The sequence below is a fragment of the Natator depressus genome, chromosome 15 (genome assembly GCF_965152275.1).
Source record: "Natator depressus isolate rNatDep1 chromosome 15, rNatDep2.hap1, whole genome shotgun sequence".
Classification (NCBI taxonomy): domain Eukaryota; kingdom Metazoa; phylum Chordata; order Testudines; family Cheloniidae; genus Natator; species Natator depressus.
In genome coordinates, this window is record NC_134248.1 from 16,174,049 (window position 1) to 16,237,511 (window position 63,463).

General features: G+C 41.9%; 1 protein-coding gene across 2 annotated transcripts; it reads right to left on the reverse strand.

Annotated features, from left to right (window-relative positions):
* Positions 1–3,655: 3,655 nt before the first annotated feature.
* On the reverse strand, positions 3,656–60,707 carry GNB1L (G protein subunit beta 1 like). 2 transcript variants are annotated; one of them, XM_074972933.1, is made up of 7 exons: positions 60,470–60,707; positions 30,999–31,126; positions 30,591–30,716; positions 27,571–27,733; positions 15,367–15,465; positions 10,980–11,195; positions 3,656–5,862 (listed from the first exon to the last, which is right to left on the reverse strand). In XM_074972933.1, the coding sequence occupies exons 1-7, from the start codon at positions 60,554–60,556 to the stop codon at positions 5,554–5,556; spliced, it is 1,128 nt and encodes a 375-aa protein (XP_074829034.1). In that variant the 5' UTR covers positions 60,557–60,707; the 3' UTR covers positions 3,656–5,553. The 2 variants fall into 2 exon arrangements, with proteins under 2 accessions (XP_074829034.1, XP_074829035.1); XM_074972934.1 differs by having other exon boundaries at positions 30,999–31,136; positions 60,470–60,625.
* Positions 60,708–63,463: the final 2,756 nt, after the last annotated feature.

The following is a 63,463-nucleotide window of genomic DNA, read 5'->3' on the forward strand; positions in this document are numbered from 1 at the left end:
CTGGTACAAACTGCTCAGTCTAAGATTTTCCTTTCACTAGGCTGAGTAAATGCAACTGAATCTAAGAAGCGCACACACCAACAAAAGGAGGAAACAGCTGCTTCAACCCAAATAATCCTCGTATCCGATAACATTATGCAAACATTTTTAGGGACCAAATGAAAACAAGCACCATAGCGGTGCTGCAGTTGACAACCCTCAAACACAGGCTGCCAGGGCTATTCTGGGATGGGTTGCTCACAATCTCTCCTGTTGAATCTCGTCACTTTGCATGAAATGCATAAACAGGCATCATCAGCCCAGAAAGTGATATCAAGAATGACTTTATAGCCTTGTGGTGAGGGCACCCTGGGGGAGTCATATCCTTGCTCCAATGAATATTTAATCCCTCCCCCACCATCTTTTGTGTGGGTGCGGTGTGCTCTTAAATCGGGCTCCGCAGGTCAGACAGGTAAGGAGGCACCTGGTCTGTGAATCCCACTGAGCCTTAGGTATGAGCTTGGTGCCAAGTTGCTCAGCAGTGTCAGGACTTAGGCAGCTGTGCATATGCCCTCTGGCAGAAACGGGTGCCCAGAGATTTGGTGCAGCTGAGCAGTGATTTTGTGCATGTCAGTGGTGCCTAAATGTTGACTTAGGCACTTAACCGCTCCTTCAGGGGCCTTAGTTACACTTCATGTCTGTGCTGCAGTTTCTGTAATGCTTTCAGTACCTATAATGCTGCAAAAAAGTGCTGGAGTTATAGGCCAACTACGTCACTGGTGCAATTGCACTGGTTTCAGTGAAGGTTCACCATCAATGAAATTGGCCTAACAGGTGTGACTAATGGAAGGAGTGAGCTGTTTGGGGAGTGTGTCCGCCTCTGTGGCTGTACACAACTATTTAATTGCTCTCAAAGGCCAAATTGATGCTGCCATGTGGCAAAGGAAAGACACATGCTCAGCTGGAAAAATGCCTCCAGCACTGGGCCACAGACGAGAATTTCCAAACTGTGTGTGAATAACAGAAAGTCCCTGCATTTCGTAACAGCTCATTTCCATAATTCACGTGGTAGCACACTGCTTAAAGGCTTTGTATATATCACCTCGTCTGAAATACATATTGTCGTGTTAACATATCTTGTCCTATTAATCCAGGCAGGACACAGTGATCCACATTTTCACACCACATCGACAGTGCTCGATAAGGAAATGCATTGATCTTTGGCTCAGTAATTCTTGCATTTTGCTCAGATAATTAGCCTGGCTGCTGTGCTAGTGAGTCACTTCACCTCTTTATCTCTACTGGGGACACCGAAGAGAAGAAAAAGTTGATGAAGTTGTAGTTTTGTCTGCTAGCATTGGACAAAATCAAGTTTTGTAAGATGCATTTAAAACATACTAGAAACCATCACACAGTATTGACTTTAAAGCTGTGCATCTTTTAAAAGAAGTTACAATAGTCCCAATAGGGCTCCACGGTGTGTAATTTATGCCACTATTACTAATCACTAATTTCAATTTCAGAGTGCAGGAGAGAAGGTTTTACAATTTGCTCTTTTCACAGGCCGTCTCACTAACTTCTTTCTAGCTCTTTGCTATAACTATGGCCAGCTATCTTCCTCTTCCCTAGCTCATCGCCACTTCAACACCCTGCTCACCACATTCAGAGCAGAGGAAGAGCTTGGAACTAACGGATTCATTTACAGGAAACATCTGAGGGTCAGAGGTCAGCATTCATTCCACTGGTGATAAATATTCCATGTAATTGCTGTACAAATGCTAGTGTTTGGGATTTATTTCAATTAGCTTATAAATGTTGGTTGCTTCCCACCCCCTCCCCCAGAGTGACAGATACACCACTTCTTGGGAGGAAGCCTTTTTGCAACAATTTAGCTGTCATCACCTTCACTCTTGACTCCTTTAGGCCAAGTACAGGCTAGTCCTGTTCCTCTCTGACAGGTGAGATTCAGGGGCTAACTCCATCAGTTTGTGGTGGTTCTTTACTCAAAACCTTCCTGATAGCAAATGAGTCAGCTGAAATCTTCAGTGGGATAAACATCATCATATTACATGTTAATAAGCTATTTTAATTATTCTGGGAATATTTTACACTGGTTGCTTAGATGTGATCAGGTAGCTACATTTTATAGTCCTGTATTAACAGAGATGGGCCCAAACCAACCCTTTGATTTGAACACTTCTTTACTTTGGGAAAGTTCAGGTCTGAGACTGAAATTCATGTCTTGATCCTGAAGTAAATAACTTCATACATTTCAGGAAAGTCGTGATCCAGATCGAAATTGTGCAGTCAGTGTGTGTATCTAAGTCAGATAATGTATCCAAGCAACTCTCTAGAACCAGTGACTTAGATGGAAACTAAAAAATGCATTTAACCCCCCCCCCACAATTTATTAGGGTGATGAAAGTAAAATATCATTGCTAATGTAAAGTGCTGATTAACCCTTTCACCTATGAAGTACTTATTACTGTGTGCAGCTTGAAGAGGCAAAATTTGAGTCCTGCACATACATGTCCTCCCTCCTCTTAAAGTCAATAACACTCCAGGCCCTGATGTGTGTATCTGTTTGTGGGATTAAAGATGTGTGTTTATCTCCTTATTTTTAATTTGTTCTTGTGCAGGATTTTTTTTTTAAACTACTAGTCAAACAAATATAAACATTTACTGCAGCAAAGGGTAATAATTTGATCCTGAAGGAACATATAAGAATATTTGCAAAGAACTAGTAAATAGTAAATATCAGGCTACTTTAAGAATCCCTTGAGCATCTCTGCAACTATAATAGACAGTGAACTCTGACTACAAAGGCTGCCTTCAAGGCCAGAGAAAAACAGACAGCCGGTACTACCATTTGTCAGTGAACAGAGATTCAACTACAAGCCCAGATCAAACAATACTCTCTATTAGCAAAAAGGAGGACTTGTGGCACCTTAAAGACTAACCAATTTATTTGAGCATCAGCTTTCGCGAGCTACAGCTCACTTCATCGGCTGCATTCAGTGGAAAATACAGTGAGGAGATTTATATACACACAGAACATGAAAAAATGGGTGTTACCATACAGACTGTAAGGAGAGTGATCACTTAAGATGAGCTATTACCAGCAGGAGAGTGGGGGGGGGGGGTGAGGGGCAGGGGGAAAGTGATCACTCTCCTTACAGTCTGTATGGTAACACCCATTTTTTCATGTTCTGTGTGTACATAAATCTCCTCACTGTATTTTCCACTGAATGCATCCGATGAAGTGAGCTGTAACTCGCGAAAGCTTATGCTCAAATAAATTGGTTAGTCTCTAAGGTGCTACAAGTCCTCCTTTTCTTTTTGTGAATACAGACTAACACGGCTGCTACTCTGAAACCTCTCAATTAGCAAGTGATTTGCATATTAATCCTTGCTTGGAGAAGGCTTGAAAGAGCTGTTAATGAATAATGAATGTTCAATAAGCTTAAGGTGTCATGTCATCCTACAATTTCCACTGGAGGTACTGGATCAGCTTGTGAGTAGTTAATATGTGGTTCCTTGCACAGGCACCGACCCCAGACCTGGAGCTACAGGCGCCAACTTTCCAATGTGGCGGCAGGTTGGGCATTACTGTTCAACCCCTGCCTCTGCCACAGTCCCTGCCCCTACTTCACCCCTTCCCCCAAGGCCTCCGCTCCTTCCTGCCCCCTTCCCTGAGCCTGCCATGCCCTCGCTCCTCCCCCTCCCCCACAGCCTCCCTGCATGCTGCAGGAGGCATGGGGGAGGAGGGGGAGGCACTGATCATCAGGGCTGCTGGCAGGTGGGGGGAGCTGATGGGGGGCTGCTGACGTAGTACTGTGGCTCTTTGGCAATACACATAGGTAAACTGTGGCTCCTTCTCAGGCGCAGGTTGGCCACCCCTGGTCTAGATGTAATGAGTATCTGCAACTCCCAATGATTGGCTCAAAGACGCTCAGGATCAGGCCTCATCTGACTCACACGTGCAGATTAAACCTCCACAAAGTATCGAGGGAAAAATAACCAAAGAAGTGCAGGAACACATTTCAGTGTGTGACACCGCTTTGAACATTGCAGAGTTTTATTAGTAAAAGCCTTGTTGCAGTATGTTTTATGTTCTGTAATGGAAAGAACACTGGGGCTTGGCACTTGAGGAACATTTCCTGTACAGAAATGTTACAAAGCACTTTTTCAACAAGATCATCCCTGCATGTACGGTACAGGTGCACAGCTGGCCCTGGTTTGATGTTTAGCTTTGGCGCCAGCATTACACAAGTTTGGTTTTTGAAATGTAGTTCTGAGGTCTTTTGATGCTGCTGTCCAATTCATTTCTGACCAGTTCCCCAGTTCCCCTTTGATGTCCAGCCCCATAAATTGGTAGGGACAAACATTTTCAAAAAAACATCCACAGAACAGCACTAGTATCCCCCAAAATCCCCCTTTGCAGAACAGACTTTTTTTCTGATGCTAAATATTTCTGATGCCAAGAACCCCCTAGCATTTCTAAATTACTCTGTATTTACAGTCACACTGTTAATTGCTTTTATGGTGTAGATATAAGTGCACCTTACTGGCAAACCTTAATTAAGTGGTGAGATCTCCTGGCCTGCGAACAGACTGTTACTGCTCAAATATATTTGAAAAGGAGAATGCTAGCACTGTGCCTTGCCTCAAGCAAAAACAATCAACTTTTGGAATGGATTTCAGCTTCCACGACCATGGAGATGACAAACTAAAGGGTATATTTTCAGGATAGTGCAGAAGGTTTTATCCATGCTATTCCCATTAATGTTAATGGGAGATGTGTAGCCAAATCCCTGCCTCACCATACTGGAAATTTACCCCCCAAATCTCCAAGGAGAAGGGCGCTAATTGGATTGCTCAGTTTAAATCCTTCTGCTAGTCAGTCTATGGAAAGGATTTAGCACTGGCTCTGAAAAAGGCTTTACATAGCTTTACAATGCAGTGCATGGAAAGATTCCTTTTTCTTTCTATGATTAATTGCAAGGCTTGAGGTGACAGGGGACATAATGAAATTCATAAATGCCAAAGGCCATCCCTAGTCACATTCTTGGCTGTTGGCTTACGCTAGAAACTGACAGAAGTGTGAACAAATCAAGGTTGGTCTGATACTTTTTCTTCCCCATAACTGAAAAGCTAACTGACATGAGAAACTTCTATGGATGGTTTAATGGGTTCAAGTTCACATAAAACTGATTCTTTGCACTTACATACATTAAGAATCTCAATATGATTTGGAAACCAGTGTACTCTAGATCACACCATGCCTGAGTGACAGCACCTATCTCCATTTTACAGATGAGGAAACTGGCACAAAGAATCAAAACAAATTTGCCAAAAGAAGCATGTCAGAGAGGATGCAACAGAATCCTACTCTGCTAGGCCTTTGCCTTAAATGCATGATTATCCGTTCTTCCCTTCCTAGCATTGGCTTTCCCTTCTACAACAAAACATTTTCTGTAGTGAACAGGTCCTTCTGGGGACTTGCACTCAAACTGCAGATGGTTTAATACTTCCCCATCCCCAGATTTTAATCACACAACAATTACTGGTTTATCAGTCCAGCTTTCTAGTTTCCAAAGGACAGTGCAGAGCACCTGAGGTTTGATTATAGATTGACCAGATACTAATGCGGTGGTCTTTGGAGCCAGCTGCCAGCAGTCTTTCACTTGGCCTACTGTGATCTGAGAAGGATACACAGTGGACAGTTGCTGTGTGGTAGTCCAGTATTGCCAAGGGCTTCAGTTTCTTCCAGCCAAAGATCCTGATACGATGATCCCACCCTGCTGTTGCCAGGATCTTCTTGTCCTGGCGGATGGCAACATCAGCAATCCCAGCATTGATGAGTTTGTGTGTTTTCTGAACCTGAGCGATAAAGTTAAAGTTATTTAAAGTGAGCGCAAGGTAACAAAATCTTTGTGAATTTAGAGGAAGCAACAAACACACAGGTACCAATTTGCCTGTTAGTGGGTATCCCAACTTCTAAACCACACGTGGGGTGATGCAATAGTTAGGATAACAGTAGATAGAGACAGAAGACCACAAGAGTCTACCTTCAGCCTGGTCTCTTTAAAAAAAAAAAAAAAAAAAAAGGTGTCCGTTGTACACTTATTGCAATTTAAATGGTTTATACTTTGCCATCATTGAAAAATTGGTTTAAATGAGAATAGTCAGACTATACAGCTTTGCGCTCTCACTCTTGTTATTCTTAGAGATGGGCCTGAGCTGCAAAGTTTAGAGCCACAGCCTTGTTTCCAGATTTCAGGGGTATTCCTATGAAGGGTTTTTGGGCTAGTATTAAACTACCTGCTACTGGTTCCTACTGATGTGGTCCCCTGAATCACCAATAGGCTGTGATGGCACTCTACATAGTGCCCTGAGAAAGGAATGCTTCCAAGAATTAGGTCACAAGGTCAGAAAATCTATATTTCCAGAACTCATTCTCAGGAGATTTTTGATGCACCCAATAGTGAGAAGGGGATTATGAACTAGGCACTGATTTCAAACTTGGAAGCATTTTATTGCTGTTGTTAGAGGATTCTTTGGGTTCACACCTGTGAGGTGCACAACTTGGCTTTTGCAACAGTTGAGGGCAGTTAGCATCCCTAATGAGCTACTGAGCACTTTGCAGGATTGAGCCCTTAGGGGAAAAAAAGAAGTGTTTCAGTTATGGAGGGGGTGTGCGAGTGCATAGAAAACAGACAAACTGAGTATCAAACTAATAACTATTGTATTATCACTTAGTGCAGATACTATCATTATTTAGGCAGTGTCAATATATAAGAAAGCTAGTACATTTCAGCACGTACACTGAAAAGAGGAAAAGACTTTGGGGGTATACTCTGACCACACAGTGTGCTCTAATTTTTATGTATATATATACACATATATATACACACACATACACACAAAGAACTCCCATTTATACTAGGGGATAACATATAAATTCCTCCATAAACTGAAGGGAGAACACACTCTTCGGGAAGTAACTCTCTTGTAAAAAACAAAATAAAACACACAGAGAACTCAACATAATTCAATTTATAGTTTACACAAACTTGTGGGTGGTAGCTGTTTTCCTAAGGGGAAAGTTGTACTGAAGTGCTCTTCAATGTGTATACTTTTCCTCTGCAAAAAGCATTCCATGATACATAATTGGTGCATTATATACAGAATGAGGTCAATTAAAAATCATATTAGTTCCCTAACAAGTCTGCTAATGTAGTTAAAATCTAGATCAATCCCTTATTTAAATTATGAAAGAATATACACAATCAAGCTGATGACACCCCAGCACCTTGCAGGATCAGATCCAAAACAAGTTCCAGTATTTTTAAACTCTCATAACTATCCAAGCACTAGTTTGTTGTTTATTTTTTTAAGCAGCACTTCAATACCTAAATTATATATATTAATGCAAATTCCTTAAGAGAATGGTTAATTCAAAACCTGGCATGTACTTTCTGCATCCACCACACAAAATAAGACAGGAGATGGAGATGTCCTGAAACAGAAAAGAATAAGGGTAGTAGACCCAAATGGAAGGAATACCGGAGGCAAGAAAGCAAAATTGGAAATGTTACTGAGGCCTGGTCTATGCTTAAGTTTTGGCAGCATATCTATGTTGAGTAGCAGTTTGAAAAAACCTCACCACTTATTAACATGGTTTTGCCGGTAAAAGCCCTAGTGTAGATGCAGTTGTGCTGGCAAAAAGCCCTTTTGCTAGCATAATGACAGGCTTCAGAGTAGCAGCCGTGTTAGTCTGTATTCGCAAAAAGAAAAGGAGGACTTGTGGCACCTTAGAGACTAACGCACTTCTAGCATGGCTGCACTTTATACTTGCAAAACTGCATTTCTGCTGGTATCGCTTATTTCAGCTCCCTGAGAGAAATAAACACTGCCAGGAAAAGTACCATTTTGCTGGTATAACCGTGTCTACACAAGAGGCTTTTGCTGGCACTTCTATGTCAGTCAGGGATCACACCTTCTCACACGCCTGACCAACACAGCTATACCAGCAGCAGTCTGTGTTGGAGACCTGGCTTAAGTAACAGAGGTTGTGAAGCTGGGCCTAACCAAAGCTTACTTTTGAGAACTGCAGTAGTACTGTCAATAGAGATGGATGAGATCTGTCCAGAGAAGATAATTGGAATTACATGTCAACAGCAAGTTACAAGCTGACAATGAAGACTGTAATGGTAATGTTCTTTGGTTAAGGAATGGTAAGGAAGTAACAGTATCTGCTAGAGACCCACCAGAACAAGAGGAGAGCCAGGATAAAACTCCTGGACAAACATTCAGGGAATTAGTAACCCGACGCTGTGGTCAGGGGATTTGAGTGAGCCGCCTTAAAAGCTCATGGGTAATGAATATAACCAAAAAACACATCAGAAAAATTTCCAAAGTAGAAAACCATTTCATGATCCAGAAAGGAAAGAATCAAACCGAAGGAGATCTGGATTCTATGCTTTCAGCCAATCATGGCCAAGGCTAGTCACATATCCTAACAACTATGGCCTGAGTCTTTGACCTGCCACTCCCTTTTCACTCAGGAGAGACTTTTTTTTTTTTTTTTTTTTAAATAATCCACCTGTAAACATGTATTCCCTCAAGCCGTGCCCTTGTTCTAGCTATCTAGCCAAGAAGGCAGTAGGAACATTGAGCTTTTAAAGCCTAAAGAGACAAGAAAAACAAATTTTCTGATGATTTACATTGTGGTTTGTTGAATCTTCCTTTTCATTATATAACTAGAACAAGATGGAGTTTATGAGCAGTAAAGAGCTTTTGCAATTATTGAATGCCACAGCTCTGCTTTGCTGATTAATCACCCGCAAGAGCTGTTTATTGCCTTCTGTATTCCTCTGCCACAAACATTATCCCTTAATTATACTATCTCATCCAAATCAGAAGCCTCATAACCAGCCCAGCCATTCACTAATACTGATGACTTCAGCAACTTACTGGTACCAGACAATATGCCAGCTTCCCTCCTGGGGATAAGTCTCGTAGTTAGTTAGCTTCATCGTCTTTTCACTGACACACTGGAACACTGCCACATAAAACAGCAGAGCAGTGCCATCATTGCATCATTATTTCTCCAAAGGCAGATAGCTATGCACCAAGTTTAGTTATTAAAACTTTTTAGAGTAAAAATAGTGTGCCACTGAGTGGCTTTCCAAATACTACCATTACCTCAGGTACCTGGAATGTCAGGAAAAATCCCCATCTGGTTTGTGTTATTAATGCAACAGTGGAAAAAAACTTAATCTGTGTCCTTGACTATTTCTAGCAGTCGTGTGGGAGACACATTTTATTTATTTTATTAGTGGATTCACACTATGCATGAAGTGAAAAATGTTATTTATGGCTTAATACTTTGCACTTAAATAGCACTTCATCCAAGGAAAACTACTGTCAGTTAAAGCTGCAATAACCAACTGTGTATCTATTGGGAATATAAGTTTGGAGCTACAACCCATTAAAAAAACCCCAGACCTAAAATACCATCAGGTGAACAACTTCAGAGTTTATTCACCCCTCAAATCACACCTGTAGTCTCCCATTAAGGTTAATTCACAACACATAACTGAGAGGATATTGTGATGGAAACATCCCTTTCTTTCCTACTTGATTTATCACAGACTAATGTCAATAGGAAAATGCAGTGTAAGATAGCTATATTGAATAAAAACAAATTACTCCTCCGAGGATGAAATTCACTTCTCCCTCTACAGTGTGAGCACACAAAGCTGCAGGCAGGGCCGGCTCTACAGTTTTTGCAGCTCCAAGCAGTCAAAAAAACCTGCTGCCGCGGACAGCAAAAGGGAGAAGCTGCGGGCAGTGTTTCTGCAGCCGGCGGAACAGAGGGGCTGCCGCCGAACTCCTGCCACGGCCGGCGGGACTGAGGGGCTGCTGCCGAATTGCCGCCGCCGCAAGCCCCCACTTGGAACGCTGGTGCTTGGAGCCGGCCCTGGCTGCAGGAAACCCAGGAGCTTGAACAGCAGCTGCTCCTCCTCCTGGAGGCAGTATAAATGTAGATCCAGTGGCCCCTACACCAAAGGATCCCTGCAGACAGGTCTATTTGGAATTAGTGCAGAGCACCCCTCTGCTTCACACAGGAGTTGCAAAGGCCCCTCTCTATGACCCTTCCACTCATATGTTGTGAAGAGATACTCAGGCAATGTAGAACGCCTTGTGGGCCCATTTACACTTTCATAAATTTTATCCACAATCATCATCTGGCTACTTCTGTACTAGAATACCAGATCCTAGAATTTCCACCACTCAATCCCTTGGCACTGAAACAACTTTTACTCCTGATGTCCAGATTAAGCCATGGTCAATGCCATTCACGATCATTAGGCTCAACTGGTTTCTTAGGCCATATCTTAAGAAAGGAGCCATCCTACGCAAGCGGAGTGTTCTAGTATCTAAACTGACATTAGTAACTTTTTTTCACATTTTAGGATGGAATTTTCAAAAGTGCTTAAATCCCATTGATTTTCAATATTAGCTGGGCAAGTAAATCACTTATTCTAGCCTTAATCTTTTATTTATAACTGTCTTAAAATGTTTCTCTTTCCTAAGGTAAAGGGAAAACTCTAGGCACTCAAGCAAAATCCTTATGAAAACAATTTTCGATTTACAATAATTTCATTTATTAAGTGCTCTGAGTATTGGACAATAATGTAATGATAAAGAAATGTATAAAAATAGTGACTTGCAGAATGGGAGGCCTATGTGTCGGTTGCTTAAACACAGCTTTGGTAAAACCAGAAACATGAAAGGTTTAAAAAAAAATCCCTACCTTTCTTCAACGATAGCCTAACAGCATGGACAGCCTTCTCCTGCATTCTAACCAGTCTGTGATTAATTAGTTAGAGATCTGCAACAACTCCTCTTCATGACTAAATATTTTTTTAGTCTATCAAACTGTTAGTGCAAAGCGGGACAAATGACACAGAGGGGCTGATGATTCTGACCTTTAAGTTCTGCTGTTCATCGAGGCTCCAGACGGTAAGCACCTCCTCAGATGAGCCCGAGACCCCCTTCGTCTTTTCAGAGTCAAAGTCAAGGCTCATCACTGGCTCCTGGTGGCAAGCAAGTCGGCTTAATATTTTCCCCCCTGATAAATTCCACAGAATCACTGATCCATCCTCGTAGCCAGCCAGAAGAAAAGGACATGAACCAAAGTCAGGCTGTTCAGAAACAACAAAAAGTTTTATATCCCCCAGACAGGCTTTAGCCCAAGCACCCAAAAAAGTAATGAAAAAAACCTCATGTTGAAGTGAACAGTGTTAGAGCAGAGAGCTCCAGAAGGCTGCTACTAAAGGCAACCTCTGGTGCTCCGTACATGTTAATTCAGAACAATTACTGTTAAATCATGTCTGAAGTGTCCATCATTGTAGCACATAATTACTTCCCTCCCTGAAAATCTAAATAATTTTCCTCTTTACCACTTGATTCAAACATCATGACCCTCAAAATGTCAGAATCTCATAGTGAGATAGTTCATGGCATAAGTTTGAGTGGGTCTCTTCAGTAAATATTTACACATAGTAACCAAGTTATTACCAGGCTATAAGAACCAAATTCATTTTGTTCGCAGAAAGTTATTTACGAATTTAAGATACAATACCAAACTTACATTTTCAACATTTTACCAAGATGCATGCTCCATTTTCTCACAGAAGTGGGTTTTTATACCACTTTCCAATCTCACATAATCTCTTGGATTACTTTTGTCCATTTACCCCACTAATTAGATTCCACTTCCATTTTGCCAAGGTGAAACCACCCATGAGTCCTGCATACAGATAATTTCTCCAAATACATTGCACTGTTTAAGACCCAACAGCTAAACCTCTATTTGAAAACCTCTTTGTTAGTTACCAAAGAGTTAACAGAGGTCTGAATCCCACTGTAACCAATTGAGAGATATTTTGATTAATGATGTCACAAGCCAAAGGGCATGGCACCCTGGGCAGACACCTAATTTATTTAAGCCTCTGAAATAACTCAAAGAAGGGAATGTTACTGGATTACATGTCACACTTAAGGAAAATATTCATCATTGCACTAGCCAAAAGGCTAATGACCCTGTAATCAGTAACTGGTCATGTGAGCTAGGATGCAAATCCCTAATGAAAAGCAACTGGAAAACAAGCGTGTGTAAATGCCAACTATGTCTTTAATAGGAGAAAAGCTACCAGAATAGGCCCAAGTTTAACACCAGCATGTATAGGGATGTCTTGTCCCAGTAATGCCTATGCTAGCTTATTTTATTATTTTCAAACACCTCTCTGTTGATCCTATGTGCCTACTGTGTTTGGTGTTTGATTTTAAAATAAAATTCTAAGAAGTTTCCAGAGAATGAATTATCACCTACTGTTCTGTGTCACTATATGGGCTCTCTCTCGAATCACCGGAGACTCACTAGCAGGACACAAATCTGTACTGGCCAAATCTTCACCGTCTCTCTTAATTTTCCAGACTACTCTCACACTAGTTATTAAACCATTCATTTTAGGAGTAGCTAAACTAACAAATAATGGGTGGTCCTGCTAATAAGAGCTCTCCTTGATAAGCGAAGGGAAAGAAAGTGGCCTTTCATGAATGCTAGCAGTTAGAGCCCTGATCCTTTCTTCATAGCCCCAAGATATATGTTCTTTCAATTTAAGGAAGCGCTCAGTGTGGGAAGGAATCCTGAAGTAAATATCAGGGCTGGCAAAACCACAGAACTGGACTGAAAGTGGCCTGTAAAAACAAGAAAACAAAGCAAAATCCCCTGCACCTATCTTATGAAGGGGCAGTGCCCAGGCATGTGTGTGTGATCTCCCTAGCTGACCTTGGTTTCAAATGAAGGCTGGGATCCTGTGGATGCCACATCCTTTAAATGACAGAGTCCTCTTTCTTCTGCAAAAGCCAGGCTTGGCTCGTTCTCTGGTTGGAACTGTCCTCTATGAGCAGCTCATACAATGAATGACCACCAGCACGTGACTCTTCAAGAGCAATTATCTCCAAGATGTAGATAACTTTCGCTAGTCAATAAAGCAAGATATCTATGGGCCAGCTTGTCAGGTCCTTTTGTCTTTTTCATAATTTAATGGGCAAATATTTACAGGTGCTCATCACCCTGCAGTTCCCACTGAGAATACTAGGAACTGCTGGGTGCTGAGCATTTGAGGAAAATTTGGCTCCAACTTTTTGGTTTTCTGAGTGAAAATAACCACTATGAACTGACTATAGCCAAAACTGGTCTCATTTAAAAATAAATAAAGTTTTGCATGAAGAGGAGAATGTTTGTACAGGGTAATACAAATTACATGAAGTTTCATATTTGAACAAGTACACATGCTTGTATATGTGCAAAGTTATGATATAGTTATTGAAATCAGCTGGATTTCTAGGTTTGATCCCTTACTTACAAAGCAATAAATCACAATAACCTATTTGCTTCAGTAATGGGCCTCATTAAAGAAAAATCTTCAGCTTTCATCTTCCGGTTTTAGGGGAAACTATTTTTTTTTTTAATAAGTAAGTTATATTTTTCCTCTTAAGCAGAACATTTTGTTGTTTTTGCATTTGGATAATTGTCAAGGAAGGAAGAAAAGGTGATCCGCTGTCAACTCGGCAGGAATAATTGCTATAGTTTATATAAAGCAATAACTCTGCATTTCCAGTTTCTACATGTATTATTCTTGTTCAATTTTTTTTGTTTGTCCCATTACGCAAGATGGTGCCTTTCCCAAGGAGTGCAAAAAATAAATTTAAGGGAGGACATCCTCACTCTTGCAAATCCTACCACACCCAGTTAGTAATGTCTGGAAGGTGTGAAGCGCAACAGACAATCACTGTGTATCATTTGCATTGATGAATATGCTCCTTTGTGAGGGAAAAAATACTGGTCTCAATCATGGATCAATATTTATAAATAGAGATTTAGTAAAATGATATCTTAATTTTTACTCTGCCCTCGACATGGCAAAATATGCTGATGCCTGCTCTTTAATTGCTTAGGGAGAAGCCAATGTCTCTTAAACCACAAGTCTAACCTAAGCCTCAATTTCCTCCCACTCTACAGCTCAGTGTCTAAGTAAAGCTGTTCCCAGTAGGAGTATTATTTCACTGATTCACAGAACATTTTTGAACTAGCATGCAGGAGGATAGGACACATGGAATGGTGTTCATTTAGTCTATGGTTTTACTGTAGAGGTTCACAATGAGATAACCCATCAGGACGCTTCTAATGAAAGCGCGAAACTGAAGGAGAAGTATTTTCACTATAAAAAATAATAATTATAAGAATTAGAGTACCTTCCATCCCAGGACTTCCAATAGTTCTACAAACATTAATGAATTAAACCTACACTCTCTCAAACGCTGAGCTGAGCATTTATTAGACCTTTTAAATCTTACTTGGCTTAATAAAAAATGCAGTAGTACCATTTTAATTTATTTCTGATTGTACATGAATCCTTAGGGTTAGATCTACGGGCCCATATTCATTTGGCTGAAGTCCGTAGCAAAACTTCTTTTTGATTTCAAGGGAAGCAGGATGGGGCCCTAGCTCACTAAAGCCCCATTCCCACATCTGCTTCATAAGGCGTCTTCTTCCATGCAAGTCAATGGGAATTTTGAGTGTGGAGCAATGGTAGGATCTGGTTGCAAGCATTTGATCATTTGTAAATAATTTCCAGTGATGTAGCACTAACAAACACTGGGAGGGAATATGGTCTAAGTGGTTAGAGTAGGGAACTGTGAATCAGGATTTCTATTCCCACTGCAGCCACCACTACACTGTGAGACTTGGGGCAAATCACTTAAACTTTCTTTTCCTCAGCTGGGGTACGATAACTACCTTATAATTACAAAGACTTTTAAAAATAATTGTTTTATTTCTATTTTTCATCCAACGTAAATACAAGGCATAAACACTTTGTCCATATGCCATGTCTAGAATAAAAAAATGTTCAATAACCTATTTTCTTACTGGATACGTGCAACCTATCTATTTTTTAAACACCCAGATCACTTCTCATCATCCTTTTTTATAATGAGAGACCATATCAAAAGCCTGGCGTCTACTACGCTCATTTTCTTCTTGATTGAGGCAAAAATCTTGCTTCTATTCTAAGGTTGCAAAGCCTCCAGTAAGCATTTGCAAGTCACGTACCTTCCATTAAGGCTTGGCTAACTCAGAAAGTTTCACTAGGGATGTTCACAAGTATCTGCCTCCCCCTCCCCGCTCCCTTTATTACTTGATTGTTTGACAATAAATCAAAACCTGAGTGAAGAATGATTTATGTGCTCCATATAAAATGAAGCACAGGGAAAACATTTCAGAATTGACAGGCCCGGTTACCTTACCTGCCATAGCTTCAGACACATGGCCATGCCTGGTTTGGCATCCGCCTCTGGCTTCAAGGTACAGACTGACGTCTTGGATGGCAGCTCCAAAACCTGAACCTGACATTAGGGAAGCAAGTTTATTTGGTCAGGCTCCAGGTCACAATTTTGCTGTACAAACATGACCCTTATAAAGTGATTAAGGCTGGGTGTAAGCTCTTTGATTTTTTAAAATACACTCTCTAGGGGGAATTTGGGAAGGAGTCTTAAATCTAAGCAGGACCTAAGTTGCTTTTGGAAGCCTGATAGCTGTAGAATCATTATCTAGACAGACACATTGTTTTATAAGAGAATGAAACAAAATTGTTGGGATATAACAGAACTTCCTCTTCCACTTTCTGCTATTTCCTCCTTATTTTGCAATCATCTCCAATACAACTGGATGTTAATGCAGGCTGATTTTATTTTTAAAAATCTTCCCTTTTCTCCCCTTGTTTCCTCTTCCTATATTTCTGATAAACGTGTCTGTTACATTCACTAGTGGATGCTTGTATTACCTCATCCTCATCCCTTACATTATGGCTACATGATGGTCATGTATCGGGGTACATCATCATACCGATTTCACATAGTTTTTTCCTCTGGCTGAGTCTACACTGGCAAAATTCAGATCCATAATTCTCCACTGGTGCAAGCTGTAGCACTGACAGGACACAGGAATTTTTATGACCGTACAGCTTGACCCTATTTTGAATAGGGTCGAACACCACTGTGTTAAATATTTGTCCTTTGTCTACACAGCAGCATCCACCATTGCTCGCACTGATGGTAGTGAATTAGGGGTCTGACTTTTCCTAGTGTGGCAAGGTCGTTATGGGGCAAATCTTAGCCCTTCCTGCATGGGTACAGAAGATGCTGTCTGCAACGGAGCTAGTGCAGTCCCACTGCAGTGCTGTGGGAAAGGCAGTGCTGTAAAATCTGGGGAGTCTAGCTGCGCAATATGACTTGGGATGCATGTTGGGGCAATAGGAAAAGCCAGTTACCTTTTCCGTAAGTCGTGTACTTCGAGATCTGTTGCTTACGTCCATTCCATATTAGGTGTGTGTGCTCATCACACGCACCTGTGCTGGAAGTTTTTCCCTTAGCATATTCATAGGGGACCAGCTCTGGCACCCTCTGGAGTGGCGCCTGCATGGAATGGACATGAGCAACACATCTCAAAGAACCCCAGTTACAGAAAAGGTAACTGTCTTTTCTTCTTTGAGTGCTTGCTCATGTCCATTTCATATTACGTGACTCCAAAGCAGTACCCCTGGAGGTGGGTAGGAGTTCATGGACGTGTCGATTAGAACACTACTCTGCCGAACCCAATGTCATCTCTGGCCTGCTGAGTGATGGCATAATGCGCCGTGAACACGTGGACAGAGGACCACGTTGCGGCTCTCCAGATGTCCTGGATAGGGGTGTGCGCCAGGAAAGAAGCCAAAGACGCCTATGTTCTCGTCGAGTGAACTCTGACAATCGGTGGCAGCGGAACCCCTGACAGGTCTCAACAGGTCCTTATGCACGAGGTGATCCAAATGGAAATCCTCTGCGAGGACACCGGAAGGCCCTTCATCCTATCTGCTGTAGCGATGAAGAGCTGAGATGATTTATGGAAAGGCTTGGTACGTTCTAAATAAAAATTCAGGGCCCTTTGGATGTCCAGCATGTGAAGACGCCTCTCTTCACTGGTCTTGTGCGGTTTGGGACAGAACACCAGGAGGAAGATGTCCTGGTTCATATGGAAGGTGGATACCATCTTTGGTAGGAAGGCTGGGTGGGGCTGCAGCTGAATCTTGTCTTTGTAGAAGATGGTGTACAGCAGTTTTGAGGTCAAGACTTTAATTTCAGAGACCCGTCTCGCCGACATCACCACCACCACCAGGAACACAACCTTCCATGACAGGTGGGAAAAACAGCAGGAACCCAGCGGCTCAAAGGGCGGGACAGTGAGCCTAGAGAGGACCAAGTTAAGATCCCACTGTGGGACAGGAGCCCGCACCTGCGGGAAGAGTCTCTTGAGCCCTTTCAAGAATCTGACCATCATGTCATGGGAAAACACCATCTGTCCTTGGATTGGCAGGTGAAAAGTGGAGATGGCCACGAGATGCACTCTAATGGAAGAGTGTGCCAGGCCCTGTTCCTCAAATGGAGCAGGTAGTCCAGGACAGCCTGTATGGAAGAATGTGAGGGAGAGATGCCACACTCGGATGCCCAGCAGGAAAGCCTTGTCCACTTGGCCACATAAGTCAGTCTGGTTGAGGGCTTCCTATTCTCTAGGAAGACCTACTGGACTCCTTCCAAACAGGTCCGTTCCTCCGGGTTCAGCCATACAACATCCAGGCCGAGAGGTGGAGGGACTCTAGGTTGGGGTGTGGGAGCCAACCGTGGTCCTGTGACAGCAGGTTCGGGCAGTTGGGCAGTGGCCAGGGTGGGCTGCTGACAAGATCATGAGCATGCCAAACCAGTGTTGGCGAGGCCATGCCGGGTCAACCATGACACCCTGCGCTTTGTCTCGCTTGATCTTTGCCAGGACGCTGCCAATGAGTGGAATCGGCGGCAATGCATACATCAGGTTCCCTGACCAGGACAGGAGGAAGGCATTGGAGAGGGAGCCCTTGCACAGACCTTGCCGAGAGCAGAACCAGTGGTATTTCCTGTTGTCTGGTAGTGAACAGGTCCACAGGGAGTTCCCCACCTTTGGGGGATCATGCAGGCTACCTCTGGATAGAGCGACCACTCATGGTGAGAGGAGAAGTCCCTGATGAGCTGGTCTGTCAGCGTATTCCTGACACCAGGTGGATTTCGTGGCTGATACAGAAGTCCCATAGACAGAGCGCCTCCTGACAGAGACCGACGAGCGCGCTCCCCCTTGCCTGTTGATATAGAACATCGAGGCTGTGTTGTCAGTCAGGACTCATACCACCTTGCCTGATAGGTGGGGCAGGAAGACTCCGCATGCCAGCCGGACTGCTCGGAGCTCTTTGATGTTTATTTGTAACTGCACCTCCTCCAGGGACCACATCCCCTGTGTCTGTAGGTTGCCAAGATGTGCCCCACAGCCGAGGTCAGAGGTGTACAACACCAACTCGATGGAGTGAGGGGGGTTGTCAAATACAACCCCATCCAGGACTGTCCTGCGGTCGGTCCACCGTTGCAGCGAGGTAAGTATTGCCTGGGGAATGGTAATGATCTTTTCCAGGGGGTCCCAGGACTGGGAATAGACCGTTCCCAGCCATTGTTGCAGGGGCCGCATCCGGAGCCTGGCATGATGGACCACCTAATTGCACGCTGCCATGTGACCCAGCAGGCGCAGACAGACCCTGGCTGAGGTCAAAGGGAATGCAGAGACTTCCGTGATGAGGTTCGTCAATGCGTGGAACCTTTCTAGTGGCAGGAACGCTCTGGCGCAGGTAGAGTCAAGGACCGCACCGATGAATTCTATCCTCTGCACCGGCACTAACGTCGACTTTTTGTTGTTCACCAGTAGGCCCAGAGAGCGGCACTTGGCTTGAAGCACCGCAACATCCCTTCGGACTTGAGACTTGGAGCTGCCCTTGATGAGCCAGTCGTTGAGGTACAGGTAGATCTGGATACCTCGGTCCACGAGGTAAGCTGCTACCACTGACATGTACTTGGTAAACACTCTCGGTGCTGTTGCCAGGCCGAACGGGAGGACTGCAAACTGGTAGTGGTGGGGCCCCGTTGTAAACTGGAGGAAGAGTCTGTGCCCTTGAAAGATCGCTATGTGGAAGTATGTGTCCTCCAAGTCAAGGGTGGAATACCTGCCTCCCGGATCCAGGGAGGGGATATAGAAGCCAGGGAAACATGCAGAACTTTAACTTTAGGTACCTGTTGAGGTCTCGCAGGTCCAGGATGGGCCATAGACCGCCCTTGACCTTTGGGCTTAAAAAGTACTGGGAATAAAACCCCTTGTTCCTGTACTCAGAGGAACTTCCTCCACCGCACCCACCTGTAGCAACCCCTTTACCTCCTGCGTGAGGAGACTCTCATGAGAGGGGTCCCTGAAGAGGGATGGGAAAGGTGGGTGGGAAGGGGGGTAGAAACAAACTGTAGGGTATAACCCTGCTCCACCATGCTGAGGACCCACTGGTCCAAGGTTATAGCGGTCCAAGCAGGGAGGAAAGGGGAAAGGTGGTTGGCAAACACTGGGACAGATGGATCCAAGGAATAGTCTGGTAGGTCGCCCTTGGACGCACCCTCAAAATGACTGTTTAGCCCCTTGCTTGGCACAGGTCGAGCCCGACGGGGCAGAGGATGGAGGTGGGTGGCCTGGATGGCGCTTGTAGCACTTGGCACATTTGTGGGGCTGGTCCTGCCGAGGCTGGCTCCCCTGGCCTTGAGGCTATTGCGATTTGAACCTCTTACACGCCGGGGCTGGGACGTAGAGACCCAGGGCTTTAGAGTGGTGCGGGAGTCCTTGAGGCCACGAAACTTGCTGTCCATTTGCTCCTCAAATAGGGCCCGGCTGTCAAAGGGCAGATCCTCCATTGACTGCTGAGTCTCAGAGAACAACCCAGAGAGGAGCAGCCAGGAGGCTCATCGCATGGAGATAGTGGAAGCCATGCTGCCTGGAGGGCCACCCTGGCCATAGTCGTGCCCTCATTGAGGATTGCTCGGAACTCCTTCTTGGAAGCCTCAGGGAGTGACCCTTTGAACTTGACCGTGGCTTGCCAAATATTAATGTCATATCAGCCAAGGAGGGCTTGGTGGTTTGCCACTCTCAGCCGAAGGCTGGAAGATGAATAAATCTTACACTCAAAGAGATCCAGCCTCCTCGAATCTTTATTTTTGGGGGTGGTCCCGGGTTGTCCCTGCCTCTCCTTGTGGTTAACAGCTTCTACCACGAGGGAATTGGGGGGAGGGTGGGAATATAAGTGCCCCTTGGTTGGCACAAAGTACTTGTGTTTGGCCCTTTTAGAGACGGGGCCAGGGAAGAGGGGGTCTGCCACAGGGCATTAGTGATTTTGGAAACCCCTTCATGAAGGGGTAGAGCCACCCTGGCAGGAGCAGAGAGATTGAACAAGAAGTCAGAGGGCTCTTCCAGTTCCCCTGCCAGAAGCCCCAGATTGGACGTGACCCTTTTCAAAAGTTCCTCGTGCACTTTGGTGTTATCTTGAGGAACTGGGTGAGGGGGCCCTGTGATAGCCTCGTCTCGCGACGACGAGGCTAATGCCGGTGCCGCAGGTACCTCTACTTCCATTGATGGTCCAGCAGATTGCTCCCCTGGGTCCTCCTGGACCTGTGGGGTCTTACCCACTGAAGCCTCGAGCACCAGAGGGGGATGGGATACTGAGGCCGCTGGCCTCTCTGAGGCTCCCGACACCAACCGGGAGGCCTGGGTGAACCCCTAAGGGTTCCACGGGTACCATGGGTCAGGTTTCAGTGCTGATGATGTAGGCGGCACCTCAGGTACCTGGGCTTGTCCCGCAGTCAGGGAGCCTTGCTCCGTGCCAGAGGTATAAACGGAGCAGTCAGTACTGGGCGACCAGGATCAAGTGGAGCGGTGGCTCTTGTCCAACTGGTGCTGGTCTCTGCATCCCGAAGCTGACCTGTCCGAGCGATACGGGTGTCTTGGTCGGGATCTCGGGACCGGTGGCGCTCAGCGGATCTGCGTCTGAGACATGGCAATCCACATCTCACGCTACTCGACCGGTACCAGGACGTCCAAAAGGACTGGGAGCTAATATGGGCCGGTTGTCAGGAGGATCTTCCCAAATAGGGCGACCTACTGCTAGGAGACAGGCAATGATGGCCCAGCGATCTGTGATCTCTAATCCTCAGTTGGTCCTGTGATCAGTACCAGGCCCTTGGAGAGAATCAGGGCCGGCCTGGACATTCTTGCTGGGTTGCTCATGCCTCAGAGGGTCTGTGCCAATCTACCGGAGAGGTACGCCTCGAGTCCCTCGATTGGTGTCCCCAGTGCGGCGACCGAAGAGAGCTCCACTGAGCTTGCCTCTCTAGTCCTGAGGCATGACTATTTCGGGTGGGCGAGTGATGGCAGGACATCTCTCCTGATGGGGAACGGTGCCACTGAGGCTGGGGCACACGGAGAGGTTCAAGCGCAGGTTTTCTCCGAGACTGGGGTATTGCTGGAGCCGGTGTGGGTGGCACTGGGAGCATCAGGATCTCCTGAGCTGCTTGAAGGGCTTCGGGCGTTGACGGCACCTGAAGCTGGCTGGGGCCTGCACTGCTATCTGGAGTCACAGGTAAAGTGAGGGATGGGCCCCAGCTCAAGTCGAGCAGTGCAACCCAACTTCCTGAGGGGGATATTGAGGTGTTCGGCACAGGTTGTGGCTCGCCCCCAGCCCTCTCCTTTCCCCTCAGTCTTCTTCAGCTTCTTGACTGGCGCCGTGGAGGAGGACAGGTGCTGGCTCGTGGATGGTGCTGGAGGAGCACCGTACATGGAGGCTGCCGTTCTCGGTGCGGAGTTGCACCATTGCTCCAGTGCTGGAGAGAGTGCCGACTCCCTTAGGCATGCTTTCAGACAGATATCGCGCTCCTTCTTCATCCTCTGGAGGCAACTGAAGCCCTGAGGCTGGAAGGGAAGACAATAGTGGCAGAGGATACTGCTGCTCTGAGTCTTGGGACAAGAGGAGGATTTCTTCCTTCAACACAGCTGCTCAGTCTGGAGACAGGATTTGGGGCTATTTGATTCTAACACACTATTGTTATTTGTATTGTTTGGGTAAATAACACAGAGGATTTAAAATTTGAATACAACTTTAATTATTAAAAAAAGGTTTAAATCTTGGTGCATTTAAAGGGTTATTTCAAGAAAGCCTTATCCAAGCACTCTTTTCAATCTGTTTTACAATCAATATTTTTAAGTTTATAAACACACACAGCAAAGCCTTAAACAGCTGTGAATTTAAGCAGAAGAAAATTAACAACCCTATTTCAGTATATTTGATAATCAACAGAAGTACTGTTCTCCTTCTGTGATATCACAAAAGTTGAAAGCAGCCAAATCACTTTTTTGGGTAAAACTAAATTAATAAAAATACAATCACCCAAGAAACGCATAGAACATTAAAAGCAAGACTCCAATTTCTTGTTACCTTTGGAGACATTTATGTTAAATGCTTGTGCCATAATATCTATACTCCTGGGGGAATTCTGCACCAGTGCACGTGCGCAGAATTCATGCCCCCTGCAGATGTCTTTGCTTCCCCACAGAAAAATGACCCTCTAACAGGAAAGCAAAGGGAAGCTGCAAAAGCAGTCACACAGCACTCCCTAGCATCGCAGCTACATCGTTTCAGGCACTCAGAGCAGCCGGCAGAAAGGTAAATCACCATGGGACTGGGGACACCCCAGCCACTGGCTCCTACCCTGAGCTGGGATTAGCTGCTAGTCCCGGCTGGGCTGGGCTGGAGGCAGGAGAGGATGGGACTTCCTTTTCCCCTGCAAGGAGTGGCTGGGGTTGTGTCAGACTGACCCCCAGAAACTTCCCCCAGCTGCAGGAAGCTCAGCATCTTCCCCTGCTTCCTGCCCCCATCGTGCCTCAGCTGTGGGGGGAGGGGTCAGTGTACGGGGAGCTGCTCCCCCATCCGCACAACCCCCATGCACCTGGACCTCCCTTACCCAGACACCCCTGCCAAGCCTCACCCAGTACATCCCGAACCCCCAAGCCCTCCATACCTGAACCCCATGCACTGAACCTCACCCCTGCATCTGTAGCCCCCCTGCACCCAGCCCCCCTGCCTCCGAACCCCCACCCCTGCCCGCAGACCACCCCCCACTGAGCTCCCGGCACTAAAACCCCCACCCTGATGCCCCACCCCCTGCACCACCCTGAGCCCCCACATCACTCACCACCAACTAGCTGCACGCAGACCCCCACCTCACCAAGCCCCTGTCCCCCAGCACCCACACTCAGCTGCTGAGACCCCCATAGCCAGACCCCTCCACTGAGCCCCACCACCTTCACCTGGAAGCCTCTGCAGAGTCCCATTGCCCTTCCACCTAGAACCGCCCCCCACTGAGCCTCTGTGCATCCAGATCCCCCCACACCTAGACCCCCACACTGGGCTGCCTGCACCCGGATTGTCCCACACAGAATCCTCTCACCCCACAGCTGGATCCCTCCACGCTGAGCCCCTCCCCACTTGAATCCTGCCTTGTTGAGCCTGCCTGCCCTACACCTGGTGCGCCTGGTGCAGAGGGGCAGGGCCGCAGGGTGTTTCTGGGGCAGGCCCAGGCCTTGTGCTGTGTCAGGGTTGGGTGCAGCCTCACCGCTGAGTCCGTGCCCCAGGGGGGTGTAGGGTGTTCTCCCACCTTTGTGCAGCCAGTGGCCTGTGCTCCCCACTGCCATGCTGGAGCCTCTGCATTTATTTATTGACAAAGAAAACTTGCAGAATTTTAAAATATTGTGTGCTGAATTTTTAATCTTTTGGTGCAGAATGCCCTCAGGAGTAATAATATTTACCACAGAAAGCTAACTCAATAAGGCTGTGCAAGTGATTGGATTTTAATGGCACAGAATTAATCAACTCTTTATAAGAACTGTTCTAGACCTCAAACTATTTAGATCCTACTGCATAATTCCAGTCAGCCCAAGAGCTTTCACACTTAGGGGTATATCCTCAGCAGATCTATGCTCATAACTGGCACAGTGGAGAGGATGGTGGTTTTAAAGTAATCTTTCTAGCGCCCCTGATCCTGGGTCCAGGAGGCTCTGAAATAAACCCCAGTAACTCTGCAGAATCTCTGCAGAATTAGACTGCTCAAAATTATGCTGGCTGTGGGTGTCAGAGGGTTTGTTGTACTGGCCAAGGGATATGTGCTCTGGCCCTCCTCATAGCTTGCCTCTGTCCACACCCCTTATACGGAAAAAGTGAGGAGAGGAAATGGATGGTGTAAAGCCAACATAGCCAGCTCTATATTGTCTGAGGATTCTCCTACAGCGGGGAGAATCCTTGACTGTCCGTTCAGTGCAACTTTCCAGCCCCTTTGTGCTGCATGCAAAACAGCTGGATTAGGGGCTGAGGATCAAGCCCTTAGAATTTTAATTTCTGTGCCTGTCCCATGGCATGATAAATGGGCAAAACTGTCCATGTCAATTTGCACTGAGGTAGTTGAATTCCTACATAACAAATATTTATTGTCAGAAACATTATTCATATTTCCCCCCAGCACAAACGTACGTTTAATTACTGAGGTTACATTTAATTTTATTTAAACAAACACTTGTCTGGAATCTCTACTTCTGAATGAAAAAGGAATGTAAATGTTTGGTATCTCCAAGGGTTACCAGCCTGGGTCATTCTGGTATATTTTAGGGCCACATTTTGCTTTCAGATACAAGCATACAACTTCAACTCTAGTCAATGTGAGTTGTGCAAATCCATCTGAGATACTGGCCATATGAGAGTTTCTCTCTCCTTGGGGAGCCATCAATCAAGCCAGAGGCAGCTGTGGTCTCGTTTGATTTCCATATCTTTACTTCAAAGCCTGCCAGGACATCTTCCTCAATTCCACAGGCTGTCAGCTGGTTTGCCAAAAGCCAGCTGCTCTCCAGTATTGGGGAAGCCAGAATGTACTAAAAAGAACATAGAGAAGCTTTCTAAGCCCAATCAACAATGGAAGAGGAGACTATTTCCAGATTGTAGTGATGAGGAGCCATCTCCAAGAACAGGACAACTGCAGAGAGCACACTCAATTTTGGCCAGCTGGGAGCTTTTGTTAACTGGAGTCGGACTATAACTAAAAATGCTCTTTTCTGGAGACTCCGTTGCCACCACTGGTAACCAATGAGTTAGATGTAACAATAGCTGGAAAAGAAATAGCAGAAAGAATTGCACTTATCTTTTACCCCTGAATCTGAAAGTGCTTTAACTCATAGAGCAAAGGAAGCAGGAGACAAATTGCAGTGTTCAGAGAAAAAGATGTCATCGTGCTAAGTGCATTGCTGCATCTTTTTAAGATTTCCTTTACTCCCACCATAGCATGCTTCAGAAGAGAATTAAACTTTTTGCCAAGGACAAAGGGTAGCAAGAAGACTAAAAGAGCTGTCTGGAGAAGACAATCAGGCACAATCTGCCTTTGCTGGGTTCCAGAGAAGGAGACTGCATTAATGGCTATGAAGCTTCAGAAATAAATACCGTTTCATATATTTTGACAACTGTAACTTAAAACTTGAAGTTCTGTGTTTATATTGGTTTTCCTTAATAGAAGAAAGATTTGCCTTTGCCTGAGGTTAATACTGTTCCTGGGTGGCTAAAGACGGCCACAAGGAAACACACCCTTTTTCTTTTTCACATTAATAAAGCTTTTAACATGTTTCTGGCAAATTGGCAAGAGAAGTGCATGTAACTCATAATTTGTGATTTAAATGCAATCATGAACAAATAAATGCCTGTTCAGATCTTATTATTTATGGACTGAACCTGCTTTTAGACAAAATTACTCTTTTTTGGGCATCAGCCAAGCATAAACACTTATTAAGTCTCATTTTAATCATAAGCCACAAAAGTTCTCACTCTGTCTCACATAGTCCTGCCTATTTGGAGGTACTATACATTATAGGAATGTATGTGAATTTAACAGGTCTAATGTAAAGGTTCATACACAGAGTGGAACTTTTTTACCTTGGGAGATAGCAAACCATCATCAGTTTTCAGGGCCCATGCACACAAATGCAAACAAGACAAAGATGAGTTGTAAGAAAGGGGGTAAAAAACTTTCCTCTTGTTGGATTAGGCGATTTTTTCATTCTTCACTGAGAGAGAAAATATATGTATATAAGGACCAATGCCCCCCATTCCCATTCCCAGCAGCAGAATATGTTCCTTTCAGATTTAAGATGAAGTTTTTGCTCTGTAGTACTTTGTTCTTATTGAACTAATATGGGACAATCTTACATTAGCCTTGCTCACAGGCTTAGGGCTTGCTCCTGCAAGGCGCTGAGCATTCTGGCCTTAATCCAGCAAAGCACTAAAGTATGTGCATAACTTTAAAAGAATAAAAAAAAATCCATATTTTCTTGCTATCTGGGCACCATTTATTATTTTTACCTCACATATATGTGCCTTGAAACCCAGAAAATCAATTGTCCTTGATGCCTATTTGTGATGTTTAGCAACACGTTTTGTTATTATCTATATATGAAGTTATATGCCATTTTCTCTGTATTTCATTTTTTTTTTGTATTCTAATGTCATATGTCTGGATGAGGATGTATTTTAATATTTATCTGTTTACTACCCTCAAAAAGAGATACAGATATCTGACTTTTGCATGCCAAACAAAATGAAAATGAATAAATTATTTCTATAATATAACACTGATAAAATAGACACTATACAACACAAAAGTTGTATCACCCAACTTAATGTTACTTTTAAAAAAGGTTTTGGCTAATTTAGTGCTCACTAGAGATCAGACTGAGAGTACAAAAGTCCAGAACAAGTACACCGGGGCAGTGGCAGTGCAAACCACTGCACAATGACTCCTCAACTCTGTTTTGAAGGGATCACCTCTATAGAGGAGGGATTCAACTTCCACATCCATTCTGACTTTGGCCTCCCTATTGATACTACTAAGAAGCCTGTCAAATAATGGCAGTTGTGGTAATTGGTTTGAGATATGGATGTGTGTCCAGTAGGAACTGGATTGAGACCGTCAAATCATGGCACACAGACTTCACTAAACATCCATCAGCTAGTGATAACTTTCAACTATTTCCAACTTGGTCTTAGTAAAACCATTAACAGAGGGGTGAAACACTATTTATCGCATTACCAATCCCTCAGCCATCCAAATGTCCCACTATAATGCTACTTTACATTTCAGATGAAGGAACAGTACCTCAATATGATGAACTATTTGAACATTAAAGTTAGCCAGCAGATCACTAGTTCCCCCTTACTCAGATAGCTGTATTAACAGGTTTTCAAAACTCCTGCATATATAGGATCATCAGCTGCAAATATTTAAATGTCAGATAAAACCAGGATAGAAGCTCTGTTATTAGAGCATGATTTATGGTTCAGCCATAACCCTGGAAGGTCCAATTAGTAGCCACAAAGAGCTCCTTGTGTCTCTTCTTTAACAGATTAGTCTGAAAAGGGGAAACCTCATCCTTGTCAGATAATTTAAGGAACAAAGCACGCTAAATGTTTCCCCCCTCCAAGCAACAGAAGGGAACAGATTTCCTACCTCATCTAGGTCTTTTCCTGGCATGGCCATTAGCCAGTGTCCCTGTGCCACCTTCAGCAGTGAACATTTGCAGAATCCCACGTTCTCAGTCAAAACAGAATCGGTCACTGTGTTCCTTCCTTCTGCCAAATCCCAGAGGCAGATCTTTTGGTTACGACCCTGGCTTTTACAATAAAAAATAAATACACTGTTTGTGATCATTTACAAATGAGTGTTTTTGCAATAATAACAATAAGTAAGTTATAATAATTGAAATATAATTATGAAGGTCAGAATCACAAACATAAAAAAAAGCCCATATAACACAGTTTCTCCCAGAAATGAAATAAAAACTTCTTACATGTGTCATCAAACGCACTAGGCAAATAGTAATGACTACACGGACTATGTAAAAGAGGGGCAAAACAAAACTAGAACCCACCATTTACTAGATAAGGCAAATTAGACAAAGATAATACATGCAAAGAGGTAAAAACTATGTCAAAAGATTCTAGGAATATTGTATATCCATGGAGAGTTAATGGGAGAGAAACAAACCAGTAAAATGATGAGTAGCAAGGGTTAACAAACTAGAGCCATAAGGTTGAAATTTTCCAGTGTGGTGGGCCAAAACCAAAATCATGGATCTGCTGATGGAAAGGATGCACAGAAGTCACACCTCCTAGGTGCCACAGACAGGGGCTTTGTGCTGCTCTCACATACTCAGACACAGAAAGTCACAATGTAGGGGAGGGAATTAATAGTTCCATAGTTATGTGAAGCCAGTTGCTCTATTATACTACATTACTGGTGCACAGGTGTGGTTGTTATTCCAGTTCATAAGCTAAAACAGCACAGTATCTTGGCCCTGGATAGAGGGGATGCATTTCACCTCCCCTACCTTCTGCATTCCACAGGTATAGACCATGAATATTCAAAACTTTACGCAGATATAATGGATTTAACCCTAGGAAGTGGACTGAGACCAGTCTCATCAAACCACTATCAGATGGTAATAACTATCAGTCTCTACTGATGTGGAGTAGTCTGAAAATGAAGCTCCATATTCCATTATCAATATCCTGAACACCTCAGTTTCCCACAAATCAAATCTTCACATCGTTTTTAAAGATGGAACATACATAGTCAATAAGTAAGAGCAACAACTTAGTTTATTTCAGGGTCAAGTTACAAGCAATTGCAGGTATTGACAACAAATATTGGGTATGCAAGCCTGAAACAATGAATTCATTAAATATATTCTATGAGTATCCAAGTAGTTACAGTATGTGCCATCAAGTCATCATCTGGGATAAGAGCTTCCTCCACGCCTCTCTTCCATACATTAAATTATACAAATTCAAATATTTTTAATTTACTAACAATTTTCTCACTTGACAGAAGCATTAAGCAAAACAGTGTTATGTACAGTAACACCCTGATTTTATGAACATCACTCATATGAACCATTTTTCTGCTGCTGATGTCATTTTCCCGCCGTAAAATGTGACTTCAATCCTTCAGCCAATGTTTAAGTGACTGTATAGGTTTGAAAAGACAGATTTGGCAGCAAAGAAGAGATGTTATTCTCTCAGTAAAAGGAAAACCAGGCACACTATATACAGTTGGTAATGTACATTATCACTGAACAATTAACAAATTAAGTTATGCACTGCACCTATTGTAATTTTGAAATATTCAATTTTATAAACTTTGATTTTATGAACTCCTCAATCCCAGTTAGTTCATAAAACAGGAATTGTATTGAATAGTTCTGTAGCTCATGAGACTTTACATTTTAAGAATCTATCAGGAGATGGGGAAAATGGTTTGTTCTGGTTAAATTTTAGATGCAGATAAGAAGGAAAAATACAGGTAACAACAGCCCTGGAATTATATTAGATACTTAAAGCATCATAACGTTATAAATACACAGCAGAGAATAGATGAGGGGGAAAACTGGATAATTAGATGAATAATTTTAGTTCAATACCAAATTTCTTCAGGGTGTTAACAGAATTTAAGCAGACAACAAATATAAATGCTAATGAGCTCTATAGTACTTTACAAGAGATGTCTTTTCCTGATAAACATGTCAGAACACCTCAAAAATCACACAGATGCTCTGGCATCTGCTGCAAAGAAGGTGGATCACCTGTGTATTCCAAGGAACACAGTAACCTTGCAAACATCCCTCCTTGCAGGAAAACGTAATATATTTTGCAACAGAGTATGAATATGTAACCCAGCATTCTTGTTCAATTTTGGTAGATACTAATCCGCCATTCCGGCTCTTCCTGCACATCCTTCAATCCTTTACTTTTCCTATCTCTTGAACTCACTTATCGCCTTTGTCTTTATGGTTTTCTACCTTGTAACTTGGCTATCTCTACACTAGCACTTTGTTGGTATAATTTATGTCACTGGGGGTGTGTGGAAAAAGACACCCCTCTGAGTGACATAAGTTTCACTGACAGAAGCGCTGGGGTGGACAGCGCTATGTCGGCAGGAGACGCTCTCCCACTGACGTAGCTACTGCTGCTTGTTGGAGGTGGTTTAATTATGTTGACAGGAGAGCTCTCTCCCAGAAGCATAGAGTGGCTACACGAGCAATCTTACAGCGGCACAGCTCACTAGTGTAGACATGATCTTATTCTGTATTTTTCTTTTTTGAAAACTATTGTGAAACATTTGTCAGTTTACACCCAAATTTCCCTTCTTCACATAAAGACTTCAGGTTACCTCACTTCCATTGATGTACTAAAGGACACCAGAAATACTGAATTGTGATGCTGTAGTCACAGGAAGCAGTATTTACTCTGAAGAAATTGAACACATTATTTTAGGCATTCTCAATTTTTATTTTGTGGCTTTTAAATTTGGTCCTTTATTGTAAATCGTGTCACACTTTGTCTTGTACGTTCAGAGACAAGACTTACAGTGACTTCAGAAATAAGTGACGCCTTCTTATCAAGTATGTTACAGCAACAAGATTAATACAAGCACCACAATTTCTTGTCCCTTTTGACTACTCCACTGACCTGAGGAGCCTGTCTCTGCCATAGATTGCTTCCACCCAGTGCACAGATTTTCCTCCATGGCCATCTAGAATTGTATCCACCCTGCGTGTCTTCAGGTTCCAGACATGGATCAGCCCATTGGAAGACCTGATAGAGGGAATGGATGGCATGTTCTGTGACAATCATGTAAAATTTGATAAGAAATTTTGCTGTTCTTCCGCCTTCTCGGACTCTGAAGTGTTATGTATGTACACAGACTTCATTCAATGCACCAATCACTTACTGGAAATACATTTTGTTGTTTTTCCCAGCTATAATTTACTTAAAGTATATGTTCTCTTTAAAAAAAAAAAAGGGGGGGGGGGTTTGAAGGATGCTCATCTCTGCAACAGCTTCTGGTGGGAAATTTACTTAAAGGCTTCTACTCACCCAGAGAAGAGAATGGGGTAATCGGGTTCTTGGCCTCCACAATAAAAATGTAGAGTATGGACTTCAGCACTAGTACCCCGTAGAACAAACTGTGGATCTGGAGGTGGAAGAGCCATATCAGCAATAATCTAGAGACACCTTTCCAAGAAGAGAAATCAAAGAAAAGCACAAGATTTTCTTAATCACATAGTGTTAAGAAGCACATATTATGAACAACAGTACTGCAACTGTGCTCTGCTTCAGACAGTTGCTTCGCTTAAGAGTCTATACTTTCCCCTTATAGCTAGCATTATGTTGAGGTTATTCGCCATATAATCCAAACTAAAATGTTCCCTCTTACACTTCGGGATCAAGCAATCTATCAAATCTGCTTCTCATTGCTATCCATCCACGCTAAACTATGAGAAGTGCTGAGCTTGCTACATGAATATGCACCCATCATATATTTGAATATACAAATGTGTTCAGTTATTCTCCATGCTGCAAACTGGACTGACAAGTGACAACTACAAAATGCAAGGAATTGGACACACAAATTTTGTGGAGCAAGCACATTTATCATTCCAGTTAGGGCCTTGGCAAATTCTTTCCCCTTCCTCCCAAAATAATGCTTTCACTGTGCTCTTTTGCCATGGAATATATATCCACTGAAAAGGACTTCAGGTAAGATTAGAGCGATACTCATTTTTACCCCAGAGTTTCATTACTCCCAAGTGCTCCAACTTTTGGTTCCAGGTATGGTTATATTAATAAAAAAAAAAAAAATCAAAACAGCATTTCTTTTTAACTTTATGACCACACTATGTTAAATATTGCATTCAGAGGAGTTTGCACTGTTCCCAGGATCAGGAAATGGATATAGATCTTTTCACCTCTAGGCACTGGTTCAAATATGGCCCAGCATCAGTACTAATCAAAAATTATTATTTGATGACTGGGCTGGGGGACTATGTAAAGCAAGTGGTTGATCACAGGCTGCAATTCAACAGAGCTCTTAAGCATGTGCATAAAACTTTAAGCACTTGAGTAATCCTGTTGAATTCAAAAGAGCTACTCATATGACCCAGTTAGGCACATTCTTAAGTGCTTGGATCGATCCAGGCCTTACCAAAACATGTTCACAGCACAAAAATGTCCATCAAAATGAACACCTATGTAGACAATTTTTGCAAAGACAACAAAGACTGGATGGCAATGAAGACTGAACAATACTTCAGCTTGCTAGAGAGGATCCTCCAGAACAATGCTGAGGCATAGCTATTAATTTACCAGCCTTTATAGCTTTAAATTAATTTGGAAAATGACACAGTAGTGAGCATTATAAGCAGGTTTTTACTGAGAGTCTTTCCTGTGTGAAATTAGTGACCATGCCCCATATATCCTACACTTCTATCTCTTACTTTATTGCCTGTGTTCACATTAAAAAAGGAGTAGATTGAAAAGCAAGGGGGGGGGGCCTGTCATGGTGGATGTCAATAATCATGACTCTTTCAAAAAGCTGTTTACTGGATGGGTTCCACCAGCCCAAAGAATCATTTTCTAAGTTAAATAAGTGAATGTCAGCAGGACTCTTTCTCCCAGATGGGTCACAGAAGAGGATGGTAAAACAGAAGTAAAACTAAGCATTACATGGACAAGTAAAACATTTCAGTTTTTAAGTAGACACTCATGATGCATCAGCGTCAGACTTTGACTCTTCCTTTATTAAATGGATGCATTGACTACTGCAACTCAGTTGAGATGAGAGAGATTTAATTCTATCTTTGTTATTTATATAACAGTGATCACTACGGTATCTGTAATTCCTAATTAAACAAATATTTTAGGTCTAGTCATGAAACAGGCGTTTACAATCTAACATCTCTCTCTTCCTCAATAGTGCTGTACAGTAAGCTACAAAAATAATGAGCTCAGTGCATAACTTCCATGTTTTAATGCACTGATTCATCTGTTTTATGATGCTATCTGAGGATCCAGACTCATGACAAGCCAGGAATAAATTTTCAGATGATTACACGCTTGTACAAGGTTGTTCCCCATGGTGAGATTCAACCCTTCAGTGCCTATCTGTAACGTACTTCATCCTTATTACGAGGCTGTCTGTTACAATAAGCGCTTTGTCATTGAAGGTCACTTGATCAGAGCTCCATAACTGTATCCAAAACCATTCTAATCACACTCAAAGTGACAATTTGTCTTTGTAACCCTCTGGACATTTAATGTAGCTAACACAGAGCATGTTATAGGGAGGTGTCCCTTTTTATGAAGGAATGATTCCAAAGTATAGTTCTAAGAGAGGGAGGGAGACAAAATGGAATTGAGTCAGCCCAGAGGCTATCGGGATTACGAGGCAGGATTTAATAGCATTTTTCTAATTAGCAACACAAAAGTTTTGCTGACAGACTGTGTGTGCCTGGATGTGAGGAAGGTATTAGCTGGCATGAAACAGACACTCCTAATGCATGTCTTTACAAGGACAATACTGTAGAAGACTCCTCAGACTGGGATATAGGGAAAAAATAATAGTAAACATACTTTATTCACTCATGGATTCAAAGTAAATTGTCAATCTTTGGAAATGGGATTTTGCGATTATATACATCCATCTGGAAATCTGTATTTAATAGTATATGGCTTTTATCAATAGCCCCACGTTGTGTTTTGCTAGGGAATGAGGTATTTTCTATTATTAATTGCTACTGCTAAATCATCAGAGGCTGCACAGCAAAAAAGACAGCGGTGATGAGAAGTTACAGCATAACAATTTTAAGTTTTAAGTTTTCTACTGCTCTCTGCACTAGTTGTGACACAGCAGTTTGAGCAACAGACCGGGAACAGTGAACTCCTAAATTCTAATCCCACCTCTGTTGCTAATTCCCTCTGTGAACTTCGGCAAAATCACTTAAGAAGATTTTCACAGGTACTGTATTTAAGTGCCTGAAGATGCAGATAGCCTCCTAGTGAGATTTTTCAAAAGCACCTAAGTGCCTATCTTCAAAATTTTCAAAAGTCCCTAAATGATTTAGGAGCCTAAGTCCCATTGTCAAAAGTGACTAACACTGGTGTGAGACCAGAATCAGGCCCTAGGGCTCTAAGCAGTAAAGTGAGACCCACAGAAGGAAATTTATAATAAATGCTTTCAAAAAAGTTCTCTGTCCTAGACTATGAGCTTGACCCACAGGCACCTAGATGTTGTGAGCACTGGCTTCCAAGACAGGACATTGGAGGACATAAATTAAATTTTGCTTATGACATTATTTGTTTGTAAGAGGACACCAGCCTTGAGAGATGCAACACCTCCTTGCCGTACTTTCGTCTTGTTATTTTAAATAGACATCAATCCTATTCTTTTTTTCCCCTAGCCTTTCCTGTGCTGGTAACACTCTCCTCCTTCAGTGACCAAACTGTGCTCCAGAAGTTATTTTGACAGGGTACAATACAAACTCCAGATATATTATGTTGATTACTCTTGATCCACCACCAACTGCATGCTGATTGGAAAATCCAGGTGTCCAGATCGATATTCCAGTTAGGAAATGACTGTGCACATCACACATTGTATTGTAAAGGGCTTTCCCATGCAGAACATGTTTCTACTAAAATTGGGAATTGTTTAGTCTTCTTCAAAAAATGTAAAGTTATATAACTTTAGAGAACAAATTACCAATAACACCATCTATAAAACCCCACTTTGTTTCGTGTGTAATTTAGGGAACTTTCCTTAAGTTACTTGAGTTTCTATGCAGTGAGAAATGCACTACTTTAGCATTTGATACCAAAAAAAAAAAAAAAAAATAGAAAAAGCTGATTTTTCAATTAATAATAGTCATTAAAAAATGTAAATGTCAGAAAGATTACCTTAGAAAAATCTCACAGAGAATTAAAAACATTAATAGATTCCCACAGGAAAAATTCCAGTTGAATTCAACAACTCTCCTATTCCCACTCCTGTCATTTGTATTTCCATCACACATCGAAGCAAAAACAAATTGCTAGTAAACTATCATCCAAGCACCCCCTTCCCCCACAACCCCACAATTTAATCTGAGATACAGACAGCTTCAGCAAAGACTAAAAAAGGCTTCCGATTCTGTAGCTGTTTACAAAGTAGCAAAAAGTTGATGCTAAAGAGAGATTTTTCAGGCATGCCAGAGATAAATCTCTCTCGTCACGTCTGGCAAACTGACTCAGGACTCTAACTAGCAGGTGTGCAGATATAATTATGACTGCAAAATATTCAACACATCCAGGTGTGCTCATCATCAAATATATGAAATCCCTTTTATTTCTGGAAATTCCAAGCCTACCAGGTGCCAGCCTCCCAAAGAAGAGTAAGATTAAAGAATTAGTCAGTAAAAATATGAACAACCTTTTTTCTTCCCTGTTCTCATGTATGAAAGCTCCTCTCCAGATTGCACTTCTGTCTTTTCCACTTGGGTCAAAGGGTAACTTTGCTCCTTTCGTGATGGTTTTTAAGACACGTTTCCCACATCTTATAGCTAACTAACTAGATTGACTATATAGCACCTGCATTCAATAAGAATATACAGTATGTAATTTCAAAGAAAACTGGTGGAAAGGGCAATTTTATTAAGTTAATAGTATAAAGCACATAATCCAACTCCATTTTCAATTTTAAAATATGGTAGGTAGCCCTTACAGTATGAGCTTTCTAAAGGGCCCATAAGGCCAGTCTTGTCCAGGCTTTCTGCCTATAAACCATAACAGAGAGTTGAGCTCTCATGGTGGGGCAATATCCCCTTCTGCCCTCAGCAGTACCCACAGTGCATGGCTGAATTTAAAAATTGTGGACCTCCCCCATCTCAGCTGGCTACCACCGTACTGGTTGGCTGTATGATCCATTTGAGCAGGCAGGCTGGATCGACAGAGACCCTTGGTTGATTGGCCTTCCTTTAAATCTACTCTACTTGAAATGCCAAAACACAGTGGAACTTGCACATACCTCAGACAACAGTAGTTGGGGCAAATGCTGTATGGACATGTGGCATTTCTAGCAGGCAAAGGATCAAAGTCCAGGATTACAAGTAACCATTTTATCCAAACATAACTAAAATACAGATGGTCTGGCAGCTTCCAGATACATCTGCAGAAAGCAACTGAACTGCTTATTTCAGAGTATTTGAACTCAAAGATGAGTATTTGAAGTTTACTACATACTAAGAAAATGTGCTCTAAAAGCAGGTTAAATATTTGGTAAAACACACATGCCCACCAGCCTTTTGTGGTAATTTTTCAGCCCACTGCCTTTGAGTTTGACACTAAAAATCCTATAAGCTTTACATAAAAAACACAGAAGTAGGGAAGAACACTGAAATGGGAAAAGTATCTGAGCAAAAGTATATTTAGTTTGTACTCTATAATAAGCCAAAAATATAACAAGACTTTTTTTTTTTTTCTTTCCCCCACCAAATGAAGCAACTTGGAATTCAAATCCAGATTTAGGCTACAAGGAACAGGAGCTTACATTCTCATCCTGGACCTCATTTGTACACATCACAACTTCACCACATAATTTGATATAATTGTCAATCTTTCCTCAAGTAAAACACAGGAGAGAAACTGCACAGTATCCTGAGGTCAGAACTGAGGCACACTGGTAGAACTGGGGGTAGGCGGGAAGCTTGCCTGCATGTGACACGTGACTTGCTTTTAGACATGTGAACACTACGTTAACTTTTGAAAAATATGCCAAGAAAACAGGACTGTGACATTAAGCTTTTTACTTTATAGATCTGTTTGATATCTTTCTTGCTATACTGCTAATACTATAATAATACTAATTCCATATATCGTGCTTTAGTGTTTATGTTTAAAAAGCTAATTAAGTAAATAGAATGGTTTCAAATAGAATGATTTGACACATAAAACGTACAAATGAAAGAGTCATTCCTTTTAGCAATGTGTATATCCAGTGCTTTACATTAGCATTAGCTAATTACTTTGTACATTTATTCTTTATCTACGTTCATCCTCAGACATCAGTGTCAAAGTAGGAATTAAGCAACAACACTGTACCTTAAAAGATTCATGTTAAAAACAAAGCAAAAATAAAATCATGGCAATGGACTGGAAGCATGCACTAGTGTGAACGGAAATATGAACAAAAAATAACATAACCAAGAGATTTCCATGCTGACATAACATTGTTGGTTTTGAAAATTTAAATTTAGAGAGATAACAGCATCAAACAGGACTTGCTGATTTATATGACCAAGCTATACAATACTGTATTAGTGGATACCATTAACCTGTTGCCACACATCCTATGTTACAACTGACTAGAGGCCTGGATTTTTACAGGTTGGGAAGTCAGTGCTGCCAGAGTTTTCATTCTAACTGGCCACAAAATAGTTGTTAATGACCACTAATGACTGACTGCTCAGAAGACGACTTCAAAACAATAAGTCTAATCCTGAGAGAAGCAAAATAGCTCCCTCTGCCATTGAAGTAAACAGGAGGCTAGGAGCTCAACCTCCTTCAGGATCTGCGCCAAAGTTAGCTTCTTTCCTGACCCCATCTAGGGAACAACGGAGGTTTCCACATTTCACTGTATAAACCAATAAATGGTTAGGGAGCAAACTGATTTGTTTATCAGCCACTGGTAAAAATATATGCCAAGAAATCCAGTCAAGGGGGGGGGGGGGGAATGGCTACTAATAGCAATACAATGTGATTTTTTTCAATCATTTTCAGTCAGAGAATGACTAGTTACATTTTTAACACCTTTTCTCCTCTAACTAGTCATCATCTAACTGACAGAGAACAAAACACAATACACTTATGTCTTTAAATAATTAAGTTTGTAAAGAAAATGCATGTAAATTTCAACATACGATTTTCAGAAATAATTGGGATTTGAGCTGGTATCTTGAGGATAACCTCCAAATACTTCCATCTGCAATTTAAAAAATTCACTATAATTATTTTCCATATGAAAACACAGATTCAGCATGGGAACAAAACTAAGAACACTGAGTTAGCATATGGATCTCATTGCCCCTATACATTTTAGTCACTGAAACAAAAAGCTATTAATCAACATGTAAAAGCCATAAATTAACATAAACATTAATCATTCTAATACTCCTGGTGTGTCAGAATGATAATTTTTTTTCAGTCTTTCATTTTGACATACTCGCCTTTAGCTATCAGCTGGCTGACCTTTCTTAACACAGTTAAACATTTTAGGCATTGCAAATCTCACTGAAATAAACATTTTTGAGAAAGCCGAATATCATGGCTACAGTTATGCCATTGCACTTGTTTTTAATATGTCAAGCTAAAATACAGCATGAAAACACAGCTGAAATTGATGAAATTTTAGTGTTTCATAAACAGGTTCATTGTCCAGATTAAAGAAAAAGAAACCCATCTGTTTTGCTTTATGAAGCCATTAATTGCCCAGTAAAGTGCAATGATAAAACTACAGAAAGCCTTGTTTTAGGAGAAAGAAATCTGACACAAAGTACACAGTAGTTCAACTCCAAAACAGACTCCCCATATGGCTAATGCAAAAAGATATAGGACCTCTAATGCCAAATCTCCTTGAAAAATTAAAGAATGTGAAAATGCACAAAATAAATGAAAAAAAGGCTTCACACAATTGTCTCTGTACAACACAACATTCAGGCTTAAAGTTGAATTCAAGTTTGCACACTTGATAAATCATTGCAATCTAGCAGAAAATTGATAAGCCAAGGACCATCAAAAGGCTGTTTTGAGTAGCCTTTCAGTTCAGCCATGCATAGCAATCTGTCAGCAACAGAGATCTGTCTACCCAGCCTCCGAAATTAGGGGTGCTGCCTACTTCAGCATCGGGCATGAATCTCTTGCTTCCAACAGCAATAACTAGTTAATATTGTCCTCAGACTGCAAAGATTTAATTAAACACCTTCGAGACATTTTAGCAGACATTTCCTGAAGTACTCTTGTTTAGTAGCAAACTATAAAAAACCAGCAACCTGACAGAGAAGAAATATATCAAGTTCTTACAGCAACTGAAATTAATCGGGCCAAACTTACATGTCTGCAATTAAGGATTCCGTAATTCTGAGCAATTAAAATACATATTTTATTAGAAAACTAATTAATTCTAGACACATATTTTTCCCATGATAAACTTTTATGATTACTTGATTTATTCCCTTATAATTACTATTTAATTAATCTAGCCTTGTATAATATTATACTATTTTTCTGGCACTCGACCAATAAAGACAGTAAATTGATTGCGGTTCTATTGTGCAACAGCAGACTCTGTAATGCCAGTTTCAACACCACGTTTATTTATTTGTCTGTTCTATTACTTTTCTTTTCCTCCCACAGGGCATATGAACATGAAACACAATACGCACAGGATAACTTTTTGTGTTCTATAGATTTTCTCCTTCTAAATGTGAAATAGAACATAAAACTTGCTTTAATTCAATATCAATGCATATGCAATATGATACTATATAATAAAAATACAACTCTTAAGAAATGACGTTATAGGTCTAACATATATATCACAAAATGGCTAGTCAATTGACTATTGACATACAGGGCCGGGCCCTCAGCTGGAGTAAACTGGGTTAACTCTATTGACCCCCAGTTCCAGCACAGGAGATCGTCCCATGATAACTGACAATAGGGGAGGAAGGGTCAAATAAAATCTTTCATACTAATTTACAAAGTTCGTACATAATACGACATTTATTTTAATGTCTCCATCAGTTTTACCCAAATTAAACTTTTATTGTGTAACTTTAGCCTCCATTTAAAAAAATGGACTTACACAAGTTTCAACCAAAATAAGCCTTCTCACACCTCACTTTAGAAATAATTATTTCTGGAGGAATGGTATCTGTTTGTACTAAACAATGTTACAGCAAAAATGTACTTAAATATTACCAATAGAAGTAACAGTGGTATTTTTGTTCCCATCTTTACCACTTTAGAGGTAAAAACTATCCATTAAAAAAACCCCACAAGCCACTGCTGACCCTTTACTGTTAGGAGGCCTTAAACTTTCTTCAGCGTATCCTTTCCTAAAATCCTAGCACTGGCTGTCACCTCAAAGTTGGCACCCCATCTCGGTGTGTATTTTTTTCAGGAGGAGGAATTGAGAAGGGATTTGTTTTAAACATATGTGGAAGCAATACGCTACTTCATATTCTTTAAATCTTTTGAATCAGTTACTGGATTTTATGCTATTTTTTCTGCTACAAAATATACAACATTGACCACAGATACCACTTATCCAAAATGATCCTAGTTCTAGAGGGAACAAGGTTATTTCATTGTGTACTGTAAGAAACTGTACCCAAACTATCTCCTGGCTGAGCTCTCCGAAAAAGCTCCCAAAATATTTTATTTTATCCTTGTTCCCCCATTTTCTAAAACGCCTAGACAGCACTGACAAAATACAAAATCATTGGAAAAGGCGGAGAGAAAGGAAAGTATTTTTATGGTTAAATTGAGCAAGAAATTCTTTAGGCATTGGCACATTTCAGGATACACGTACAACAGAATACTGTATTTATTTTTTTCACATGGTTTCTGTTTTTAAGATTTATTTTATAGATATGTTTCAGACAACTTTTTTAAAAAATCCACCTAAGTCACAAATAGTTAAAGTAATCAAATAGTAAATCAGCTGTTGTAGTTCCTGCTTGTTTTCATAGTCCACATTTTTGACCCTGTCCTGCAAATCCTTACTCACTTGAGCAATCCCTTTGAAGTGAGTGAGGTTTGCAGAATTAGGCCCTTAAATCAAAATATTAAATTATTTAATCTCTATGGGTGAAGTAATAATATCTATAAATTCATTCCTTCTTTAGAATCTTTATGTTTGTTAACTAAGCCACAGTACTGCTGCGAGGCAAGTATTATTATAAATCATTTTACAGACAGAGAAACGGAGGCAGAGAGGCTAAGTGATTTGCCCATGGTAACAGAGAGTCACTGAAAGAGCCAGGATCAGCATAGGATTTATGGTCTCCCAGATCTGTGCTCAAACCCCTCTGTAAGCACAATGAAAGTGAACTCACTAAAAGTTTTCTAAGAAAAGAGAACTCTTCAAATTGTATAATAAGGTTGTGTGAGGTTCCTCTACTCTGTATTAATTCATTAGATCAAAACTTGTAGGCTTTATTAGGCAGAAGTCCCACTGGTGTCAGTGGGAGTTTTGCCTCAATAAGGACTGTAGAATTTGGTCCATAATCTTTACTATTTCAAGAATCAATTTTTATTTTTTGTTTAAAAAGGCCCCATGTCATGTATATCAACCATTTCAAATTTAGGATTCAGAGAAGCAGATGAAAAAGCATTCTTCTGCTGTGTCTCTCACTAAAATTCAACATGAATTGGTATCAGCACCTCCTTTTTGTCCACTGTGATTCCCATCAGATACAATATATGTAGATGTTATTTGGATAAGCCACGTTATCAGATAGCAAAGTAGTCCAAGAAATGTGACAAGAATGCACCGTAATTCTGGTGCAAACAAGAATGACATTTACAGGGTAAATGTTACCTGATCATCAAATACAACAAATGTTTATTTTAACTGCTTAGTCTAATCTTAGATTTTAGATACAAAACCACAATTGTTCTTCCATGTGAATTTGATCACATAATTCTAGATCCATTTTCCATGACCACGTAGGACGGAGTTGTTAAATATACTTATTTTGAGAGAGACAAGTGGGGTGAGGTGATATCTTTAAATATTTAATATCTTTGGTAATATCTGAAGAAGAGCTCTGTGCAGCTCAAAAGCTTGTCTCTTCCACCAACAAAAGTTGATCCATTAAAAGATATTAACTCACCCGCCTGGTCTCTCTCATATTCTGGTACCGACATAGCTACAACACTGCAATATTTATTTTCCCCATTCCTGAGACAACAATATCAAACAGGTAAATAGTCAAAATGTGAAGGATATTAATAAAAAGTGAGTGAACAACTACAACACCAGTTCAATAATTCTTCAACGACCTTCATACTAGAATTTCTAGTATTAAATGCTGCAGATGCCTGGCACATTCTGATCAGCTAGCTCTTCCATATTTTTAAGGGTCATGTCTTACATTAGCTGTTTATTTCTCTCTGCTTGCTAAACCAAAAGTTCCTGAAGACAGTGAACATGTTTAAAGTGTTATTACTTATTTAAAGCTTCAGTCCCCTTGTCCAGCGTGAACCACAATCGATCAGAAAAACAAAACAAAAAACAAAACCCAACAGTGAAATCTAAAACTGTTTCACCATCTTAATTCTGAATCTTGAAACAGCCTGCAGTACCTGAACTTGAACTTCCAGCCTTTGAATGGGCTCTGAACAGCCCCCTTTTGTACTGCTCTTTTATGCTGGCAGGAACTGAAGTGTCAGTCTTTCATCAGATAATCAGATTATGTCAAATTCTGACCAAATTCATTAAGAAAACCTTTACGAGCATCATTATCTCAAAGCAGAAAATCTAGATCAAAGTATAACAGATTTTACAGCACAATAAAACTGATTATAAATATTTAAACACTAATTAAAGTGCCTCCATTGTTAAAAAGCAAATAAATAATTGAAAGCTACCTCTCTTTATAAAACTATCCAAGTCCACCATATTTATCCACTGCTTCACAGAAAATCAGGGTCAAGATTGGGTGGATGGTGGGAAGAAGTGAATATAAAAGGGAGTCATTTGAGAACATGGAGGATAGCTAGAGTTTTAAATCATTTGTCTGAAGTAAGCCACTCCAAATGTTCATTCCAGTGAAAGATTATTAACTCTTTAATGTCTTTACTAAACCCATTCCCACCAGACAAAGATCTGACGGACAATGTCAGCTGCTTAGGCAAGAGGCTCCAGATTGAGGGGATGGAAGTCACATCAGAAAGAATATGGGAGGGAAGAACTTTTTTTAAAAAATATTCAATGGTAAAAAAAATAATTCCCAGACTAACAAAACTAACCAAAATCTGCCAATTTTTGCTAAAATTTCCAACTTCTTGTCTGTTTGTATAAAGAGCTAGATAACTGAAATTTGGTAAACATGCTTTTCATACAGAGATATTGTGTCTATGTGCTAAAAACCCTTATGTTTCATGTACTAAGAAGAAGAGAAAGTCCTAAGCAATTGCCTTTTCCTCCCTATTCCAATTGGATATCAGCCATAGAGATCATTCTTTAAGGAGGACACCGAGCATTCAGGTGAGGAAGGAATCAGGTATTAACTAATCAATGAACAGCAGCAAAAAAAAAAAAAAGGTCACCAATAATGGTTTGACTCACTTTGAAGTATAATCAGATTCTTCATCTGTAACTCAAATTTAAAAACTATAATAATTTACGGGAAAGGGATTAATTTAGCCATTTTGAGTCAAAGATTTATGTCATAACTTCATCCCAAATCCTGTATATTGTTAGGATCCCTTTCCCCTTTGAAGACTTAGTGAATGATTGAAGCTTCTACTTTCTGAGAAACAGATAACACAAGACCAGTAATCTGACTCTAAACCACTGGATAAAGGCAGTTTGTTTCCTCTTAGCCCATCTGTCAACACCTCTTCAGTAATTAGTCCTAATTATTACAAAGGACTAGCCTCCCATTCGCATTATTAAATCAGAAATAGTATCATAGCCAGGTATCTTTCAACACCTACCAGACCAGCGACCTTCGATTTCATTGAATCTTCTATCAGTATCCGCCTTTGCAAGAGCCTAGGCAGTAATTTTAGCATCAGCTTCAAAGATGCAGATCCCACAGTGGAATTCCAGGGATGCATTCATATACACATGCACATCATGTGACAGGAGAGCAAGCAACATAATTGACCTTTGCATTGTTCCCAAAACTACTGTGATATCAAACACACATTCAGTTTTATACAACAGAACTTTTTTTGTGCTTATAAGTCTTCCTTTGAACTAAATACTAATAGGGAAGCTAATGGCATCCTGGTTGCAAATATAACAATTTAACATTTTTAAGGAATAATAATGCGGTATTGCTATAATTTGGAACAACCAGAGGTATTTTTTTTCTTTTAAGGAGGACTTGCACAAATAAAACAAAACAACCCCTCTTACCCCCAACATGGGCTTGTGCCTGTATAAAGAAGGCTTGATGGGTTTTTATTTATTTATATTTCCCCTATATTTGAAATTCTTCTCTGGAAGGTTTTAGATGTCTGGAAAACATACATGGTTGCAACATCACAGATACCAACGAAGTGAAACTTAATTAGTTGAAAGAAAAGGAGACTTGTGGCACCTTAGAGACTAACAAATTTATTTGAGCATAAGCTTTCGTGAGCTACAGCTCACTTCATCGGATGCATTAGTTGAGAAAATTTGTTTTTGTTAACATATTTAAGCAAAACTCTTGAAAGAAAAAGGTGTCTGTGTTAAGAATTCAGCACCCTTTCTCTTATAGGCAGAGAGTGTAGTCAGAATACACAGCTGAGACCACTAGTGAGGTCTTGTTTACACTGGGATTTTCAGACACTAGTGCAAACCCCTCGCTTAGACATGGTGCATTGGTATAAAGGCACTGGTGCATGCTATGACTTGCACCCATGCAACACTAAGGGTTTGTCCTGATACAGATACAGCAGTGCAGCTATGTAAAAAATTTCAGTGTAAACAAAGCGAGTCCTCCAACAAAAACAGGGGATACAAGACATGATGTCCCTAATGTTTTGTCTGCTCATATTTTACCTTAGAAAGTTTTACGAAGGCACAAGCTCATTTCCTCATCCAGCATCCCCTTTGCAGATCACTTTTAAAACCAACAAAAAGTTTAATAGTGATCAGAAGTTAATTATTTTACAGGAAATGACCATTCAATTTATTTAGGGTGAAATTCTACCCAACTAGCAAATAGCCTGAATGATCAGGATTTGTGGCAGGGCACTAAGTGAGAATGGAAATGGGTGGGAATCACACACACACACACACACATATATATATCTTCAGGGACTTCATAGCCCCACTATGGCGCTATTGAAGTCCATGGACTGGTATCGTGGCTGCAACTCCTATGTGAGGGTTTGGGACACGGAAGCATTAAACCCCTGGCCTCTTCTCCAATCCAGCTGTTGCAGTTCCCTCTAAGCTGGTCTATTTGGAATTTTCATGAAGACATCTCTGCAGCACGCACGGAGTGTGGAGGTACTCCGTGGAATTACTCCACTCCAGTTTCCATGTACGTCCCTCTACAGGATTTACATGGTGCACAGGGCATCACGCGGCACATCCGCACCTGGATCAGTTTCCCCTTCATAAGTAACTTAACCTCACTGCCAGGAACAACAAAAAGCTACTAAAGCTAACATCCCAAGTCTCATATTTTTCCAATCAAAGGTCATTATAACTATAATTAGCAATAGATAGGTACTGAAATACCAATGGCTCCAACTTTGAAATGAGTATAAATATTTCAAGTACCATATTAATAAGGCATCCATTAAAATCAATATTAACACAGTACAAAATACTCTTATTACATTTCCCTTTATAAAGCTCTAATGGTCATACTAATAGCTCCAGCATAAGGTGGAGTTTTCCCCCTTACAATGTCACTTGTATCATTAAAAAAAAGTTATAAAAATCAAAATCAGATGTGCCTTTTAAAAGAAAAAGATGTTTCTCTATTGAATAAATATTATTCCAGTTAGTCTACCCAGCATAAGTCTCTCCTGAGCTCTAAGAATTTTAAGATTTCTGTAGCAGGGCTAAGCAAGTGAGAAAAGGGTAAATAGTGAAGGTGAGTACTTGGGCAAGCAGATGGTGATTGTACTGTTCAAATGCTGGAGAAATGGCATAGTAGTTTAAATACACAGACTTCCTGGAACTACCAGTTAAAATCCCAGCAGAATGACTTAGTCCTTCATCCTTCTACATTAAACAGCCCGCTTCCATCTACCACGTATTTATCTTTCAGTGGAGACCTTTAAAGAGTCTATCTGTTCTGCATCAACACTATAGAACACTTGGCACTTTTTGTAAGAGTTTGCGTTGGCGTCCCTGGCCAAAATCTCTGTCCTCCACAGTACAGTGCAGCATACCAGTTGGCTACCACTCTCCACTCCAGAGTTGGCTGCATTTCAATGGAGTATTTTACATATAGACATATCCTGCCCTACTTTGGTGTCATCTGTAAAGCTGGGGATGGAATGGGTATTTCTTATATGCACCTCTCATCATCTTAATTTCCATAAAAATGTGCAACTAAATGTCTGATCAAAAAATAAGAATAATGACGTGAATAGGCACATATTCTTTGAAAAGAAAAATAGGCACAGCCAGGAAGGATCCCAGAGAAAATTCATCCAAACTCCAGCTCCAGGGACTAAGGAGAGGGTGTCCATATCTCCGCGACTCTGCGGCTGTGGGGGCAGTTCAGCCTGTGGCACAGGCTAGGGCAGCCCTAACTCACATTCCCAGCTTTCATAGTATGTATGGGTCTTGCAGGAACAGGAAACAGCCAGGGTGCAGTAAGGCCATTCCTCTTCCTCCCTTCCTCCTATGGACTGTCTCAGAAACATCCCAGCCCTGAAATGATTATGGGAGTGATCCTGCAGTCTTTATTCAGGTTAAATTCCCACCAAATTTTTTCACTCAATTTAATAAAAATCACTAGAAGTGACATATTATAGGTGTTTTAATGATGCTGACTCTGTTATATGAACACCATGTTAAAAAGAAAGATCTAATGACAATATTCTTGGATAACTGTTCTTTGAACAAAAACTAACTGGTGTAGATTTGTTTCCGATACTTATATGGCAAGGATTTGTAAACTAGTTAAAATTTCCTAAATAAAACAAACAAACAAATAGAAAAAAACCTGGAGTTTAACCTGAATAAAGACTGCAGGATAAGGCCCCATATTTCCAACACAGTTTTTACAAGGAGAAATGAGGCCCAGTTTTGTTAAATTACTGGCAACCCACCTCCGCACAAGTTGCAAAACTGTGTATTTATTTACATATGAGAATATTCTAAGGCAACGCCCTTTTGCAGTTTCCTCAGTGGTAAAATGGCCCTATCCTCCAAATGCTGACAATACAAAAGTAACTTGACAGATTATTCACGTGAATAATGTTTGTGCAGGTTTACATCACAGCACCATGAAATGTTCATTGGGTGACTATTTTTAAAGGACCTCAAAACATAAATGTTTTCAAAATCATATATTTTGTATAAAACAGTATTATAATTTACCCTGCAAGATCTTCAGTCTCTTGCTCTTGCAAAAACTGCAAGTACTGGGTTCACGGAAGAATGTATGTGCCAAGAGTATTATATCCACTATTGCAATAAATTCTTCATGGTTGAGGCTAGGACCTTTTTACTACATAAGTGACCTTTGTTTATGTTTGCAGAATGTTATTCTGAAGTTTTATTGGATGCTATGAAATGTGTGTGTTCATTAATTTTTTGTGGATAAAAGAGGAGATAGATTTCAAAACCACATGTAAAAGATAACAGAATAGAGGGTTGTATTCTAAACAAGGGCTCAAAATAGCTAAACCCTAGTTGGTATTGTGATAATGGGGACAAGTCATACATCATGTGAAGCATATACCCCACTATAAACATATATACAAATGTGAATTCAGTATAACCAGGATTAAATATGAATCACATGCTTAAGCAGAGAGGTTTTTTTAAAATCTGAAAGTCAAAGCTTTTTTCTACGGCACTGTAAATCTAGATTTCCTAAACTGTTATTCCTTGCTTTAGTTATTGGTACATTTATGGTTTGGCAAAATAACTCCTTTAAGTAAACTGAATACTTTATACATTTTAAATGCACAGATTATATTTAATAAAAGCCACTACTATAATTTTTATAAAACTTGGCTGGATTTCACTGGCTGGACTTCGGGTATTTTTAAATCCCTGGAGAGCTTGGTATGGAATGTATCTGTTCACTATTATTACCAGTCTCTAATAAATAGTGTTGATGACCCTCTGGAACCTAAATTGTAGCTATTCCTCATATACCCATTCAGCACTGGGCATTTTGGATTCAGTTTATATTCAGCACTTGGCTCTGAAAGAAAGTCCCAGGCATCCACAAGAGCTGTAATTTCAGGCAATCAAGAGGAATGTTAATGGCCTTACACCATCAGGAGCCTGATTCTGAGAGCTGCTGTGCACCCACAACTCCCGATGAAGTCAGTGGTTTCAAAGTTTCAGCACTTCTCAGAAACAGGTCCAACGTCAGATTTTTTCTTCAAGGACCCATTCACAGTCCATTGTGTTCAACAGCAGCTTTCTCACTGACTGCTAAAGGTGCACCCTCCACAGTTGCTGGAAGAACTAAGAAGGGAACAAAGCAGATAAAGCATAAAAATCATCATAAAGGAGATCAGACAGAAGAAACATTACATTGCATTAAAGTAATTACCAGAAATTAGGACTTCTCTAAAACATTCGCAACAGGCTAGATTGAGACTCAGCCCTGTGTCAAGGCAGCAGGTAGCTACACCACTGAAGGAGGAGGACCAGGAAGAAACTGACTTGGAGAGCCACACAATTCCTTCCCTGCTCCCTTCTTGTTTGGGAGGAGAGTAAGTTTGGGTGAAGCTTACTCACTCCTTACTCCTAGCCAGCACCTCAGCGCAGCACACAGAGGGGAGCCCATTTCCTGCCCCTCCCCCTTTCTCAGGGTGGTGGTGGTGGAAATATTAAGCATGCAGGCTTTATGGTCTGTCCTTTCTCACATACCTCCAAAGCATTCAAAAGCAGCCATGGCATGGGGTCAAGAGGGGAGATGGTGGAAGGGGACATAGGAGAGCACATTTACTTCCCACTACTCCCCTACATGGCTCTACTTGTCCAATGCTGGCATTAGCATGGCACAGAAGAAGAATGCTATTTAAGAAGAAGATACACTTCAAGTACCTAAGTACAATAACTCACATTTCATGGAAAAAGAAAAGGAGTATTTGTGGCACCTTAGAGACTAACAAATTTATTTGAGCATAAGCTTTCGTGAGCTACAGCTCACTTCATAGGATGCATTCATGGGTATGATAGAGATTTTCCTTACCTTTTTTAAATATAGGGTACATTTTAAATATTTAATTACATTTTGGAGCCATCTGGTTACACAGCATTTATGGTGTAAAAGATACCACAATTAAGTGTGTTTGTTTGTTATATAAATAGGGAGCAGTAAAATAGAGGTAGGTTTTACTCCCATTATATTGATGGAGAAACAGTCCAAGAGAGATGAAATGTCTTGTTAAGGGCTCAAAAGCAGCTATTTTAGAATAGGATTAGAACTCAGGAGTTCCTAAAACCCACTCCTGTGATTAGACGACTATACTGTGCCTGTCTCTCACAGAAATGTGTTCTTTTTTTAATTGTGGGAAGGCAGTATGTCTAGTGGTTAGAGGGGGAAATGGTAGTCAGGAGGAGATGAGTTTCTTTCCTAACTTGGCCACAGAGTTACTGTGTCCCCTCACTTATGACTAGTCAGGGAAACTGAGGTATAGTGAGGCATGAAAATATCAAAGATCTTGAAGACTGAAGAACTTATTTAATAATTATGAAGCATTTCAGTTCACCTTTAAATGAAATTTCATCTAACAAATGGGCTCCACATGGACACAGGTGTCTGCCTGCATGCATCTTATTGGAAGGTCAGGGCTCAGTTCATTAATGTTGTAAATCACCTTGACGATTATATTAAAAATCTTGCATTTCTATATTGGAAAAATGAGTTACAATACTTAACTCTTATTCATGAAAACCATCCAAAATGTAGGAAATTATATACAACCCTTCCTTTGGCAAACAATTTAAATAACTGATCTGTCATAGAAAAAAAGACAGATGATAAAACAGTTTAATTCTAATGGCTCAACTGTGGTGCTAAATCACAGTTTAGGATAGAAGGTAGCAAGGATGCACAATGGGCAGCAGCACACCATGGCCTACCTAAAGTAAGGGGGAATCAGATATTGCACCATCCAAGGACAGGGTGCAGTGAGCACCCTCCTAGAACAGGGTGGTTGTGCTAGTCAGTAAAGTGGAGCATGGCCCTGTCATCTCCTTCCCTATATGATGCAGCTAGTGTTGCTGCGGGAACTAGCTCTGAGCACAGCTTGCAATCTGTAAAGCTCAAATGCTGCCACTGAACCAGGCTCCTGTGTGAGTGCACAAGGGTGGGTGAGGAAGTTCCTTATATCCTCTCACCCCAACTTGTGCACCCCAGCAGGGATGGGCTGAACTATAACTCATTCTGAAAAATTTCTTACATTTGACAATAAACTAAAATATTTTGTAACCCACACCCCTCCTGGGTGTGCTGGTCTGTCCCCTCTAGTGGCACCGAGACCACTTAGCCATTAATGAGTCTGCTCTACAGCCTTTGCTAGGGGGCAGTTGGCTTTTAGTTCATGCAGTAGAGGATCATGCACTAAGCTCCAGAGGTCCCCGGTTCGATGCCGCCTGCCAACGACTGGGGTCTGTTGGTGCTACAATTTCACGCAACAAAAAGAAAAAAAATCCATTTTTATCCACCCCCACTGCTTTGATAAACCATTTGGTCTCTCATTTCATCTAAACAAGCCTGGGTGTGTGACAGTTTACGGAGCTGTTTGAGCACCCAGTGAAGCGTACATGGTTTCTCAACCACTGGGAACTAAAAAGCAAAAACAAGTATGTCAAGCAGCACACTTCCAAGCTGGAATGGCGGCCACTTCTCTGGTTAACACCAACAATCACAAATAATTAAAAAAAGGACTTTCATTAGCTTCACTTGTAGGGAGGGAGTGGGAGGAATGATGTGTCAAACTGCAGTCAAGGAAGTACATATGCCAACTGGAAAAACTGACTATAAACAGCTTTCTTACATAAACACAGAAGGAAGTAACCAACACCCTCAATTGTTCAGTAAGGAGTGAGGGGGTCCGTAAATGCAACTAGAAAAAACAAACAAAACTGAAACAATTCCCGAATGTTCCTTCTGCTCATAATTATCCCCATAGTCATTGTTCTAATTCAACAAGGTGAAACTGCCAACAGGTGTTAGAATTTGAGGCACAAACGATAAAATTTAAAGACAAATGAAGTGCAAGAAGTCAAAATGGGCTAATCATAAAAATGAACAAATTTATGAGCATGATGGACTAAATTCTAGTGGGCTAGGGACATAAATGAGTGTCAGGAATATTGAGAAGGAAGCAGTGGGAGAACATTATGGAAGCTGGCTGAACTGGAGAGACTGCTATGTGGGCCCGTTGCAATTTCCATTGTGGATTATCTAAATGGGGAATAGTCATGGTTTACAGTGGTTACATGCACACGCAGCCACCCAGACCAAACAACAGTCCCTGCTCACAGGTCTCTTAGCAGAAATAAAATCTTCAATGGAGCTACATCCAAAGGAGTGGTCAAAAAAGAATTAGAAAAGTTCATGGAAGATAGGGCCATCAATGGCTATTAACCAAGATGGTCAGGGATGAATCTCGTGCTCTGGGTGTCTGTAAACGTCTGACTGCCAGAAGCTGGGACTGGATGACAGGACATGGATCACTTGATAATTGTCCTGTTCTGTTCATTCCCTCTGAAGTATCTGGCACCAGCCACTGTGGGAAGACAGGATACTGGGCTAGATGGATCATTGGTCTGACCCAGTATGGCCATTCTTAAATTCTTATGGACTCAAGCAGACCTAATGTGATGCTACAAAACTATCCATACCATTTAGCCCGCATCAGGCATATTTTGGCTCATTATGTTTTTAAAAAGTCACAATCTTCTAGTTATGGGTCTGGAACTTATTAGCTGTTAATCAAAAAACAGTAGGGCAATATATCAGTATAAGCATATTCTGCCAACCCCTGATAATTAAAGAATCATTCCCTGCCCATCCACCCACTTATGTAACAGATCGTAAAACTGACAGATAGTCCTGTAGGAGTCAGGATTTCTAATGTATTGGTAGCAGCAAGGTTATGTTACTCTTATGGTTTCTTATCAGGGTTTTAAATTTCATTTGCTTTCTGCATCTACCTTCTAAATCCCTGACCAATCTGAAACGGAGAAGATGTCAGTCAGCATAAAGAAACGGTAGACACAAAAATGTGTCAAACTGGTTTTGAATTTTTTAAAATAATAATTAAAAGCACACAGTGCTAAGTGCTCACACCACACAGGCTTCCTATTTGGGACAAAGCTGCATCACTCTTCATCCCACTTCTCAGTCATGCCAAAAAGTTACCTTTGCTTTCCCAAAGACAACAGTGACTCATTGTAAACAACTTGTCAGTTTGTGCACTCAGATGGCTGTGGTGGCAGTTAAGAGCAGAGACACAGGTATGTCCCTTGACACTATACGTGTACTATTGGATAGAAAAAGTTAGGAGTTTCTTTGGTATATATTCTAAAATATAGAAAATAAAATGTTTAAGAGCTATGTGCAGAGGCAACTTTGTGATAAATCCGCCTGTCTTCCATTTTAAATTCAAGCTCATCTCTGTCTAGAAGGTTCTACATAGTTCTGTCCCAGCTAAAGTCTCACTTCTAGCTACACCTATTCTCCCACTTATACCCATGCTCAGCCAATTCAGCTCACCTTGTTGCTCCCCTGCTCTCCCATGTCCATGCCTTTTTTCATGCTGCACAATACACCTGACACACCCTCACTCACTCTGTAAAGCACACAGTCACACTCTCCCACTTCAAGTCCTCCCTCACAATGTAGTTCTTTTGGTCAACCTACGATCACTGGCCTTCACCCTGCTTTCACTCTGGACACTACCCCACATGTTAATAAGTTAAAATGCATATATAACAACAAGCATACCTCACAATCTTTCCCTGATCTAATTCATGCATTCCCTTACCCCCCTCCTTTGTCATCCATCCTTGCTATGTTGTCTAGTCCAGCACTCTATTCTCCCACCTCTACTCATGCTGTATAGTACTTTATTCCACAAATAATCCCACTGATTTCAGATCCCATTGATCTATGATGCAGAATAAAAAATAATGTTCACAGAACTGATGTGTTTGCATAATTCCTCTTTCCCCACCTCTCACATAGTCAAATCTTCTGCTATTCAAATTCCATTTTTGATGATGGAAACTTGCATATAAAGGAGAGGCAGGTAGAATTTTTTGACTAACTGGACCAGTTGAGCTATGTTTCTGTGTATGTGCTACAGTATCTTTTCTGCAGCACACCTACTAACCAGACAGGACACTGAGCAAGTGATAGTTTTGACAGCCAGAAGCTAATCAAGTGACAAATTATCAGGTTTCAACAAATAATAAAGCAGAATCCAGCTGTGAATTTGTTGGATGAAAATCCCAGCATCTCCCATATTATCTCATGCACATTTCAATTTATGGGAAGAAAACAGAGTAAAGGGATTTTCTCCACCCTTTCTCATGCGGGCCATAAAATAGATTTATTACCTATGTTATATTCTGTGTTTTCTCCTGAGCAAAAAGTATGGGAAGTGGTGGAACAAGTTTTTGTTGTGGTTGTTGTTATTTTTAAAACAACCAGGATTTGCTTTATGATGAACACAAAGCCAAATTTTGAACCCTGTTCATATCATAAGACCCTCCTATTTAATACTTTAGTCCAGGTTTCTCAATCTTTTTGATACCAGGGACTGGCTTGCTGCCTTCCTAAACTGTATCAAGGAGATCTCAGGGACCGGCGCTGGTCCACGGCCCAGTTGTTGTGAAACACTGAACTAGTCACACTTTCTACCTTCTTAAATCTTGTAGCACTGCCTTTACATCTCAGTGGGGAAATCTACAACTGTTCCAGCTGCCTGAATGTGCAAAGTCTTTCCTGAGATTCCTATCTGGTACATTTTTAGAGGAGAATTCAGCCCCCGCCCCATAATATCAAAGGTCTTTGGTTCCTACTGAAAAATTTTGGACTAACTCTCATACTGAGAGCACTGGTCTACATTCCTCCTCAGCTAATTCCGGTTCAGCTTCACCTCCCTACCACACTAAGTGACATGCTTACAGCACAGGTTGTCTCGCAACCAAGCGATAACAGAGTTCATTCCTGCAGTGTAGATGAGACTGAATCATGTTTTAACTATGTTTCTGAACCCTGCTACAGCCTGGACTTTTGCTCAGTTTGGGAACACAGTTAATATGTCCCGTCTACACTGCAATACACGTTTTTAATCATGCAAAGAACTACCTTTTTGTTACTGGGTCCCCTTACTCAGTAGGATTTGCAGTGTACATAGAACCTAAATGTCCAATTTTTACAACGTGGTTCATCTAGCAACTGCAGTTTAATGGGTCATATTTTCTCCAGAAGGCAGACCTGTACTAGCTTCACAACTGTCAAAGACCCAGCTCTTTGGAAGAATTCCTCTATACATTAATGCTTTACAGCAAGTCATATATGACTGCCACCCAGTTAAGTTAAGCAATACTGAATAGAGTCACCATAAGAAGCACATAATCAAAATGCATCATAACAGGACTTCTCAACAGGGCTTTTTGTGAAGAAAATAGTGGGGTTTTTTTCCAGGAGGAAAAAAGGGGGATTTTATTCATGTTTTGAACTGTTATGTCTGAAGTACTTACATGAATATAACATATTTGGAAGTTTTTTGATACTAGAAATATTAGATTTTGAGATCATTTGGGATGACCTCATTCATGGCTTTCACACATGTAAGTAATACAGCTATGAGAAACTCAAATTAGTAAATCTTTTCTACCATACCATCACTTGCATGCTACTTCAAAGTATGTGTGTATATAAAAATTAAATATACATACTCATTCACACCACCACCATTTGAAAATCGGTTTGTTTGTTTAGCATTGTAATAACACAATTGATTCTGATTTCAGAAGTGGAACAAAGCATTAAATGAGCTATATCACAGTGGCAAACAAAAGCGTCAAGAGTCCACTTTTTGTCACATTCCAGTGTGCAAATACTACACTCAAAGGAAGTTTTTCTTCAGCTCTCATCTGTGGCAAAAATTGAACAGTTTTTTCATGGATTTATTTTATTCTGATTGTTTTGTGATCACTTTTACTGCTCCATAGAGACCAATAATTTTGAAATTGCTCACCAATTACAGTGGTTTTTGAGCAACTGCAATTTTAAACTCTTCGTTTGTAGTACCAAATGCATTTTAATGGGTCAAACTTTAATATTTAAAAAATGATCCATAAATCCACCTACATATATTTTTTGACCCAGAATGCTATTACTACCATTTAACTTAAACTACCTTTTCTCTTTTAACATACACACGTTTTACTTAGGTTCAAAGTTGTGCAAATTGCAACATGACAGCATTAATAACTCAAAAGCAAAAAGTTCAAGCTTTGATTCGTCAGCATTAAAGTTTCCTTTAACACTGGAAAAATACATGCATCTTGGAAAAAGGGAATTGTGAGTATTGTTTTCATTGGCTTTTGTGAAGAAACTAGTTACAACTGACTGGTTCACAGTTCTTACTATTCCACGGGAACTGTGTGTTGTTATGGCTGGGCTTATGTAGAATTAATATTCAAGTTAAAATATAAAAGGCATGCGAACACAAGACATGTTCTAGCCAGATATACTGCATGGTACAAAACAGGAAAATTGTTGGCTAGGAATGTAATAACCCATAAAGGACATTGGTGAAGGGTTGGGCTGCAAAAGGTAATCTGTAATACTTTAAAATGCAATTATGGTCAGGGAAGTCATAATGAGTCAAAAATGACATCATCTTCTTCAGCGTGTTAGCTCCCAATGCATATTAAGACTTCAGTCTGCTGATTTTAATGACAAAAACCAGTTTTTACTCCTATTAGCACTGCAGAGCCATGAAAGATTGGGAGCTAGTTTCTATTCTGTTGCATGCATCAACACCATTAACAGTTCTGACTGCAGAATCTTTATCACTGACGTCGACAAACAAGCCAGAAGGAGCCCAGATTTTGTTTCCAAAATTATTTTGGTTATGAAAAAACATTTCCTTGTAAACTGAGCTAATTTCATTAGGATTCATTAATAGACAATACAAGTACTACGAGACATCATTTTCAATAATTACAATTAAAAATTCTTGCAAAGAGTGTCCTTTTCAGTCTAAATAACTTAGGCCCATATACTTCCCCTGGTGTGCAGTACAGGTGAGAAAAAACCAGCGTAGACCCATTCAGAGAGGGCAAGCAACTAAGTAAGATGTGTGGGATCCACGAAAGTATTCAGACACCTAAACCCCAGACTCAGGCACCCAAGCCCCTGTGTTAGGCACCTAAGTCCCAGTTGTAGCTTTGCTGCAAGCCACAAAACTCTCACCAAACCTCTAGACACCTCCCAGGTCAGTGCCCTAACGACAGGTCTATAGAATCATTCTCTCTGAACCAATGACTATTCAACTGTAAATAAAAACTTAAATAGCGCATCCACCTGGAAGGGAGGAAACCCCTCGTCTAGTCCCCCTGCTCCATCAACTATCATTATTTATCTACAGTGGACCAGCTTCAACAGGAGAGATTCTGGAAATTATAAGATATGCCCCTCCACCTCCGGCTGTCTTGTGTGGAGTGAGATAGGTGCCTAACTCATTTCTGCAACAAACACCTTAGGCACCTAAACTGCCTGATTCCAGGCAGTAGGTGGCCCTTTGTGCATCACTAAGCAGAGCTAAGCTTCTATCTCCAAGAGAGGGGAGGGGCTTAGCCAATAAGAGGTGCTAAGGAGAGGGGGGTGTGCTATCTTAGGTGGCTCCCCACCTAGTGGGCTTCTTCTGAGGATCCCATTCTTGCTCCTCTCCCCATTCATTGCATTGGGAGCCTAGGTGCCTAACTCGGCCTTGCAGATCACAGTGTTGCTCCTGAATTTTCTAGGGGCCTAAAAGTTAGGGTGCCATGATGCTCACCATTGCAACACCTAAGTCCCTTTGTGAATCCTTCTTAGTTACATTGCTCCCTCTGACTGAATTCATGGAAGAAGTTAGTAGCGTTGGGATTGGGGGAGGGGAAAGGGGTAGAGGTGAGACAGGAACAAGCTGAGGTAGAAAGCCTGTTCCTCCAATACTGCAGGCCGCTCTTCAAGAAATCTTGCAAAGAGGGAATTCTGTCTGAGAATATAGGGCAACAGAGGCTGGGATCTCTTTTGGGCCATACATCCTGCCCATTTTTCACCCTGCTAATCCCATGAATGAGAGCATGGGAAGGAGAATATGCAGATTCAGCAGTCCCTGTGGAATTACAGAGTTTAAACTTTTGTACACAAGGGGATAATACAGGCTATTTTTAATGAAATAAAAATATCACCTATTCTCATTGTAACAAGTAAAGATACAAAAAAAAAGAACGCAAATTTCAGATATGGGCAACTAAATATCAAATCTAAATTCTGCATCTGTGTGCTCAAATAGATAGGCAGGCCCATGAAATGACATTTACATTTCTACGTGATAATCTAAATGCTTATGCATCGTGTAGCCATTTGTAGACTGGGCTTCACCTACTTTATGCATGATCTTGTAGCATATTGCTCAGTTGCTGTAGAATCAGGCAGCCAGTAGAGGGAGCAAAAGTAAATAAAAGCATATTGTCAAAACTGTGACAATATCAATGAGGCTCCTAATGAGGAAGTACAGCAAAGCCATTACAGAAAAGCAGATGAGGAGAAACATTCTTTACCAAATGGAAGATGACAAATCTAGCAAGAAAAGAGTATTTTCCAGCTTCTGAGAGGGATTAGTAACAGGTAGTAAAAGTCTCTGGGTTAAATTCAATCCTGGTGTAACTAGGGGCAATTCCACTGACCTCAGTGGAGTTCTGCCTGGGCTAAATTTGATACTAAAAAGCTATAATGTACCAAATATAATAATACTTTTTATGTTTGTAAATGCTTTTCATTTGAAGAGCTCTAAATATTTTATAAATTAGTACTGTATTACTATTACAATTTTCCAGATGGGGAAATTGAGGCTTATAGAAGTTAAATTACATGCCCAAGGTCACAAAGTAAATTAGTAGCAGAGTTGGGTACAAACCCAAGAGATTACATTCCCTGTCCCACCTTGCTACAGCCAGTAGACCACACTCTTCCTCAAGCTGCAATGTCCCTTAATGGCTAGGAAAATCCTCCTAGGTCATCAACCTTACTCTTTAAAAAACCTGACAAAATACTCATTCTTGTTCGTCATAAAATAAATGCACAGAGATTACATTTCTGTTTGGTATTTGTGGCTCACGGATATTAAAAAGCTGAGGTGATATATTCTAAAAACTCAAGACAAAAGGCATTAGCATCACCAATGCCAGCTGCTAGAAGAAAGAAATCATTACACAGAGGCTCTCCAAAGATGCTCTTTCCTCCAAATACCTGCAACAACATTTTGCAGGAATATTTCAGAGCAACAGTTTAACTGTAATTACAAAGACCTGGACGGTAATCAAAATATTATTTTACTCTAGTATTGTCATTATGTAGGACAAAGATACTAGGCCCCTCACAAACATTTGTCCTGTGAAGTATTTCTCCATCTCCAGTTACTCTTCCTCTAGTTCAAAACTCCGGGCATTTCTGTCAATATTATTAACTAAAATGAGAATATGAAACAAATTAAATGTGACCATCTGTAGGGATACATTAAGGTAGGATCTAAACCACACAGTCAGAGAGAGGGATCCTAGAGGGAACACAGTCAAAGATGGAGTAGCAGACAACAGCCCAGTGTCCATCTCACTGCTGCCAGCTTGTTGTCTCTTATGGAAGGAAGCTCAGAGGCTCCAGATTAGGAAAAAAACTAGAATCCATCCACAGGGAGATAGGAGTGGGAGGGAAAATCCATGATATTATCTGAGGAGGTGATGTGAGGCATGGTTCTTAAATATTGATGAGTCCTGATTTCATTTAGCTTTGAATTAATCTCTGATGGTATAATTGTGCAACAAGTTAATGTTATTTAATATTTGTATTGCAGTAGTGTTCAAAGGCCCCACTGTGCATCAGGACCGCTTTGTGCAAAGCATTAGGTGCCACGCAAAGACCCTGACCCTGCTCCAAAGGGCTTATATATTAAACATATGTACAGTCAATGTGTTGCCTTGAGGCAGGGCTGCTAGACAGGAAGCCCCATAAGTTTTGTTCCTGGCTCTTCCATTGACTAGCTGTGTGACTTTCCACAAGTTGCTTCACCTCTCAGTGCCTCAGTCTTCCCATTTGTAAATTGGAGATAACAATTTCACAGGGGTGTTCTGACAATTAAATTAGGTCATGCCTGAAAAGCAACCACCGTATATTGATTCACCAGTAATAGTGACACAGGGCCCTTCAACCCCTCTCCCAGCACAGAGGTCGCCCAAGTGGCGGCATCGCACAGTCCCTCTTCCCCTCAGAAGTGATAGCAACCCAGCACCCCCATATATTGCATAGGGGTCCCCCCACCAGCAACATGGATCCCCTCAACACTACCCCTGACAGCAACGGAGACCTCTCGCCCCCACGGAGCCCCTCTCATAGCGATAGGGACCCCTCACCCCCCACGGAGCCCCCACCATAGCGACACAGATCCCTCGCCCCCACCCCACAGCGACACGGACCCTTCACCCCCACGGAGCCCCCACCCACAGCAACACGGACCTTTCGCCCCCACGGAACCCCCACCCCACAGCGACACGGATCCCTCGTCCCCACGGACCCCCCCCCGACAACGACACGGACCCCTCGTCCCCACGGAGCCTCCACCCCACAGCGACACGGATCCCTCGTCCCCACGGACCCCCCCCCCCGACAACGACACGGACCCCTCGTCCCCACGGAGCCTCCACCCCACAGCGACACGGACCCCTCGTCCCCACGGAGCCTCCACCCCACAGCGACACAGACCCCTCGTCCCCACGGAGCCTCCACCCCACAGCGACACGGACCCCTCGTCCCCACGGAGCCCCCACCCCACAGCGACACGGACCCCTCGTCCCCACGGAGCCTCCACCCCACAGCGACACGGACCCCACATCCCCACGAAACCTCCACCCCACAGCGACACGGACCCCTCGTCCCTACGGAGCCTCCACCCCACAGCGACATGGACCCCTCGTCCCCACGGAACCCCCACCCCACAGCAACACGGACCCCTCGTCCCCACGGAGCCTCCACCCCACAGCGACACGGATCCCTCGTCCCCACGGAACCCCCACCCCACAGCAACATGGACCCCTCGTCCCCACGGAGCCTCCACCCCACAGCGACACGGACCCCTCGTCCCCACGGAGCCTCCACCCCACATCGACACGGACCCCTCGTCCCCACGGAGCCTCCACCCCACAGCGACACGGACCCCTCGTCCCCACGGAACCCCCGCCTCACAGCGACACGGACCCCTCGTCCCCACGGAGCCTCCACCCCACAGCGACACGGACCCCTCGTCCCCACGGACCCCTCGCCCCCAGAGCCACACGGTGGTAACGTGGATCCCTCCCGCCCCGTGGTAGCACTGACCCGGCTCCCCAGGTGCTCCCCGAGCCCAGAGGTAACGGACACACAGAGGCTCTTCACCAGGCTGCCCGCGGGAGAGGGACGCGGCATCCCTCCGCTGCCTGGGGGGACTAAGGAAAGGGACGGGAGGAGAACGAAATGGATCGGTCACGCGGCGCTCTACTACCTACACCTAAAGATTCATTGGGGGACCAGACAGAGGCAGCAGAGCGTCGAGCCCCATGATAGGCAATCACGTGACGCGCTAGGCCCCCTCCTCGCCAAGACTGAGATCGCCTCTCTCTTGGGGAGAGCGGCGGGCATGCGCCGTGTGGCCTGTGTGACGGGCCAGGTGGCGCGAGCGGGAGAGGGTGGCGGGGACGTGGGGCCCTCCCGTGAGGGAGCCCGGATGATTACGCCGAGCAGCCCGAGCGTCGCCTAGGCTCGCTGCCGGCCCAGGGCTGTACAGACTGAGCCCGGCCCTGGTGCTTCGGGGGGGGGTGCCGGGCAGGCTCCGCCCCCTGCAGCAGTATGGGGTGTGGGATGTGGTACTTTCTGCAGCAGCAGCAGCCGCCGCCTTGGGTTATGGCACTTTGGGGCGCCCTTGGCCCATTAGTTTTTGTCAAGGGCCAAATTTTTTGGTCAAGGTCCAGACTCCTGAGAAAATAATAATAAAAAAATAAAAAATAAAATAAAAATAATAAAAGTAAATAAAGATCTGGCAGTCTGGGTTGGACCCAGGGTCTCCCTCTTGACTACCCCTGCTTTGGGGTATACATAAGTTATGTCCGTGTCATTTACAACAATCAGAAGGGGGTCCTGGGGGGAGGAAGAGATTCCTTGTTTCTCCAGCAACCTGACACCCTAATTTTACCTCTTACAGTTTACAGTCTGATGTATGGACCATCATCTCATACCCCTGGCAATGCTATTTTAAAATCCACTTTTTAACACATGGCTGTGAGGGCTGAAGGTAAATAAAACTGCTTAAAATCCAGTGGGGAATTACCCATTATCACGTTGCAAGAGGAATGCTTGATTTTTTTCCCCTTTCCGTAGAAATAAAGACATGAGCTCCTGCCAAAGATACCAGAATAAAACAAACAGTCACAGGGATGAATCCATTATTAGTTGGCAGTATCATTTGCGGATAGTGTAGTTGGGTGGGAAAAGCTTTGTTTTGTGATCCTCTGTGTTGTTTCCTTTTACAAACCAAATTCACTCCAACATCTAAAGTAAATAAACTAACAGTTTGAGAACAATAAGGTTATCCTAGGCCAAGGTGAGGAAATAAGGGCTGTGTGCAGCTGCTTGGTGCTTCTGCACAAAGCAGGCTGTCCAACGTTTCTCAAAATTGTCTAGTGATTTTAGGATGACCCATCTGAAAGACCCAAAACAGACCCAGTGTTTCAGAAAGAGCTGAGCAGCTGCCTTCTGAAAATTAGGCTTCTTTAAGGTGTCTCACCCCTAACCCTAAATCACTTTTAAAAATCTTGGCTACAGTCTTTCCAGGTCTGATTTTTCAAACCAGCTTCCCAATTTGGAGTTTGCACATAATTTTGTGGGCAGTCAGCTTTCAAAATCTGTGTATTTACCTTTTAATCAGTCACTGATGGCTCAAAATACACAAGCAACCACTATACTCAGGGTAGTTTTCTAGAGCTATATCTCTTATGGCCAAGAATTATAAAATAAACAATACTTAGCACTCATATAGTGCTTTGCTGACAGTCATCCCTTTAAATACATCATCCCTGTAAATAGTAGAATCACAATTTTACAAAGAGAAGAATTGAGGCAAAAGAAGTGAAGTGGCTTGCCCTAAACTGAAGGAATCACTATGAAAGAGAGAATTAGAACTCTGGATTAGCTGGCTCCTTTTCATGGACTCAGGATAATAAGACCACACAGGAGGTCAAGGTCTCAGAAAGCTTGATTGAGAGGTCAGTTTGAAAGTACTTCCATCACAGTGATGGGCACAATAGAAAGCCCTGAAGGAGATAGAATTCAGAGTACTGTACACTCTATTAAAGGCACATTGCCAAAGTTATTAGACGAAGAATTAACCTACCAGACAGACATCTTCATAAATGTTTTCATAAATCTGCAACTATTCTCTTCTAAAGGTCTGTCTAGTAGAGGCATTGTTAAAGGTTCTGCGTGTTCTGTTAATTCTGAAGTGTCCACATGCAGATATTTTATTCTTTAAGTCCTTGCTGATCCCTGGCCACAACACTGACTGGTTGGCCAGTTCACAGCATTTAGTTAATCCTTGATGTCCTTCATGGATGAGGTTTAGGATTTCTCCTCTCATTTCATTTGGAATTATGATGCAATTGCCGGTAATCATGAGTCCATTTGACTCAATTGACTACACACCGCAGAGTCGTCTCTTGTCTCTTCCTTAGTGTCCTTTAGATACATTGGCCAGCTGCCTTCCTGAAGTTGAATGTCTGTCAAGGTTTTTTTTGTTGCTGGTGTAGTCTCTCATATTTAGCAATTGGGTTAAATGACATTAACCTTAGCAATAGACTTTGGCATCCCAGTGGTGCTTGATCCAGGTCTCTTCTGTTGATGTGGGTTACAAGCGATTTCTGGTCTGTTATCAGCGTAAATGAAGCCAGTTCACGCAAAGATCTGAAAAAGTTCTCACATGCCCATAAGCTTGCTTGGCACTCCTTTCTAATCTGTGAATATCATTTTTCTGCTTCTATGGGTGCACGAGAGCAAAATGCAACTGGCTTCCACTCAGAGCCATGTTGTTGCAACAATACACAACCTAGGCCATAGCTGCTTTACCCTGTACTGACGATTGTGGGTTTATTCTTAATTTGGCCCTCAGAGCCAAGATGTGCTGGGCTTTAACAGTTCATTCAGTGTACAAAGGTCTTGTAGAAGTCAACCAAGGTAATTTACCATCCCCAATATATATCTTGGTTCTGATACATTAGTTGGTGCATTCAGTTCTCTAATTGCTTTTACTTTCTTGCAGTTAAAGATGGAATCAATCCTATTTGT

What these genes read in the sequence shown, in the direction of transcription:
- GNB1L (XM_074972933.1), bottom strand. Translation starts at nt 60,556, where the DNA reads ATGCCGCGTCCCTCTCCCGCGGGCAGCCTGGTGAAGAGCCTCTGTGTG. An exon ending in GGCAGAGACAGGCTCCTCAG is followed by an intron (nt 27,734 to 30,590) that starts GTCAGTGGAGTA and finishes TTATTGTAAAAG; the next exon opens with CCAGGGTCGTAACCAAAAGA. An exon ending in CAGGAAAAGACCTAGATGAG is followed by an intron (nt 15,466 to 27,570) that starts GTAGGAAATCTG and finishes CCCTAATGTCAG; the next exon opens with GTTCAGGTTTTGGAGCTGCC.